Below are 72,089 nucleotides of genomic sequence, written 5' to 3' on the forward strand. Positions count from 1 at the left end.
CCTTCTGAAGATTTCTTACATATTGTGCCCATTCCTTTATAAAATTAATTTCCTTTTCCATGTAAACATTCAAAGTAGACCCTGGAAGTTCAGGCACATCAACTATATAAAATTTATTTTTTATTGCAGGTTTTAAAAACTCAAATATTATTTAAAAATGCAATTAGAAGAATGCATACTGCTCTCTACCCTGCCCTAAATCTGGGGGTTTTAAAGTGACAGAAAGAAAAGAGTTTGGCTTCATTGCCATGATGGGATGAGTGCCCTTGAAAGAGGAGGAGACACCACACTCTGTCATGTGACAATAGAGCAACAAGGGAGCCATCTGCAAGCCAGAAATAGGTTTTTACCAAGAACCCGCTATGCTGATGCCTGATCTCAGACTTCTAGCCTCTGGAACTGTGAGGATAAATGCTTGCTGTTTAAGTCATCCAGTATTTTGTTATTATATCTTTCTTTCTTTCAAGATTTTATTTATTTGAGAGAGAGAGAGAGAGAGCACGAGTGGGGGGGGCGTGGAGGGGCAGAGGGAGAGAAGCAGGCTCCCCACCGAGCTGGGAGCCCCATGAGGGGCTCACTCCCAGGACCCCAAGATCATGACCTGAGCCGAAGTCATATGCCTAACTGACTGAGCCACCCAGGCGCCCTGTAGTTGTGTCTCTTTCAAGAAACACAGACAATAACTCCAATTCAACACAGCAGACTGATCATACGTTGAAGTCTCCTCCTTCTGCACCAAATCTATACAAATAACCCAAAACAGAGGAAGATAAATACAGGCCCACTCTTAAAAAGCAATTAAGAACTTGAAAGAGATCAAAATCTAAGAGAACCCCTTGAACAAGAGAAAACAGAATTCAGAGCCCAAAAGACATTCAACAGACTATTCCTACAAACAGTCGATGCAGCATAAATTATGCTCATCATCGATAATGCAGGAAACGGGAAGATACTTGGGGCAAGTTACAGGATGACTAGATAAAGCAGCAGCAATTAGTGTCTAAGCAGTGAACGACCAATTTGGGACCTTAGATCAAAGAGGCAAGTATCTCCCCCTTGTGGCTGCCATAAAGACAGGCTAACTGGGTTGTTACATAGCAAGAAATGAACAGGTACCTGATGTGAGAAGAAGCAATTTAAAAGGCCATAATAGAGGGCTACTTTCTTTCTTCCTCAGTTTGTGAAGGTTTCTCAAACCCATTCAAAACTAAAAAGTTAATTTTAAGAGTGTCATACTATAGTTATTCTATATAAAGGTTTTCTCTCATGTACAATTTATCAAAAGCAATTTCAGTTTTTTTTTGAGATTATTATGAGGTTTTTATTTTTATTTTTTAAAGATTTATTTATTTATTTGAGAGAGAGAGCGAGAGAGAGTGAGAGCATGAGTGGGGAGAGGGGCAGAGGGAGAGGGAGAGAGAATCCCAAGCAAATACCCTGCTGAGCACAAAGCCTGACGCAGGACTCGATCTCACGACGCTGAGATCATGACCCAAACCAAAACCAAGAGTCAGACCTTAACTGACTGAGCCACCCAGGCACCCCATCATTCAATAATTATTTATTGAATATGAACTCCAGTACATATCGAGCACAATGTTAAACCCCAGTTAAATAGCAAATGAGTAAGGCAGACATAGTCCCTGACTTGCTGGGTCTTATCTTTATAATGCAGTAGATTTCTAATTGTAAAATAATGAACGCCTCTCCTTTTATTTACATGCTATTTTATAACTTTGTAAAGTTTGCATTTCTATTTGAAGAGGCTCTATGCATTCTTCTTCTTCTTCTTTTGGCTTTATCTAACATATTATTTTAAAATTTGAATGTAAGGTTTTGTTTTGCTTCGATATAGTATCTTCTGTTTTCTGCTGCATTATAGGAAAGATATTGAGTAAAACACAGGCATTCACACATTGGTGTGTTTGTGGTGTGTATTGTGTGTTTGTGTATATCTTCTATTTAAATTCTTTAGGCTTTAATATTTTCTTGGGATTTTTAGATAATCATACAATAAGTTAAACATTTTTTCTCCCATTTTCCAATTGTTATAACTTATTAAGTACTTCACAGCTTATGGAATCAGCCAGAATTTTTAGAAAAATATTAAACTTAAAATAACTTAGCAATAAAATCATCTGAGCTTACAGGCCAGTTATTTGTCCATTTAGGTGTTTAATTCTTTCTGAACCCTTTTGATTGATTTATCTGTTCCAGATATTCATCCATTCAATTTATCTAAATATTTTATTATGAGCTTTATATTTACTTATAGTTTATAAAATTTCTTTTTTATTATAAATTCTTTCTCATTTCTGATATTACTTGATTTCTCTCTTTTGCTTAGAAAAATTGTTAATCTATTTTAAAGTTCTCAGCAACATTTGGTAGTTCTGGATATTGTTCTGAATATGCCAGAAATATGTTCTGGATAACATGAAGTGCAAAGGAATTCCTTGGAAAAATATGGAGTAGCTCAAATGAAAAGTTAGACAAGACTTCCAGAAGGACATGGATCAGGGCCGTAGTGTGGATAACAGAAATCGAAGGGCATTTCGAATTTCAGGTTCCTTCCCTGACCGTGGATGAGCTCCAACTTTTTTTCATCCTGTGTTACTCAATATTCAAATTATTGAAAAAGAGAGTCTTATCAGTATCGTTTTATATTAATTATTATTGCTCTATAACAAATGACCTCCAAACTTAGTGGCTTAAAACCAATGTTTAGGCGTGCCTGGGTGGTTCAGTAGGTTAAGCGTCTGCCTTTGTTTTCTTTTCTTTTTTTTTTTAAAGATTTATTTATTTATTTGACAGAGACAGACACAGCGAGAGAGGGAACACAAACAGGGGGAGTGGGAGAGGGAGAAGCAGGCTTCCCGCAGAGCGGGGAGCCCTATGCGGGGCTCGATCCCAGGACCCTGGGATCATGACCTGAGCCAAAGGCAGACGCTTAACCAACTGAGCCACCCAGGTCCCCCAAGTGTCTGCCTTTGGCTCAGGTCATGATTCTAGGGTCCTGGGATTGAGCCTCACATCTGGCTCCCTGCTGGGTGAGGAGGCTGCTTCTCCCCCCACCCCCTCCTCTGTGCTCTCACTATCTTTCTCAAATAAATAAAATCTTTTTTTTAAAGATTTTATTTATTTATTTGACAGAGACAGACACAACGAGAGAGGGAACACAAGCAGGGGGAGTGGGAGAGGGAGAAGCAGGCCTCCTGCTGAGCAGGGAGCCCGATGCGGGGCTCGATCCCAGGATATTGGGATCATGACCTGAGCCGAAGGCAGACGCTTAATGACTGAGCCACCCAGGCGCCCCTCAAATAAATAAAATCTTAAAAACCAAACCAAACCAATGTTTATTATCTCACAGTTTCTATGGGTCAGAAAACTGGGTTGCAGTCAAGATGTTGCCTGTTGCAGTCAAGATGTTGCCTGTGTCTGCAGTCTCCTGCAGGCCAAGCTGGGCTGGATGATCTGCCTCCAAGCTCGCCCACATGGCTTGGTGTTTGGTTTTGCCAATTTTAAATACAGTTTTATTTAAGACACTGCATTTTCCACTTATGATACAGTACATGTAAGTTGCAATATTTCCTTTCCCTGTGTACATATTCCATATTCAAGTATCAAGAATGCCCAATTATTTACTATAGCACCTCAACTTTGAAATTACCATGGCATTTGCTACACATATGGGTCCTTCAATATTTTGTGTGGAACAGTGGTAAACCTATGCTTAGGTTGGCTGAATCAATCTCTCCCATGAAAGGCCCAAGGGAGATACCATCATTTGGAGGAGCTCCACCACCAGGGAAGCCCCAGACATTCCTCCTGATATGCCTCCTGCACTCTGGGATAGGTTGGTAGTGATAGGGTTGCAGTCTTTCTGTTGATGTTCATATTCTTTCTCCTCTGCAGTCTGATTTTTATCAAGCCATTTGATGATTTGATTACTCTTGTCAAGAATTTTTGGTTTGTCCTCAAAGTAGATCTTGCCTTGAAGTTTTTCATCTTTAATAGCTGCTTGAATGTTGAATGCACAGGATGCAAGCCAGTTCTTGGAAGGCAGAGACAATGGGAATGTCGCTGTCATCAATATCAAAAGTGACTTCCATTTGAGGAACCCTACAGGGTTGCAGGAGGTGTTGTCTGTGTGTTCAAACTCGCCAAACAGGTTATTGTCCTTGGTCCTGGCACACTCACTTCCATAAACCTGAGTAAACACACCAGGCTGGTTGTCAGCATAGGTAGTGAAGGTCTGGGTCCGCTTGGTTGGAAAGGTGGTATTGAGTTTGATGAGGATAGCCATGACTGCCAGTGGTTATAATGCCAAGGGGAAGAGTGACATCCATGCACAGCAAATATTGAAAATTTTTAGATTTGTCTCCATGGAGGATGGTTGCCTGGACCTCCCAGTTCCACAAATGGGTGTCTTCATGATATGACCACTGACTTCCCCTAGATCTAGTGTTGCAAGAAGAGTGAGCATAAAGTCACAGCACATTTTATGACCTGGTACCCCAATCGACACTATCACTTTTGCTCTATTCTAGAAACTGAAAATGAGTCTCTAGGTGCAATCCACACTCAAAGAGAGAAGATTTAGGCTTGACTTCTTGAAAGGAAAATCAGTAGAGAACTTATTTTAAGCCATCAGAAACAGATCAGAAGTACTGGGTAGCTGGTTAGAAAATGGTATGGCAATTTGGTAAATAAGTGGCAACAACATTTTGTGGAATGAGAGAAAACACAAACTAAAATGTTGTCACCAAGAAAGGGAAGAGAAGCTTTTGGATGGCAAAATGCACCATGCCCACTTTTCAAAGACAAAACCCTTCCTTATTTTGATATCTTGAGACATGCTTTTAACTTTATTATTTTCTCTCACCTTTGTGGTTTCCTTTTATATTCTCTTCTCTAAACTGTTAAATTTAATAAATATTTCACTTAATTTGTATGATAAACATGGTTAGATTGTAACATTGCCTGCAAGAATAGCACGGGTCTTATCTCAGTTATTATTATCCTTTAAACATAATATACTTAAAATGCAATAACCTTAAGCATATAACTCAGTGAATTGTTGCATATGTACACTTCCTAACATATCACTTAGACTGGGATAAGGAAGATTTTTGGCTGCCTCTTCCCTATTTCCAGTCTGTATACCCCTCCCCCACTGAAGTTTCTGACATTGGCAAGCATATATTAATTTTACAATATCTTGAACTTCACATAAATGAAGCATCTTTTATATTGTTTATTTCTAGCATTTGCATTCTTACAATTTTCTAGAAAGAAATAATAGATTGCTTCTTTCGTTTTCAAGGTTTGGGGGGCAGGATGCTCAAGCTTGTTTTTAATATTTTTTTATTACCTTTTTAGTTGAAGAATGTGATTTTTAAATATAATGATACAGGGGCATCTGGGTGGCTCAGTCATCTAAGCATCTGCCTTTGACTCAGGTCATGATCTCAGAGTCCTGGGATGGAGCCCCACGTCGGGCTCCCTGCTTAGCGTGGAGTCTATTCTTCCTGTCCCTCTCTTTCTGCCCCTTCCCTCTGCTCGTGCTCTCTCTTTCAAATAAATAAATAAAATCTTTAAAAAAATAAATATAATGATACAATATTAAAACTCTTGAAATATATTGTACATCTTCAGAGAAAGGATATTCTAACCTTCGTTTTATCCTCAAAGTCGTATCTTTATTAGCTTTGCTGAATTAAAGGCAGTGCATCACATTTCTTATAATGAGCTAATATCTCTAGCACGTGTCCATTTTTACAAATAAGTGTATACCATTCAGCATCATTGATCCATCAGAAAGCAAACAATCATTTCCTAGGATAACATTCAATTTAAGTAAGAATGTGATTTCAATTTTAGCTTTATATAGTTCTAATGAACTTTTACTTCTTAGCCATATTAATTTTCAATGAATTTTTGTTACAATCCTAACAGATTTGCTGTATGGTAGCTATTCTTTCCATACTTTACTCAATCATAGACATTGCCCTAAAAGTTTTTATCATTCCTTCAATCCAATTCTCTAGTTCACTGTACATTCCTTATATCTCTATTAAAATTTGAAAATGCAATTTGATAGACTAAATCTTAGGCTTTTAAAATTATATCTGGCTTAATTTCTGTTTTGATATTTATTATAATTTCTAAACATTTGTATGGGCATTATGTTGTCTAAATTTAAAGTAAAACTGAGATGTGTGTCACCATCTGACTTATTCAGGATTTATTCTCATTCTAATTCCCAGTTGGGACACTCTAATTGGTCTAGAAAATTATTCTCAAAAATAGCAAGGCATAATTTTGGAAAACTATGAGGCGGAAATAGGGTTCATTTCTCTTCCATTGTTTCCTCCACCCTAATGAGCACAAAAATAATATTAAGTTCAAACAATATTCTACTACGCTTCTCTGAACTAGAGATGTGTATTATTGAAAGTAATACTTCATTGTACAATAATTGAAACTTCCACTAGATACATGAAAAATAATATAAAGTTCAAACAATATTCTATTACGCTTCTCTGAACTAGAGATGTGTAATATTGAAAGTAATACTTCATTGTACAGTAATTGAAACTTCCACTAGATACGTCTTGTGCACCATTGTAGTCTGGGCCCTGACTTTTGCTCTGGCTGCTACTGGAGCATCTAACTCATGGCAGGCTTCACCCAGAATCTGGGCAACACCCCATTTGTCCAAAGCCCTCCTGTATCTCTTGCTTCCTTCTCTAGGGTTTTGTTGATGCTGTCACTTTTTTTTTTTAAAGATTTATTTACTTATTTGAGACAGAGACAGCAGGGGGAGGGGCAGAAGGAGAGGGAGAGAGAGTCTTAAGCAGATTCTGTGCTCAGAGCAGAGCCTGAAGCAGGGCTCCAATGCACAACCCAGAGATCACAACCCCAGCCCAAACGAGAGTCTGATACTTAACCAACTGCACCACCCTGGTGCTCCTGACGGTGTCACTCTTAAAAGGGTGACCTGGAACTTTGGAGGGTCACTCTTTAAAAAAGTAGAGTTATCCCTGACCAATGGGGGACAGAAACGGTGGATAAATGCTTTTATTCCTTTCTCCAAAAAGACCACTCTGAGACACATTTAATTAAGTTTCTTTACATCTGGCCTTGAGCACAAGTCACCTATAACATTGGCCAACTTAATAAAATTTCCTTGTACTGTTTTTTTTTTTTTTTCCCTCTTTCCTTTTTCCCTTTTCTGGGTCTCAACCTTGGATTAGTTAAAAACAAAACAATAATAAAAACCAAATGACCGACACATGAGCCTTTGTATGAGGTTTTTTCTTGGAGGCAGGAAGGGAAGACGACTAAAATAGAGTAAATGTGCACATTTCAGTCCTCTCCTCCTCTCCCGCTGTTTCCAGCCCTCCATGCACTTTTATCTGGCCTGGGTCAACTGGCTCTTCGCTTGCTGAGCTAGGGAGGCATTTTCTCTGGGACACGACAGACTGTCAGCTACACCTCCCAGATCTTTGATCCTTCCCCTTTGCTCATGCACAATCCAGAGAGAATGGTAATGACAGGCTGTACTATGTTCTGTGTCTCAAAACAGAACTAGCAGCAGGCAATTTGCTCAAGAAATCAGAGTGCTTGGAGTACCCAACTTGTCATTTGCATCTAGATCTTCTCCAGAAAAGTGGGGATATCAGTGGTGTCTGGTCCCTCTCTTGTTCACTCCGTGTTTGCATTTGATCTGAGTGTAGGCTATAATCCGTATTCCATGCCAGAAAATGCACAACCACTTTTGCCTTTTTGCTTTCTCATCCCTTCTTTGCAAACCACTAAATATTTCATTTTGGGGAAACCTAGAATATAAGTTTAAAAAGATTTGTTTCCTATGCATTTCTATTTACCACATCTGTGGTATTTTAAAAAATATTATATATTTCTCTTAAAATATTTTGTTTCAAGCTTACAAAGTAATAGAACTCATTTTTTGACTTCAGCTCAGATGCCTCTGCTTGATGCTGACCTTTTCTTGATTGTATCCATGAAGCACCTCTAACTTTTCACCTATGGAAAGATTCCCTTTGTTATTTTATTTTTTATTATTTTTTAAGATTTTATTTATTTATTTGTCAGAGAGAGGGAGCACAAGCAGGGTGAGAGGGAGGCAGAGGGAAAAGCAGACTCCCCGCTGAGCAAGGAGCCTGATGCATGACTCGATCCCAGAGCCCTGGGATGATGACATGCACCGAAGGCAGATGCTTAACTGACTGAGCCACCCAGGCATCCCCCCTTTGTTATTTTAAATGCCAGTTCAATAACATCATAGCCTTCAATTTCCAATCTATGCTTTCCTTCCTAAGAACACAGGCATGCCCATTATACAGACTGGCATAATTGAATACACTAAAAAAAATGGAGCCTCAGTAAGTGCTTGAAACGCTATCTTTATGCATATTATTTCCCTAACTTCATAGAAAATAGAACAGAAGTCCATATATACTTGAAGTCTCTAAATAGCTGATGTAAATATGCACTCTATGTATATTCTATGTGTGCATAGGTTCATCCTGAGGCCTTTAGAATTTACATTGACTTTGATTTGGGTTTTTCACTGTCTTATCTAGAAAGATCCAATAAGTTGGATAAGAGACAAGTCTCTATGTACTTTTTAAAAAAATATTTTATTTATTTGAGAGAGAGAGAGCATGAGCAAGAGGGGGGGGAGAGGCAGAGGGAGAAGCAGATTCCCTGCTGAACAGGAAGTCCCACACTAGGCTCCATCCCAGGACCCTGAGTTCATGACCCGAGCTGAAGGCAGATGTTTAACCAACTGAGCCACCCAGAGACTCCTCTACTTTATGTACTTTTGAAAGCTAAGTTGTCTACAGTTCCTGTTTTGTTTATCATTAGAGGTATTTTAAAAAGTCCTCAAATCTTGGCTTGAAGAGAACAAGGAAATATAAAATGGATCAAATGCTTTCAAAAGAATGAATAGAATCCAAAGTTAAGAATTTGATTTTATGTATTTTTACTGTAGATGTATTTATTGGCCCTCTTACTGAGGCTTACAGATTATATATTCATGACATAATTAAAATTATCCTTAAACTTCTGTCAAATAAGGTCTTTATGAATAATTTGAATCTTTAATTAAAACCCAGCTGTAGCATTTAGTGATAAGATCATTTGGATCTGTTTATAAATTGTGTATCAAAGGTACATGTATTTTTTTTGTATAATGAATTTAGCAAATATTGGGGGAAAGTAAATTTCCATAATCCTGACTTCTAACACCATATATTAGTTTTGCTTGTTTTTGAATATTTTATAAATGTAATCATGCATTTTTCTTTATGTTTAGATTTTTTCATACACTATTATGTTTGTGAATTATTGAGGCATAATACTGTGGTTCATTTGTTCTAATTGGTATATAGTATTCTATTGTATGAGTAAAAATTTATTTGTCCACTTTACTGTAAATTGACTTTTAGGTTGTTTTTCATACTGAGTTAATATAAATAATATTGCTATGAACATTATTGTATATGTGTTTTGGTTTGTTCCCACTAAATAAAAGTATATATTAATGTTAATATTTTTTAGGTGAATATGAAAGAATGGAATTTATAGATAATAGAGAATGCAAATATTCAGGACTAGTAAATAATGATAAGCAATCTTTAAAAGTATTTTTACCGATTTACACTATCAGGAAATTAGTTTTCAGGTGCTCCTCGTTCTTATTAATTTGGTATTTTCTGCCTTTACCATTTTAGCCATTCTGTTATATGCATGACTTTAATTTGCCTTTCTCTAATGATTAATGAATTTGAGTGAATTTTATGTGTATTGGCTTTTGGGTATCCTCATCTGTAAAATGCCATTTGAGTTTTTTTGTCTATTTTTTTATGGGTTGGAATTTTGTCTTGTTGATTTACAGATTTTTCTATAATTTTATGAGTCCTTTGCCAAATATGTATAGCAAATATCTTCCTTAAGGATAGTAGTTGATTTTTCTTTTTCTCAGCTCTCTTCAGCTTTATCCCTTTTGAAGAAATCTTTGCTTATGAGGTCTTAAGGGTATTCTCTTATGTTTTCCTCTAAAGCTTTATTATTTCACTTAAACATTAGATCTACAAGACAGCTTGAACTGATTTTTCTGTTTTGTGTAATAGAGATTTGGTTTGGTCTTTTCTATGTAGATATTTAATTAACCTAACACCACTTATTAAAAAGACATTCCCTTCCCAATAGCACTTCAAAGTAACCTATGTTACAAATCAAATGACCTTCTATGTATGAGTCTGCTTCTGCACTTTTGTTCTGTTTTATTAGTCTTCTTGTTGTATTCTAATTGTCTTGCTAACCATACAATTTTCACTGTATTATTAGCTAATATCTCAAACATACAATCCATTCACAATGCAATTTATTTATTTTTCACAATAATAAATAGAATTTTCTATTTCAGAATGCTCAATTTAAATTTTTTATAACTTCTCATATTCAATTAGGTCTTCAAAGTTTTTGCCTCATAACGTAGTTGATGAAGACTCTATTCTTAGAGTAGACATGACAACTAAACAATTTTCTTCTGAGTCTCTGGTTTTTAATTATCTTCAAAATACGTTTGTCTTGGTGAATTTTTTAGAACACTTGATTTTTCACTTAGTTAAAATTACATAATAGAACTCCAGATATGCTTAATTAGAAATGTTATATTAATTTCAATACGCTGAAAAGGAAATGATTCCACTACCAACCTCCCAGCATTAAGAAACTTAAACTTTTATCTCAAGATAACTCCTGATACAGCATTTAACACAAGAGCCAAATGAAACTGCTGGCTTCAATAAGACCATAAAATACAAATGTGAATTTTAATTTTCTCTTGTTTTGGTTTCTTTTTTTAAGATGAAAAGTAAATAGAACTTCTACTTCCAGTCACAAAGAAGTAGCAGTGACTAGATTTTTCTTTTTGCCCCAAACAACCATAAAACTAGATAAAATATATGAAAACAATTTTCGGGAATGCCTGGATGGCTCAGTTGGTTAAGCATCCAGCATTTGATTTCGGCTCAGGTCATGATCTCTGGGTCATGGGATCAAGTCTGGTGTCAGGATCCACACTGCGTTTGGGGCCTGCTTAAGATTCTCTCTTTTCCTTTCTTCCCCTCCTTATCCCTACTTGTGCACGTTCTCTCTCTTTAAAATAAATAAATAAGAGAAAAAAAGAAGAAAGAAAATAATTTTCAGACATTAGACACAAAGAAGCACAAGACAATGATTCCTGAGAGAAGGGAATCTATAAGACGAACCCCACAACTGCCCCTGGCGGAAGGTCTGGGGGAAGCATGGATGGCTGAACCCAAAGCAGAGCCTACTGTGGAACCCATAAATAATTCAGCAGACAATGAAGGAAACTGAGGTTGGGGAGGGAGGATAGGCAGTTGTTAATACTTTTTATTCTTTTCTTTGTATTTAAATATAGTTGAAACCTGTTCTTTAGTGCCAAGTCCTTAACCCATTAATAATTCCCTGTTGAAAATTTCCTTATTGCACAATCCTGCCTTCACTTTTGTTGAATGGCTCCCTTCCCATTTTGTTGTCTGCTTTTAACATTTTTGTGAAAGTTTCTGTAAAGAAAAATCTAGAAAAGTCTTTCAAAACTTTCATAAAATCTGTTATTTAGACCAAAGTCTGTCTTCACATAGTTATTAGAGTGCCTATTTGCTGTTTGATTGATTCTGCATGCAAACTGTTAATGTGATGATCTAAGTATAAAGAATCAAAGTGAATCATAATGTAATTTTATTTCATGTTCACAGGAAATGACAATCTTTTATGGGATTGTATACTTTATACATTCCCTTTCCATTATCATCAAGAATAAGCAATTAGTAATTGAGAGAAATTGATTTGAAAAATGAATTGATCCAAAACAGTAGAAGAATCTGGATTTCCTCCTTCATAGTTTTATTAAAATGGAAATTTGCAGCATAATTCTACTTTCTGTTATTTCATCAATTGATTCAAAATTTAATATTCATTTACATTCATTTACATTTTACAAAATTTAATATTCATTTACATTACTTTAATAAAATATAGATTATGTTAAGAATAAATTAGTAGCAGTGTCATAGGAATGAGGTTCAAGATGGTGGCATTGGAAGATCCTAAATTCACCTCTTCCCATGAACACAACAAATTTACAACTACATATAGAATAATTTTCTCTGTTAAAAGACCTGAAAACCAGATAAACAGAGCCTCCACAACAAAGGATAAAAGGGCAGTATCAAAATGGGTAGGAGAGGCAGAGACATAATCTTGCAAAATAAAACAAATACCACCCCAGGCATAGCAATTCACAATCAGGAGAGATCTCAAAAATATAGAACTTTTCCTTGAGATGCAGGAGTCTTTGCTCTACATCAGGCACCGCAACCCCTAGATCCTACATAGGAGAGATGAGCCCCCAAAACGCTTGGCTTTGAAAACCATGGAGGTTATGTCCAGTAAAACCATGGAACTGTAGGGAATGGAGAACCTGCTCTTTTTAAAATTTTATTTTATTTTTCATTTTTTAGTTGGGGGGAGAGAGAGAAAGAGAGAAAGAGGAGGGGCAGAGGAAGAGAGAGAGAATCTTAAGGAGGCTCCATGCCCAGCACAGAGTCCAACATGGGGCTCTATCTCATAACCCTAAGATCATGAACTGAGCCAAAATCAAGAGTCAGATGCTTAACTGACTGAGCCACACAGGCACCTCAGAGAACCTGTTCTTAAAGGGCTTGCACAAAGATTCACTTGCCCTAGCACCTAGTGCCAAAACACCATTTTGAAAAGTGCCTAGACCATATGTGAAAGAGATCCACTTAATAGTTTTAAAGGATCTTCTAGAGAGGCAGAAATTTGTTGTGATGCTCTCCAGGGACAGAGACAGTGGTAGGAGCCATTTTTGCTATCTCATTCTAATGTGCTCATGTTGGTGCTGGCAGGTGCCATTTTGGAACTCTTAACTTGTGAGTGCCAGAAGGCATACCCCACTGAAGGCTCTTCCCACCTCTGAGCCACAGCCACGCATCAGCCAGGCTAGGCAAGAGCCCTGCCCTCCTGTGTGCTGCCATCATGCACCACAGCAGACCCAGGTGAGAGCCTATCCTGAACCCACACTGCAGCTACAGTCTCATCAAAGAAGACAGGCATGTGCAGATCACAAAGGGAACACTGTTGAGTGTCTAAGATATAGCACTGAGAGCCCCATGAGACATGTCCTACACAGGGTACTCCTTTAAGACTGGTAGAGGTAGCTGATTTGCCTAATACATAGAAATCAACACAGAGAGACAGGCAAAATGAGGAGACAGAGCAATATATTCCAAATGAAAGAATAAAACAGAACCTCAGATAAAGACCTTAATAAGACAGAGATGAGCAATCTACCTGATAAGGAGTTCAAGGTAATTGTTATCAAGATGCTCACTGAAGTTTGGAGAACTGCGAACTTCAATAGATAGAAAATATAAGAAAGTACCAAACAGAAGTTACAGACTTCAAGAATACAATAACTGAACTAGAAGGTACACTAATGGGGCTCAACAGCAAACTGGATGAAGCAGAAGAAAGGATCAGTGAGTTGGAAAACAAAACAATGAAACTCACCCAGACAAAACAGCAAAAAGAAAAAAATAATTTTAAAAAGTGAAGATATCTTAAGGGACCTTTGGAACAACATCAACAGAGAACATTCACATTATAGGGATAACAGAAGAAGATTAAAGGGCCAGGAAACATAATTGAAAAAAAAATGGCAGAAAATTTTTCTGATCTGGGGAGGAAACAGATCCAGGAAGCCCATAGAGTTCCAAGATGAACTACAGAGATCCGTACCAATATACATTATAATTAAAATGGTAAAAGTCAAAGATAGAGAATCTTAAAAGCAGTAAGAGAAAAAATAATTTGTTACATATAAGGGAAACCTCATGAGGCTCTCAGCAGAATTTTCACAGAAACTTTGCAGGCCAGAAGAGAGTGGCCCTGAAAACTATGACACTGATGAAACATTTTTAAGAATACACAAACAGGGCGCCTGGGTGGCTCAGTTGGTTAAGTGACTGCCTTCGGCTCAGGTCATGATCCTGGAGTCCCTGGATCGAGTCCCGCATCGGGCTCCCCGCTCAGCAGGGAGTCTGCTTCTCCCTCTGACCCTCTTCCTTCTCGTGCTTTCTATCTCTCATTCTCTCTCTCAAATAAATAAATAAAATCTTTAAAAAAAAAAAAAAAAAAAAAAAAAAAAAAAGAATACACAAACAAACTGAAAGATATTCCATGCTTACGGATTGGAAAATTTAATATTGTTAAAATGTCCATACTACCCATCAACAGGTTTGATGCAATACCTACACAAATCCCAATGGCATTTTCCACAGAACTAGAACAAACAATTCTAAAGTTGGTATGGAATCAGATAAGATCCCAAATAGCCAAAGCAATCCTGAGAAAGAACAAAGGTGGAGATCTCACACTCCTTGATTTCAAACTATACTACACTATTGTAATAATACCACTATGGCATTGGCATAAAAACACACACAGAGATCAACTGAACGGAACTGAGAGCCCAATAATAAATCCACACATATGTGGGCAACTAATTTATAACAAAGGAACCAAGAACATATAATGTAGAAAGGACAGGCTCTTCAATAAATGGTGCTGGGAAAACTGGACAGCCACATGTAAAAGAATAAAACTAGACAATCTTACACCATATATAAAAATTAACTCAAAATGAATTAAAGACTTATATGTAAGACCTAAAATCTAATATTCCTACAAGAAAACAAGGGGATAAGCAACCTGATTTCAGTTTTAGTGTTGTGTTTGTGAATCTGGTTCTAAAGTCAAGGAAAACAAAATTAAAAAATAAATAAATGTGACTATATCAGACTTACACTAAAAAGCTTCTGCACAGTGAAGGAAACCATTAACAAGATGAAAAGGCAACCTACTGAATGGGAGAACATATTTGCAAATCATATATTGGGTAAGGGGTTAATATCCAAAATATATAAAGAACTCATGCAACTCAACAATAAAGAAAGCAAACAACCAGTTTAAAAAATGGGCAGCGAATTTTAAAATACATTTTTCCAAAGAAGACATACTGATAGCCAACAGACAAATGAAAATATGTTTAACAGCACTATTATGGAAATGCAAACCAAAAGCACAATGAGATACCACGTTACACCTGTTAGAATGGCTACTATGAAAGGGCAAGTAATAACACATGTTGGAAAGGATGAAGAAGAAAAGGAACATTCATGTACTGCTGGTGGAAAGGTGAATTGGTGTAACCATTATGGAAAACTGTATTAAAAAATTAAAAATAGATCTACCATATGATCTAGTGATTCCACTTGTGGATATTTATTCAAAGAATACAAGAACACTAATCTGAAAATATATATGCACCCCTATGTTCATTGCAGCATTATTTACAACAGCTAAGAAATTGAAACAACCTTAGTGTCCAAGTGTCCATCAATGGATGAATGAAGACGAGGTATATTTATATATACAATGGCATACTACTCAGCCATAAAGAAGAATGAAATCTTACCACTTGTGACAACATGGATAGATCTTGAGGGTAGTATGCTAAGTGAAATAAGTCAGATGAAGAAGACAAATACCATATGATTTCACTCGTATATGGAATCTAAAGAACAAACAAAGCAATATAAAAGCAAACTCATAGATACATAAAACGAATTTATATTTACAACAAGGAAGGGAATTTAGGGGTGGGCATAATGGTCAAGAGGGTCAACTGTATGGTGTTGGATGGTGACTAGACTTCTTTGGTACCACTCTGTAGCATATACAGATGTTGATTTATAATGTACACCTGAAACTTATATAATGTCATATACTAATTTTACTTTAATAATAATAATAAAAGAATGAATAAACCTAAGCAAATGGATATATTTTTTCACACTCAATGATGCCAGTTAATTGGTCCATGTTTTCTTTCTACAGAATGCTGACCTCCAACTGACATTACATCAAAATGAAGAAATATTTTAGATTATATGAATGAATAAGAAAATGAAAAATAAGTGTTATTGAATTCAACAGGAGATATGGCAGCACTTGAAATAAATAAATAAATAAATAAATGACAACAACTAATTATCTTAGTAATTCTGAATGAAAACTTTGGCCTCAGTGGCCCTTCACAGTAGGAAGAAAGCCCAGGTCTCTCCCAGTATATGGTAGTCCATGTTATGGCACATGCCAGCCTATGAAATGGGCATATAGACTTGAACAAAGGAGCAAGTCTGAGTTTCCCAATCACTAGATTTGTCATTATGGTACATTTCAGTAAGTAGAGTAGAATCATAATTTTTTCACCTCACTGAAAGGCGTTTTCTGCTGAGCACCATGCAACTGTATCTAAAAGAGATGATGATACTCATGGGCTGAATCTCCCTAAGTTTTGGCAAATGGTTCTCCTAATGGATGGTCATGGACTGGGAGCAGGAAATAAGATTATTTTTAGAATTAATACTGATTAAATTTCAGAGTTATGAGTAGGCAACAAATCTGGACCTCTTACCTCCTTCCTGCTAAAATTTTTATCATTATTGAAGCAAAAAAATTGCTCTCATCTCTTCTCTGGGAAGTTTACTGATGAAGCAAATTTTATAAATCCAAAATGTTCACTGGATATATTTGCTAGGACAAGAGTTAAGAAAAGGAAAACACAAAGTGAAATTTTTCTCATTATCCTGAATCCTTTTATAATAACAATGATATATGTATATTTAAAACTGTTCACATCCAGTGTAGTATTTTGAAGTGACCTAATGGGGAAAAAAAAAAAAAACTATTGTACAGTCTACTTCTAAACTCTTGATGATGATAATTTTAAACTCTGAACAAAATATGGGGCGCCTGGGTGGCTCAGTCAGTTGAGCGTCTGCCTTCAGTTCAGGTCATGATCTCAGGGTCCTGGGATCGGGTCCTGCATTGGGCTACCTGTCCAGTGAAGAGCCTCCTTCTTCCCCCCTTCTCCCATCACCCACTTGTGTGCTCACTCTCTCTCTTTCTCTATCTCAAATAAATAAATAAAATCTTAAATAAGAATATGAAAAAACAGACACTATCTCTATAAGCATCAGTTTCCTCATCTTTAAAACAGAGGTGTTAAACAATATCATCACAGGGTTTTAGGAGGAGGTTCTTTAGAACCTTGCCTTTAGAGAGCTTACAGCATGTAGTTCCTGGATTTGGTAAGTCTTTTCAAATGTCTGCTGTTAGGGAAAAGAAAAAGAAAAAGATCAGAAGACAAAGCGAGCATTAATAAACTCATATACATTCCTATCACATGGAAAAGTCTCTAGACTGGGGAGCAAGTTTTCTAGAACTCTCTCCTTGGAAGTGTGACAAGGACTTTGGGAAACAAGATTTCATCAGAGCGAATCTTCCTGGATCCTACAGTCACCCCCTGAGGTCCTAGATTTACTTCATAAAGAACCCCATAGATAACAGCATGGTTTGGGGAACACTGGTGACTCCAGAACCTACTTCCAAATCATTAACTTCCAAATTGCTGTGAGGATTTTAGTGAAGCTTCCTTCCTATCGCATCCTTCATCAGAATGCAATGAAAGATTAAAGCTCTCTTCCTGTATGTTAGGCCAGAGGCTGGCAAAGTCACAGAGAAATGCATTTGAGCAATTAAATTCAAGTCTCAGATGGTCTGAAACTCTACCCTTTCCTAGGTCATGGCGGTTGTCCTAGACCCCCATTTTTATATATCCTTTGAGGGGCATTTAAAAATGCTGGCCAGACCAGAGAACAAGCCTTCTTTCCCTGGTGTATGTAGAAGTAAATGAGTCTAAGGAGTAACCCAAACTGCCCCAGAAAAAAATGTATTACTACTCTGTGAGGTCAGAGGAGCACAGAAAGAGGAGGAATAATGGGAACCAGCTTACAAGAAGAATTTTGTTACACTGCCCCTGAGGACCCAGATGTGTGACCACACTGTTTTGGTAAGGTGGCAGGGAACAGAACAACTTGGGCGGATGAGTTGCAGAGAGAGAATGAGTCAAAGACCTGGGCCTCTGGCAAGGAGAGAAAGTGCTCTCAAAGAGATGCACACAGACAGAGGGGTAGAAGTGAGCTTAGAGGTGAAGCCGGCGGAGTCTCAAACTTTAGAACTGTTTCAGGAGAAGGGATTAAGAACAAAAGCACTTGGGATCATAGCAGACAAGAAGCCCATCTCTAAAACGGAATTTCTACAAGTGAAAGTTAAGCTGGGTCATGGAATCCTCTATTTACTGAGGACAGCAGCTTCAGTGTTGCTGGATCTCCTAAGCAGGGATATTTACTGGTGTGACTATCAGCACCTCATGAGAGGGCAGGCATCCTGACACAGCTTAGAAAAATCCAGATGTATATGTTTGGAGAAACCTCACCACTTTAGGAATGAACACTGAGTCTTAGGAAAAGAGAGTACAAAGGATTTTTAAAAAGCAAGAAATATTAAAAATGGTAAAAAAAATAAAGTTACAAAATTGCTAAGGATGGCCCCTATAATAGTTATACTTAATAGTGAAGAATCAAAATTAAAACATAAAGAAAGAAAAGAGAAAAAGGGTCTACTGACCATAAGCACAAAGAAGAAGAGGTGGCACTATTCTCCCATCTGGAATAGGGCAGGAAACTCTTATCATCTAAGTATTTTTTTTTTCCTGTTGGCCCAAATGAGAAAGATGGTAAGTGCAATGCTAATGGTTCATCTTGGACATGAATTGGCTGTGCTCTCAGCTAGTTTGTGGCTTCTATTACAGTCAAAGTCAGCAGAGTAGGATTGAGTTCTATCCAAAGAGAATGCATGCAGTAAGCTAAGAACTGCATCCTACCCCAAAATGGGACCACTCCATGTTATGTACATCTACCACAAGGATGTTACATAAGATAGCAAGGTCTAAAATCTCACTGGTTTACCTGGTTTAGCTTCCTGACTGATTAAACCTAGTCCAAAGTTATCTTTAACTTATTAATCTAAGACCTAGCATTCTAAATCAAGCATACTTAATAAATGAGCCTAATCATATTCACTAAGATTCTCATTTTACCTTTCTTAAAGAATAGGGAATTGATAATATTCTTCAAGAAATTCAAAGAGCCTATTCTGGGAATGAGCTAAAAGAAATGTATCTGAGAGTTCACAACAGAATATAAAACAGCATTCCCTCCAAAGCAGGACCTGTGGAATCCTACTCTTAAAAATTCAAATTTTAACATATACTAATCAATTTATGTCCTGCTATATTTTGCTTAAAATGTTAAAAAAATTATTTTTTCTAACGTGCATACCACATTTGTTACAATAAAAAAACTAAAGTGAATGTCGATGGTTCAGTGGTTGGCATCTTCCTAAAGAAAAACCAAAGTAAACCAGTGGTTTTATTTGGTTGAGTAGAAGCTGGAGAAAGTAAATGACCAAATAATAAAAGTAAACAGCAAAAACTTATCAAAAAGTCAGAATGTTGTAACAAAAATAGAAACCTTGGCATATGTATTTAGTTAACACATACTTATTGTACGACTAATATAACTCAAATTTTGTTGGGCCCTGCCCAAAAAGTAACATTTTGGGGTTAAAATGCATATTAGGGAAAATATATGAACATTAGCAAAAAAAAAGAAAATTAAAATCTAGCAGTAAGAGTCCTTTAGCACAGGGGTACAGAGTTTGTCACTAGAACATTTAATAGGGACACTGAGCTCAGACTGCTTTGTGGAGAAAAGAGTACTAATTAATAAGCAGAATTAAATAAAAGGACATTACAGAATAAAAAACTTTTTTCTGTGTGTAGGGAAAGACAAAAACAAAATAAGATGGCAATAGAAAATTTAAAAAATGTTTAAGAAAAGGCAAATAATTGAATACGAGATGAGAACAGGAGAAAAATATATACAAATATTTTTTAATGATTTTGCATTGAGGAAGAAAAAAACTAATTCTGATACCATGATACTGTATTAGACATCAAAGAATGGGGAGGAAGCACATAGACCTTAGGGCCCAGTGGCTTCGGTTCATGTCTTAACTCATAAGAGGGACAGGAGAAGTAGTGTTCCAGGACTTCAGCACTTCAGTTGCCTTATGTGAAAATGAAGAATAATAGTCCCAGAATTCTGGGCATCTCCAAGGGTGAGCATAGAGCTGTCCAAGGCCACTTCCCACTCATGTTCAAACTTTTTAAATTATAAACTGTTCATTATCATATTTCTGTATCTTTTGTACCATTTATAAAACAGAAAAATCCAAGAACAACCAAAATACTAAGTATTTGCATCATGCCATGAAATGAATATTGCTTCAAAGGACCACTTCTATTTCCAAACATTCCAACCCAACCCAAACTTGTCTGTAATCCTGTAAAACTTGACAACTTTTTAACATGATTTCATCACCAAAATTTGAACTTTGGAAGTGATATCAATAGATTGACTAACAATTATTTAATTATTAACTATATAGAGTTGTTACTCTATCCAACCAGCTTTCAACAGACGAACATTTTGTGGAGGTTTTAATTCAATCTTTCATTATATTTGATCATTAATATCATTATTATCAATTCAATTTAGTAGTACCAATTATACCAATATTATGATAAAAGTTGCCTTATGAGTTAGAAGATTATTAGAAAATTGGTTTTAAATATAATAGCCTTTGCTCAGCCTTTCCAGCAAAAGCAGCCCTTGCCCTCATGAGAAATGTCATTGCTTAGGGTACAAATCAAAAGTGAAATTTCAGCTAATTTTGGATTCTAAATCTCTCATGGGAATATTATCTCATGCCATCAGGTTGTACTGATAACGGTTCTCAATGGGCCTTATCTTTAAGTAGTGCCCATTTTTCCTCACTGGTAAAATTCTTATCAATTTCCAATTCCAAATAACTGAAGAATTGAGTACATATGAATTTTGTTTATGAGTGGAACTTGGTAGTTTGAGAGCACCCATGCAAATTACACTGTCCAACTATGAATTTTTATAGGCTAGAAGGACCATAAGTCTCTCATAAAATCATTCCTTGTGCTTCTGCTGCCATGATCCCAGGCCATTACCCTTAGGCAGATGAAGCAACATTAGAATTATTCCAAGTGTTTATTCACAAGGTGCTGTCAGGGTCATTGACACATAACATACAGATGACTCCAGATTAAATGCTTCTTAGATCAGCTGAGGCCCATGCTAGATCTTTAGCTCGAAACAAATGAAGTGATTTCTGTAAGCAGTTACCTAGACCCTTAAGGGCATCAGTAAATAAAGCTAAGAGATAACATCTTTTTTTTTAAATACAACTTTGGCTTTTATTCTCATTGTTTAATCACAAAAATAATATTAATATATTGTTTCTAATATTATATATGTTTCGTTACTGATTCTATCAACTGTTTACAAGACTAATAAGAGATAACATAATTTTCTTGTTCTCAGCCTCTCACAAGGCACTAAGTTAACATAGGCTCCTCTTTTTTGTTTTGTTTTGTTTTGTTTTGTTTTAAGAGAGAGAGGGAGAGAGTGTGGGGCAGATGGAGAGGGAGAGAGAGAATCTTAAGCAGGCTCCCCCTCCAGCGTGGAGCCCCAATGCGGGGCTCAGTCTCACAATCCAGAGATCGTGACCTGAGTCGAAATCAAGAGACAGATGTTTAATGGACTGAGCCACCCAGTCACCCCTAGGCTTTTCCTTTTCTGAATGATCATTTACTGGTTTCTTTTCCAATATCAGTCATTTCCCCTTCTTTCCATTTATCATTATTTTCACCCGGAGCCTCTGGGGAATGCCATCAGATCCCATCAAAGGATGACCCACAGAGCTGGTGGCAATGTGACTCTGGCTAACCCAGCTCAAGTACAAATTTATCAGACTACTTCATCTCTTGACTAGGAGAGGGGCAGGAACCATTGATCCTAGCTTAACCAGGTGAGGGAAACACACAACCTAACCCATCACCCCCTTAAGAATTGGGATAGTAAAATTTTGAGGAAGTGCCAAGAGTAATATTTAGCAACCAATCCTTCGTCTGGAACCCATAAACACAATGCAGATCTTAGTACTCTAGGATCAGGGAGATAGAAAAATAAAATAAAATAAAAGTAGGAAAGAAGCTTATGTAAGTTCCTGTGCCATCTGCTATCCCTTCTACCTTATCCTCCCCACAATATTTCAACTCCAATATTCTAATAATCCAATCCAATATTTCAACAATCCAATAATGATCCGTCTTTATTTCCAGGCATATGGAGTTCTAACACACATTCATCCAACTGTACAAGCCATTTCTTCAGTCTTTCCTTGTTGGGGTTACTGTAGAGGAAGAAATCATCTGTAATACCTGGCTTGCTAAAATGTAACATGGAGGCTGCTGAGGGCAGGGAAGGTTTGGAGAAGGCCGTGAGCTTTGGAATGCCGAGAACTGCGTGACCACTCTGCCCTAGGAATGCCGTGGGGAGTTGCCTTCCTGAAGCTTTCTTAGCCCAAACAGCGGCCCCGGGATCTAAAAGATGTCTGCATTGTCCCCTAGGCTATGTTTAGCAGAACGTGTAGAACATGCAGATTAGCATATCATATCTTTCCCGAAAATAGATCCTCCCAGTTCCAGTAAGACCACTTGTCACACTTCAAGTGCTTAAGAAACAGAGTGAAAAAGATTCATGATTTGTGATTACCCTGAAGGACCAATAAAAGCTGGAGCAAAGAAGAGCAAAGGGTCTGTGTTTCTGAGTGTTGACTCCCTTGCCTTCTCCTCTCTTTCACAGCAAAGTCTGGAGTCATCTTTCATCCATTGGTACAGGGATTGCTGGCCATTACCGGCATTTCCTTACCCTGATGTTTTTGTAAGTAGGTGCTTTAACTACTTCTTTATGGATGGAGAGATATATGATAAGCCCATTGTATATGATGCTCCTTGGACCATTGTAATATTGCACCTAAGGTAAAGTTGTTTCTACCATCAGATAATATATAAGCAGAGGATCGAAACTGAACATTTTCTGTGATAATTCTTTTCCTTTAAGATTTTATTTATTTATTTTAGAGAGACCATGCAGAGGGAGGAGCAGAGGGAGAGGGACAAGCAGACTCCATGCAGAGCCTGATTCAGGGCTTGAACCCATGACCCTGAGATCATGACCTGAGCTGAAATCAAGAGTCAGACGCTTAACCGACTGAGCCATCTAGGCGCCCTTCTGTGATAATTCTTTTAGAAAGTTAGAACTTAATTACCAGGTATGCAAACCCAAAATAAGAATGAGAATTGGTTCCAGTCAAGACCCACTGATACAGACACCAAGCTAGAGGCAACAGTAAATGCATTGCACCTGCTAGCTATGGTCCACTTCCAGTTAGGCCCCACTAAGTAGGTAGATCTCTTTAGTTGCTTTTAGTTTATGATGGTCTTGTTGACAAGCAGAAATGCTATTAGTCACTTTTCAAATTTCTGAGGATGACAGTAGGCTGCATCTTTATTGTGCCTTTTTTTAAATTTTGCATTACTTGTATCCTTCCACAACCACTCATCTTGTGCAGCAAAAGATCAAAGACAACACAAGAAAAAAATTATAAAAAATTATGATTAGGGCAAGATGGCAGAGGAGTAGGAGACCTGGATTTCGTCTGGTCTCAGGAATTCAGCTGGATAGGGATCAAACCATTCTGAACACCTACGAACTCAACAGGAAATTGAAGAAAAGAATAGCAACAACTCTCTGAACAGAAAAGCGACCACTTACTGGAAGGTAGGACGTGCGGAGAAGTGAACCTGAGGCGATATTCGGGAGGATAGACGACGGGGGAGGGGGCCTCCATCGGCCGCTTCTGGCAAGTGATAGAGCCCCGGAGCACAAAATCAGAACTTTTAGAAGTCAGCTCCGCTGAGGACATTGCTCCAGTGGCTAAGCGGGGGGTGGAACCCTTGCTGGACAGTGTGCTCTCAGGACCCTCGGGGTCACAGAAAGACCGGGGGTGCCTGAGTGTGGCAGAGCTCCAGGTATCGGAGCGGAGAAGCTGGCTGCAGAGAGGGAGCCGAGGTGTGGGCTCTCAGCTCGGGGTTGCCATAAACCGTGATCAGTGCCACAGTCGGGCCACTGCTCCTCCAGCAGGGACCCCAAAAGCGGCAGATCTGGGGAGACTCCCCTTCCTCCCCCGGAGCGGTGTGGGAGCGCACCGCAGGGATCTGATGGGTTTGGAGACTCCACACCAAGTCAGTGCCAGAGATAGAAACGTTCGGTCACAGGCTGGGAAAGCACAGAGTGTGGCCGGAGACCAGGGAGACAGGAGTGATTGACTGCTTTTCTCTGGGGCCGCACTGAGAGGCGGGGCCCAGAGTTCTCATCTCCTCTGGGTGGAGATTGGGAGGCCGCCATTTTCACTCTTGTCCTCCAAGCTGTACCGAAAGCCTACAGGGAACAAAAGCTCCTGAGAGCAAACCCGAGCAGATTACTTAGCCCGACTGGGCAAGGGCGGGGCAATTCCGCCTCCAGCAAAGACATTTGGGAACCACGGCAACAGGCCCCTCCCCTAGAAGATCAACAAGAACAACCAGCCAAGACCAAGTTTACCGATCAATGAGAACGGCAGAACTCCAGCGCTAGGGCGATACTGCACATAGAATTGATGGCTTTTTTACCATGATTCTTTAGTCTTTCAAAGTTAATTTTTTTAACTTTTTTTTGAAATTTTCTTTTTCCCTTTTCCAATCAACATTTTATCAATCCCTTTTAAAAAAAAAAACATTTTTATTTTTCATTTTTAGAGTCATAGTCTATCCCTTCATAATAGTTACCTTTATTTTTGGCATATATATATAAGTTATTCTCTCTTTAAAATTTTGAGATACAGTTTCTTCTAACAGATCAAAACATACCTTAAATTTCTAGTGTATGGCTTTGTTCTAGTCTCCTGCCTGATCACATTCTCTCCCCCTTTTTTTTTTTCTTCGTTCCTTCTTTTTTTAATCCTCTTCTTCTTTTTTTCAAACTTCATATCTAATCAATTCCTTTTACAAAATTTTTTATAATTTTCATCTATACAGTCATATTCCATCCCTTCATCATATCAACCCTTATTTTGTACATATATAAGTCTTTCATTCTTTAAAATTTTGGGAGGCACTTTCTTCTAACAGACCAAAATACACCCAAAATGTAGTGTGTGGCACTGATCTATGCACTAGCCTGATCATATGTGATCATATTCTGTTTATTTGTTTTGTTCTGTTTTTGTTTGTTTTTATCTTTTTCTTTTTCTTTTCCTTTCTTTTTCCCTGGTTTCAGGTCTTTTCTGATTTGTTTAGAGTATATTTTCTGCGGACATTTTACCCTGTTAGCATTTTGTTCTCTCATTCGTCTATTCTCCTCTGGGCAAAATGACAAGATGGAAAAAATCACCTTAACAAAAAGAACAAGAGGTACTACCATCTGCCAGGGACCTACTCAATACAGACATTAGTAAAATGTTGGACCTAGAGTTCAGAATCATGATTTTAAAGATACTAGCTGGGCTTGAAAAAAGCATGGAAGTTATTAGAGAAACGCTTTCTGGAGAAATAAAAGAACTAAAATCTAACCAAGTCGAAATCAAAAAGGCTACTAAAGAGGTGCAATAGAAAATGGGGGCACTAACTGCTAGGATAAATGAGGCAGAAGAGAGAATCAGTGATATAGAGGACCACCTGATGGAAAATAAAGAAGCTGAGAAAAAGAGAGAAACAACTACTGGATCATGAGGGCAGAATTCGAGAGATAAGCAATACCATAAGATGAAACAACATTTGAATAATTGGGATCCCAGAAGAAGAAGAAAGAGAGAGAGGGGCAGAAGGTATATTGGAGCAAATTATAGCAGAGAACTTCCCTAATGTGGGGAAGGAAACAGGCATCAAAATCCAGGAGGCACAGAGAACACCTCTCAAAATCAATAAAAATAGGTCAACACCCCAACATCTAATAGTAAAACTTACGAGTCTCAGAGACAAAGAGAAAATCTTGAAAGGAGCTCGGGAGAAGAGATATGTAACCTATAATGGTAGAAACAATAGATTGGCAACAGATCTATCCACAGAGACCTGGCAGGCCAGAAAGGAGTGGCATGATATATTCAGAGCACTAAAAGAGAAAAATATGCAGCAAAGAATACTATATCCAGCTAGGCTGTCATTGAAAATAGAAGGAGAGATCAAAAGCTTCCAGGACAAACAAAAACTAAAGGAATTTGCAAACACCAAACCAACCCTACAAGAAATATTGAAAGGGGTCCTCTAAGCAAAGAGAGAGCCTAAAAGCAGCATGGACCAGAAAGGAACACAGACAATATACAGTAACAGTCACCTTAGAGGCAATATAATGTAACTAAATTCATATCTTTCAATAGTTACCCTGAATGTAAATGGGCTACATGCCCCAATCAAAAGACACAGGCTATCAGATTGGATTAAAAAATGAGACCCATCGATGTGCTGTCTGCTAGAGACTCATTCTAGATCCAAAGACACCCCCACATTGAAAGTGAGGGGGTGGAAAACCATTTACCATGCTAATGGACACCAAAAGAAAGCTGGGATGGCAATCCTTCTATCAGACAAATTAGATTTGAAAAAAAGACTGTAATAAGAGATGAGGAAGGACACTATATCCTACTGAAAGGGTCTATCCAACAAGAAGATCTAACAACTGTAAATATCTATGCCCCTAACATGGGAGCACCCAATTATATAAGGCAATTAATAACAAAAGCAAAAAAACACATTGACAACAATACAATAATAGTGGGGGACATTAACACCCCCTTCACTGAAATGGACAGATCATCTAAGCAAAAGATCAACAAGGAAATAAAGACTTTAAATGACACACTGGACCAAATGGACTTCACAGACATATTCAGAACATTCCATCCCAAAGCAATGGAATACACATTCTTCTCTAGTGCCCATGGAACATTCTCCAGAATAGATCACATCCTAGGTCACAAATCAGGTCTCAACCAGTACCAAAAGATTGGGATTATTCCCTGCATATTTTCAGACCCCAATGCTTTGAAACTAGAACTCAACCACAAGAGGAAAGTCGGAAAGAACTCAATTACATGGAGGCTAAAGAGCATCCTACTAAAGAATGAATGGGTCAATCAGGAAATTAAAGAAGAATTAAAAAAATTCATGGAAACAAATGAAAATGAAAACACAACTATTCCAAATCTTTGGGATGCAGCAAAGGCAGTGCTGAGAGGAAAGTATATAGCCATACAAGCCTTTCTCAAGAAACAAGAAAGGTCTCAAATACACAACCTAACCCTACACCTGAAAGAGCTAGAGAAAAAAGAGCAAATAAAGCCTAAACCCAGCAGGAGAAGAGAAATAATAAAGATCAGAGCAGAAATCAATGAAATAGAAACTAAAAGAACAGTAGAACAGATCAACAAAACTAGGAGCTGGTTCTTTGAAAGAAATAACAAGATAGATAAACCGCTAGCCAGACTTATCAAAAAGAAAAGAGAAATGACCCAAATCAACAAAATCATGAATGAAAGAGGAGAGATCACAACCAACACCAAAGACATACAAACAATTATAAGAACATATTATGAGCAACTCTATGCCAGCAAATTAGATCACCTGGAAGAAATGGATGCATTCCTAGAGATGTATCAACTATCAAAACTGAACCAGGAAGAAAGAGAAAACCTGAACAGACCTATAACCACTAAGGAAATTGAAGAAGTCATCAAAAATCTCCCAACAAACGAAAGCCCAGGGCCAAATGGCTTCCCAGGGGAATTCTAGCAAACATTTCAAGAAGAATTAATACCTATTCTTCTGAAACTGTTCCAAAAAATAGAAATGGAAGGAAAACTTCCAAACTCGTTTTATGAGGCCACCATTACCTTGATCCCCAAACCAGACAAAGACCCCATCAAAAAGGAGAATTACAGACCAATATCCTTGATGAACATGGATGCAAAAAGTCTCACCAAAATACTAGCCAATAGGATACAACAGTACATTAAAAGGATTATTCACCATGACCAAGTGGGATTTATCCCTTGGCTGCAAAGTTGGCTCAACATCCGCAAAACTATCAACATGATACAATACATTAACAAAAGAAAGAACAAGAATCATATCCTCTCAATAGATGCAGAAAAAGCATTTGACAAAGTACAGTATCCTTTCTTGATCAAAACTCTTCAGAGTATAGGGATAGAGGGTACATACCACAATATCATAAAAGCCATCTATGAAAAACCCACAGTGAATATCATTCTTAATGGGGAAAACCTGAGAGCTTTCCTCCTAAGGTCAGGAACATGGCAGGGATGTCCACTATCACCACTGCTATTCAACATAGTATTAGGGGCGCCAGGGTGGTTCAGTTGGTTAAGCAACTGCCTTCACCCAGGTCATGATCCTGGAGTTCTGGGATCGAGTCCCACGTCGGGCTCCCTGCTCATCAGTGAGTCTGCTTCTCCCTCTGACCCTCTTCCCTCTCGTGCTCTCTATCTCTCATTCTCTTTTTCTCAAATAAATAAATAAAATCTTAAAAAAAACAAAAAACAACAAAAAAAAACCCATAGTATTAGAAGTCCTAGCCACAGCAATCACAACAAAAAGAAATCAAAGGCATCCAAATCGGCAAAGAAGAAGTCAAACTCTCACTCTTTGCAGATGATATGATACTTTATGTGGAAAACCCAAAAGACTCCACTCCAAAACTGCTAGAACTCATACAGGAATTCAGCAAAGTGGCAGGATATAAAATCCGTGCACAGAAATCAGTGGCATTCCTATACACCAACTACAAGACAGAAGAGAGAGAAATGAAGGAGTTGATCCCATTTACAATTGCACCCAAAACCATAAGATACCTAGGAATAAATCTAACCAAAGAGGCAAAGGATCTGTACTCAGAAAACTATAAAATACTCATGAAGGAAACTGAGGAAGACACAAAGAAATGGAAAAACGTTCCATGCTCATGGATTGGAAGAAGAAATATTGTGAAGATGTCAATGCTACCTAGAACATTCAATGCAATCCCCATCAAAATACCATCCACATTTTTCAAAGAAATGGAACAAATAATCCTAAAATTTGTATGGAACCAGAAAAGACCCCGAATAGCCAGAGGAATGTTGAAAAAGCAAAGCAAAGCTGGCGGCATCACAATTCCGGACTCCCAGCTCTATTACAAAGCTGTCATCATCAAGACAGTATGGGACTGGCACAAACACAGACACATAGATCAATGGAACAGAAGAGAGAGCCCAGAAATGGACCCTCAACTCTATGGTCAACTAATCTTCGACAAAGCAGGAAAGAATGTCCAATGGAAAAAAGACAGTCTCTTCAACAAATGGTGTTGGGAAAATTGGACAGCCACATGCAGAAGAATGAAACTGGACCATTTCCTTACACCACACACCAAAATAGACTCAAAATGGTTGAATGACCTAAGTGTGAGACAGGAGTCCATCAAAATCCTAAAGGAGAACACAGGCAGCACCTCTTTGACCTCAGCCGCAGCAACTTCTCCCTAGAAACATCACCAAAGGCAAGGGAAGCAGGGGCAAAAATGAACTATTGGGATTTCAACAAGATAAAAAGCTTTTGCACAGCAAAAGAAGCAGTCAACAAAACCAAAAGACAACCGACAGAATGGGAGAAGATATTTGCAAATGACATATCAGATAAAGGGCTAGTATCCAAAATCTATAGAGAACTTTTCAAACTCAACACCCAAAGAAAAAATAATGCAATCAAAAAATGGGCAGAAGACATGAATAGACATTTTTCCAAAGAAGACATCCAAATGGCCAACAGACACATGAAAAAGTGCTCCACATCGCTCGGCATCAGGGAAATCAAAATCAAAACCTCAATGAGATACCACCTCAGACCCGTCAGAATGGCTAAAATTAACAAGGCAGAAAACGACAGATGTTGGCAGGGATGCGGAGAAAGGGGAATCCTCCTACACTGTTGGTGGGAATGCAAGCTGGTGCAGCCACTCTGGAAAACAGTATGGAGGTTCCTTAAAAAGTTGAAAATAGAGCTACCATATGATCCAGCAATTGCACGACTGGGTATTTACCACAAAGATACAAATGTAGGGATCCGAAGGGGTACGTGCAGCCCAAAGTTTATAGCAGCAATGTCCACAATAGCCAAATTGTGGAAAGAGCCAAGATGTCCGTCGACAGATGAATGGATAAAGAAGAAGTGGTATATATACACAATGGAATATTATGCAGCCATCAAAAGGAATGAGATCTTGCCATTTGCAATGATGTGGATGGAACTGGAGGGTGTTATGCTGAGTGAAATAAGTCAATCCGAGAAAGACATGTATCACATGACCTCACTGATATGAGGAATTCTTAATCTCAGTAAACAAACTGAGGGTTGCTGGAGTGGTGGGGGTGGGAGGAATGGGGTGGCTGGGTGACAGACATTGGTGAGCGCTGTGAATTGTGCAAGACTGTTGAATCACAGATCTGTACATCTGAAACAAATGCAATATATGTTAAGAAAAAAAAAGAAGAAGAAGATAGCAGGAGGGGAAGAAGGAAGGGGGAAATCAGAGGGGGAGACAAACCATGAGAGACGATGGACTCTGAAAAACAAACTGAGGGTTCTAGAGGGGAGGGGGATGGGGGTTGGGTTAGCCTGGTGATGGGTATTAGAGAGGGCACGTTTGCGTGGAGCACTGGGTATTATATACAATCAATGAATCATGGAACACTACATCAAAAACTAATGATGTAATATATGGTGATTAACATAACAATAAAAAAATTAAAAAAACTAATGATGTAATGTATGGTGATTAACATAACAATAAAAAATTTAAAGGAAAAAATTATGATTAGTTATTCTAACAATGTTAATGAGACATCATTGACATATAATGAATTAGAAATATATATACTGTAAAATGTTATGTTTGACCTGTCCAGAGCCATGAAACAATCACCACAATGAGGATAAAGAACATATCCATCATCTTTCTGAATGTCCTCATGCCCCTTCGCAATCTCTCCCTTCTGCCCTTTTCCATACTCCCTCTGTGGTTACTAGGCAACAGTGATCTGCTTTGTGTCACTAAGTTTGACTAACAATTTCTCGAATTTTATATAAATGGAATTATATACTATATGCTCTTTTTTTAAAGGCTTCTTTTACTCTGCATAATTATTTTGAGTTTCATTCATGTTTAAGAATATTGTAGCTTTTCTTGGCTCTTGACTCACTGATATATTTTAGAAATACATGCTCCCAAAAATGTCTATTAGTACTTTAATTAGAATCTTATTAAATCTATGGATCTACTCGTGAGTTGAAGATACTATGCCTTTCTACCCATAAGTATTGTATGTTTGTCCATTCATTTATTTAGAACTTATTTAGTGCCTTTAACTCAAGGTTTCATTTTCTCCATAGCTGATTATATACATCTTATTAGATTCATTCCTAAGTAGCATGTCAGAGTTTTTGCTACCATAAATAAAATCTTTAGTACAGCATTTATCATTATGTTCTCTGTGTATAAAAATGAAATTAATTTTTATATACTGAATTTATATTCAACAATTTACTAAATTCTCTCGTTGACTCTATCTCTTTGGGTTTTCTTTTTTTTTAAAGATTTATTTATTTATTTTAGAGAGAGAGAGAGAGAGCACAAGCAGGAGGGGCAGATGGGGAGAATCCTAAGCAGACTCTGCACTGAGTGGAAAGCCCAGCGGTGGACTTGATCTCACAACCCCAAGACCAGGACCTGAGCCGACCAACACCAAGACTCGGATGCTCAACAGACTGTGCCACCCAGGTGCTCTTCTCTTTGGATTTTCTATGCAAAAAACTTACTATTTGTGGACAATGATAATTTTGTTATTTTAAAATAATTTAGAATATATACATTTATCCTGTTTTGGAGGCCATCAATGTCTACAAGTACAATAATGAATATAAGTGTTTGTAGGGGGCATCCTTATTTGTTCTTTTTTTTTTTTTTTTTTTTTGCCCTGAGCTGGTTGATGTTTCTTTTTTTTTTTAAATTTTTTATTGTTATGTTAATCACCATATATTACATCATTAGTTTTTGGTGCAGTGTTCCATGATTCATTGTTTGTTCATAACACCCAGTGCTCCATGCAGAACGTGCCCTCCTCAATACCCAACACCAGGCTAACCCATCCCCCTACCCTCCTCCCCTCTAGAACCCTCAGTTTGTTTTTCAGAGTCCATCATCTCTCATGGTTCGTCTCCCCCTCTGACATACTCCCCTTTTCTTCCTCTCCTGTTATCTTCTTCTTTTTCTTTTTTCTTAAAATATGTTGCGCTATGTGTTTCAAAGTACAGAACTGTGATTCCACAGTCTTGCACAATTCACAGTGCTCACCGTAGCACATACCCTCCCCAATGTCTATCACCCAGCCACCCCATCCCTCCCACCCCCAACCACTCCAGTAACACTCAGTTTTTTTCCTGAGATTAAGAATTCCTCATATCAGTGAGGTCATGTGATACATGTCTTTCTCTGATTGACTTATTTCACTCAGCATAACACCCTCCAGTTCCATCCACGTCGTTGCAAATGGCAAGATCTCATTCCTTTTGATGGCTGCATAATATTCCATTGTGTATATATACCACTTCTTCTTTATCCATTCATCTGTCGACGGACATCTTGGCTCTTTCCACAATTTGGCTATTGTGGACATTCCTGCTATAAACATTGGGGTGCACGTACCCCCTCGGATCCCTACATTTGTATCTTTGTGGTAAATACCCAGTCGTGCAATTGCTGGATCGTATGGTAGCTCTATTTTCAACTTTTTAAGGAACCTCCATACTGTTTTCCAGAGTGGCTGCACCAGCTTGCATTCCCACCAACAGTGTAGGAGGATTCCCCTTTCTCCGCATCCCCGCCAACATCTGTCGTTTTCTGACTTGTTAATTTTAGCCATTCTGACGGGTGTGAGGTGGTATCTCATTGAGGTTTTGATTTTGATTTCCCTGATGCCGAGCGATGTGGAGCACTTTTTCATGTGTCTGTTGGCCATTTGGATGTCTTCTTTGGAAAAATGTCTATTCATGTCTTCTGCCCATTTTTTGATTGCATTATTTTTTCTTTGGGTGTTGAGTTTGAAAAGTTCTCTATAGATTTTGGATACTAGCCCTTTATCTGATATGTCATTTGCAAATATCTTCTCCCATTCTGTCGGTTGTCTTTTGGTTTTGTGGACTGTTTCTTTTGCTGTGCAAAAGCTTTTTATCTTGATGAAATCCCAATAGTTCATTTTTGCCCTGGCTTCCCGTGCCTTTGGCGATGTTTCTAGGAAGAAGTTGCTGCGGCTAAGGTCGAAAAGGTTGCTGCCTGTGTTCTCCTTTAGGATTTTGATGGACTCCTGTCTCACGTTTAGGTCTTTCAACCATTTTGAGTCTATTTTGGTGTGTGGTGTAAGGAAATGGTCCAGTTTCATTCTTCTGCATGTGGCTGTCCAATTTTCCCAACACCATTTGTTGAAGAGACTGTCTTTTTGCCATTGGACATTCTTTCCTGCTTTGTCAAAGATAAGTTGACCATAGAGTTGCGGGTCCATTTCTGGGCTCTCGATTCTGTTCCATTGATCTATGGGTCTGTTTTTGTGCCAGTACCATACTGTCTTGATGATGACAGCTTTGTAATAGAGCTGGGAGTCCGGAATTGTGATGCCGCCAGCTTTGCTTTTCTTTTTCAGTATTCCTCTGGCTATTCTGGGTCTCTTCTGGTTCCATACAAATTTTAGGATTATTTGTTCCATTTCTTTGAAAAAAGTGGATGGTATTTTGATGGGGATTGCATTGAATGTGTAGATTGCTCTAGGTAGCATTGACATCTTCACAATGTTGATTCTCCCAATCCATGAGCATGGAACGTTTTTCCATTTCTTTGTGTCTTCTTCAATTTCTTTCATGAGTATTTTATAGTTTTCTGAGTACAGATCCTTTGCCTCTTTGGTTAGATTGATTCCTAGGTATCTAATGGTTTTGGGTGCAATTGTAAATGGGATCGACTCCTTGATTTGTCTCTCTTCTGTCTTGTTGTTGGTGTATAGGAATGCCACTGATTTCTGTGCATTGATTTTATATCCTGCCACTTTACTGAATTCCTATATGAGTTCTAGGAGTTTTGGGGTGGAGTCTTTTGGGTTTTCCACATAAAGTATCATATCATCTGCAAAGAGTGAGAGTTTGACTTCCTCTTTGCCAATTTGGATGCCTTTGATTTCTTTTTGTTGTCTGATTGCTGTGGCTAGGACTTCTAATACTATGTTGAATAGCAGTGGTGAGAGTGGACATCCCTGTCGCATTCCTGACCTTAGGGGAAAAGCTCTCAGCCTTTCCCCATTGAGAATGATATTCGCTGTAGGTTTTTCATAGATGGCTTTTATGATATTGAGGTATGTACCCTCTATACCTATACTCTGAAGAGTTTTGATCAAGAAAGGATGTTGTACTTTGTCAAATGCTTTTTCTGCATCTATTGAGAGGATCATATGATTCTTGCTCTTTCTTTTGTTAATGTATTGTATCACGTTGATTGATTTGCGGATGTTGAACCAGCCTTGCAGCCCAGGAATAAATCCCACTTGGTCCTGGTGAATAATCCTTTTAATGTACTGTTGGATCCTATTGGCTAGTATTTTGGTGAGAATTTTTGCATCCATGTTCATCAAGGATATTGGTCTGTAATTCTCTTTTTTGACGGCGTCTTTGTCTGGTTTTGGGATCAAGGTAATGCTGGCCTCATAAAATGAGTTTGGAAGTTTCCCTTCCATTTCTATTTTTTGGAACAGTTTCAGGAGAATAGGTATTAATTCTTCTTGAAATGTCTGATAGAATTCCCCTGGGAAGCCATCTGGCCCTGGGCTTTTGTTTCTTGGGAGATTTTTGATGACTGTTTCAATTTCTTTAGTGGTTATAGGTCTGTTCAGATTTTCTATTTCTTCCTGGTTCAATTTTGGTAGTTGATACATCTCTAGGAATGCACCCATTTCTTCCAGGTTATCTAATTTGCTGGCATAGAGTTGCTCATAATATGTTCTTATAATTGTTTGTATTTCTTTGGTGTTGGTTGTGATCTCTCCTCTTTCATTCATGATTTTGTTGATTTGGGTCATTTCTCTTTTCTTTTTGATCAGTCTGGCCAGGGGTTTATCAATCTTGTTAATTCTTTCAAAGAACCAGCTCCTAGTTTCGTTGATCTGTTCTACTGTTCTTTTGGTTTCTAGTTCATTGATTTCTGCTCTGATCTTTATGATTTCTCTTCTCCTGCTGGGTTTAGGCTTTCTTTGCTGTTCTCTCTCCAGCTCCTTTAGGTGTAGGGTTAGGTTGTGTATTTGAGACCTTTCTTGTTTCTTGAGAAAGGCTTGTAGTGCTATATACTTTCCTCTCAGGACTGCCTTTGCTGTATCCCAAAGATTTTGAACAGTTGTGTTTTCATTTTCATTGGTTTACATGAATTTTTTTAATTCTTCTTTAATTTCTTGGTTGACCCATTCATTCTTTAGTAGGATGCTCTTTAGCCTCCATGTATTTGAGTTCTTTCCGACTTTCCTCTTGTGGTTGAGTTCTAGTTTTAAAGCATTGTGGTCTGAAAATATGCAGGGAATGATCCCAATCTTTTGGTACCGATTGAGACCTGATTTGTGACCTAGGATGTGATCAATTCTGGAGAATGTTCCATGGGCACTAGAGAAGAATGTGTACTCCGTTGCTTTGGGATGGAATGTTCTGAATATGTCTGTGAAGTCCATTTGGTCCAGTGTGTCATTTAAAGTCTTTATTTCCTTGTTGATCTTTTGCTTAGATGATCTGTCCATTTCAGTCAGGGGGGTGTTAAAGTCCCCCAGTATTATTGTATTGTTGTCAATGTGTTTTTTTGCTTTTGTTATTAATTGCCTTATATAATTGGCTGCTCCCATGTTCGGGGCATAGATATTTACAATTGTTAGATCTGCTTGTTGGATAGACCCTTTAAGTAGGATATAGTGTCCTTCCTCATCTCTTATTACAGTCTTTGTTTTAAAATCTAGTTTTTCTGATATAAGGATTGCCATCCCAGCTTTCTTTTGGTGTCCATTAGCATGGTAAATTGTTTTCCATCCCCTCACTTTCAATCTGGGGGTGTCTTTGCGTCTAAAATGAGTCTCTTGCAGACAGCATATTGATGGGTCTTGTTTTTTAATCCAATCTGATAGCCTGCATCTTTTGATTGGGGCATTTAGCCCATTTACATTCAGGGTAACTATTGAAAGGTATGAATTTAGTGCCATTGTATTACCTGTAAGGTGACTGTTAACTGTCTGTTGTCTGTGTTCGTTTCTGCTCTTTGCTGCTTTTAGGTTCTCTCTTTGCTTAGAGGACCCTTCTCAATATTTCTTGGAGGGCTGGTTTCGTGTTTGCAAATTCCTTTAGTTTTTGTTTGTTCTGGAAGCTTTTTATCTCTCCTTCTATTTTCAATGATAGCCTAGCTGGATATAGTATTCTTGGCTGCATATTTTTCTCGTTTAGTGCTCTGAAGATATCTTGCCAGTCCTTTCTGGCCTGCCAGGTCTCTGTGGATAGGTCTGTTGCCAATCTAATATTTCTACAATTGTAGGTTACATATCTCTTATCCCGAGCTGCTTTCAGGATTTTCTCTTTGTCTCTGAGACTCGTAAGTTTTACTATTAGATGTCGGGGTGTTGACCTATTATTATTGATTTTGAGAGGGGTTCTCTGTGCCTCCTGGATTTTAATGCCTGTTTCCTTCCTCACATTAGGGAAGTTCTCTGCTATAATTTGCTCCAATATACCTTCTGCCCCCCTCTCTCTCTCTTCTTCTTCTGGGATCCCAATTATTCTAATGTTGTTTCGTCTTATCATATCACTTATCTCTCGAATTCTGCCCTCGTGATCCTGTAGTTGTTTCTCTCTCTTTTTCTCAGCCTCTTTATTTTCCATCATTTGGTCTTCTATATCGCTGATTCTCTCTTCTGCCTCATTTATCCTAGCATTTAGTGCCCCCATTTTTGATTGCACCTCATCAATAGCCTTTTTGATTTCGATTTGGTTAGATTTTAGTTCTTTTATTTCTCCAGAAAGGGTTTCTCTAATAACTTCCACGCTTTTTTCAAGCCCAGCTAGTATCTTTAAAGTCATGATTCTGAACTCTAGGTCCGACATCGTACTAATGTCCGTATTGAGTAGGTCCCTGGCTGACGGTACTACCTCTTGTTCTTTTTGCTGAGGTGATTTCTTTCGTCTTGTCATTTTGTCCAGAGGAGAATAGATGAATGAGAGAACAAAATGCTAACAGGTTTACAACGTCCCCAGCAAATATACTGTATACAAATCAGAAAAGACCTGAAATCAGGGGAAAAGAAAGGGAAAGAAAGAAAAAAGAAAGAGAAAAAGAAAAAAAAAGGAAAAAAAAAGATAAAAACAAAAACAAAACAATACAAAAAAGGCAGAATATGATCAAATATGATCAGGCTAGTGCATAGATCAGTGCCACACACTAGATTTTGGGCGTATTTTGGTCTGTTAGAAAAAAGTGCCTCCTAAAATTTTAAAGGAAGAAAGACATATATGTACAAAATAAGGGTTGATACAATGAAGGGATGGAAGATGACTGTAAAGATGAAAATTATAAAAGATTTTATAAAAGGACTTGGTAAGATAAGTTGTTTGAAAAAAGAAAGAAGATTTAAGAAAAAAAAAAAAGGAAAAAGGGAAAGAATGTGATCAGGCAGGAGACTAGAACAAAGCCATACACTAGTGATTTAGGGTATATTTTGATCTGTTAGAAGAAACTGTACCTCAAAATTTTAAAGAGAGAACAACTTATATATATATGCCAAAAATAAGGGTAACTACTATGAAGGGATAAAATATGACTCTAAAAATGAAAAATAAAAAATGTTTTTTTTTTTTAAAAGGGATTTATAAGATGTTGGTTGAAAAAGGGAAAAATAAAAAAAAAAACAGTCAACAAAAATTAACTTTGATGAAATAATGAATCATGGTAAAAAAAAAAAAAAAAAAAGCCATGAATCTATGTGCAGTATTCCCCTAGCGCTGGAGTTCTCCTATTCTCCTTGATCAATCAACTTGGTCTTGGCTTGCTGGCTGTTTGTGCTGATCTTCTGGGGGAGGGGTCTGTTGCTGTGGTTTCCAAATGTCTTTGCCGGAGGCGGAATTGCCCCGCCCTTGTCGGTCCGGGCTAAGGAAGCTGCTCCGGTTTGCTCTCAGGAGCTTTTGTTCCCTGCAAGCTCTCCGTACAGCTTTGGAGGACCAGGACAGAAATGGTGGCCTCCCAATCTCCGCCCGGAGGAGCTGAGAACTCGGGGCCCCGCTCCTCAGTGTGCCCCCAGAGAAAAGCAGTCACTTCCGTGTCCCCGGTCTCCGGCTGCACTCCGTGCTCACCCGGCCTGTGATCGAGCGTTGCTATCTCTGGCACCCGACCCCGCGCGGAGTCTCCAAACCCAGCAGATCCCTGCAGTGTGTTCCCGCACCGCTCCTCCCCGGAAGGAGGGGGAGTCTCCCCAGATCTGCTGCTTGTTGGGTCCCCGCTGGGGGAGCCGTGCCCCGACTGGGCTGCAGATCACAGTTTATGGCAACCCCGAGCTGAGAGCCCGCGCCTCTGCTCCGTATCTGCAGCCGGCTTCCCTGCTCTGATACCTGGGAGCTCTGGCGCACTCAGGCACCCCCGGTCTCTCTGTGACCCCAAGGGTCCTGAGACCACACTGTCCCGGGAGGATTCCACCCCCCGCTTAGCCACTGCAGCGACGTCCCTCCGCCGAGCCAACTTCTAAAAGGTCGGATTTTGTGCTCCGCGGCTCTATCACTTGCCAGAAGCGGCCGACGGAGGCCCCCTCCCCCGCCGTCTATCCTCCCGAATATCGCCTCGGATTCACTTCTCCGCACACCCTACCTTCCAGTAAGTGGTCGCTTCTCTGTTCAGAGAGTTGTTGCTACTCTCCTGTTCGATCTCCTGTTGAGTTCGTAGGTGTTCAGAATGGTTTGATCCCTATTCAGATGAATTCCTGAGACCAGACGAAATCTAGGTCTCCTACTCCTCCGCCATCTTGCTCCGCCTCTCCTTATTTGTTCTTGATATTAAGGAGAATGTTTTTAACATTTCACAATTATATTTTCTCTAAGTCTTTGGTAGATATTTTTGATAAAATGAAGGAGATTCAACTCTGCATCTAATTTGCCAACAGTCTTTATCATAAACACTTTGAATGGTATCAGATGCTCTTATTCTGGGTCTACTGAGAAAATAATATGATTTATCAGTTTAATTTTTAATTTGATTAACTCGTTTAATAAATTTTTTCTTCATAAACAACCCTGCAATCCTAGAGTAAGCCAAACTTTTTTCCCTAATAATTTATTTTATTTGTCATTAGGTTGATGAATTAGTTTGCTAATATTTGGGGAGTGGTAAAGTTTTTTTAGATGTGACAACAAAAGTATGATTCATAAAGTAACAAATTGTTAAAGTGGACTTCATCAAAATTAGACATGTTTGCTCTTCGAAAGACACTGTTAGGAAAATATAAAGACAAGTTACCGACTAAGAAAAGCATGCATAAGATGACTAATAGTAGCGTTGTTCATTATGGCAAAAACAAACAACAATAACAAAAATCCAAATGTCTAGCTACAGTAGAATGAATAACTAAATTGGATCTATTGATTTAATGGCTTACTATAGGAAGAGAAGACGAATACAGAAGAGCTTATCAGCATAAATGAATTTCAGGAATATGTTGAACAATAAAATGCTAATTATAGATGAATACAATTAGATGGATTTAATTAGATTCAATTTATGAAAATTCGAAGAACTGGAAAAACTATTAATTTTATTTTGGAGGATACTAGGAAAAGCTTGAAGTAAAACAGGATTTATTTTAAAATTTAGGATCATGAATGGGTAAATTTCAGCCTATGATCTGGGGTAATACAAAATAACTTATTTTTTTAATTGAAGTATAATTGATATGCAATATTGTATTAGTTTCAGGTGTACATTATAGTGATTCAGTATTTTTACACATTATGAAATGATCTCCATGATAATGGTAGTTACCATCTGTCACCATACAAAGTTATTACAGTAGTATTGACTATATTCCCTATGCTGTACATTACATTCTCATGACTTCCTTATTTTATAACTGGAAGTTTGTACCTCTTCATCCCTTCACCTAGTTCACCTGCTCCCTAACCCCTCCCTTCTCTGGTAACCAACAGCTTTTTTCCTATATCTCTGATTCTGTTTTAGTTTTATTTTGTTTGTTCTTGTTTTGTTTCAGATTCTACATATAAGATTCTACATATTTGTTTTTCTCTGTTTGGCTTATATCACTTAGCAGAATATCCTCTAGGTCTATCCATGTTGTCGCAAATCGCAAAATCTCATTCTTATTTATGACTGAATAACATTCCATTCCACACATCCACACGTGCAAAATATATAATCACATCTTTACCCACGCACCTATTGACGGGCACTTAGGTGCTTCCATATAAATAATGCTGCAATAAATATAGGGGCACATATATTTCTTCAAACTGGTGTTTTGTTTTCTTCAGATAAGTATCCAGAATAGCTAGATCATATGGTATTACTATTTTTAATTTTTGGAGAACCTTCATATTGTTTTCCACAGTGGCTGCACCAATTTACATTCCCACCAACAGTGCATGAGGGTTCTCTTTGCTCCGTATTTCCACCAGCATTTGCTATTTTTCATCTTCTTGATACTAGCCACTCTGACAGGTGTGAGGAGGTATCTCATTTTAGTTTTGATTTGCATTTCCCTGTTGATGAGTGATGTTGAGCATCTTTTTGTGTATCTGTTGGCCAACTGTATGTCTTCTTTGGAAAAATGTTTATTCATAAAGTCCTCTTTTCATTTTTCAATCACACAATTTATTTTTTAGAGAGAGAGAGAGAACAAGCAGGGAGGAGGTACAGAGGAAGAGAGAGAGAAAAGCAAACTCCCCACTGAGCAGGGAGCCCAACACGGGCCTCAATCCCAGGACCCTGAGATCATGACCTGAGCCAAAGGCAGACACTTAACTGGCTGAGCCACCTTGGTGCTCCAATCTATTTTTTTAAGTGTGAGTAGGACATATAAATAATTTATTATTATAAACCTCTATTCATTATACAAATTACTATATGTTTATTAATAATTTCATAGTTAACATAACAAAAATAAGTATTCAGTTACTAACATTACAATATATGCCTCTATGTGTGTATACATGCCTATGTATGTGTGTATATATATTAGGCAATTGTTAAAACAAAATATATATCTATATGTATCCCTATATATGTCTGTATGTATGTGTACCCTTATTGACATATAACATTTTTCATGGCATATTTTTACTGGAAAAAATGTTCTTCAACAAATATTCTTGCCATATAGGACCATTTAGAAAGTCAGTGTGTTAGCAGGAATTTTGTTTCTATTCTCATATTGAAGCTATGGAGGGAATAAAATATGAATTAATTTGAAATATATTTAAAATAGCATAATCCTATTAATCATCTAAGAAAATTCAGTTGATGTTAAAAACAAGGACTTTGCAATATGCTACTGCAATAAGCTAATATGACTTAACTTGTGCATGCTCAGAGTTCACATATGAAATCCCAATCCCCAGTAACTAAAAATGTGACCTCATTTGGAGATAAGGTCTTCACAGAAGTAATCAAGTTAAAGCGTCACTAGAGTGGGCTGGTGTCCTTAGTAAAAGGGGAATCTGGACACAGAAGCCTGGGGCAGATCTTCCCTTGCAGAAGGACTCAATCCCACTGATCCCTGGATTTGGGATTTTTAGCCTCCAGGGCTGTGAGACCATAAATCTCAGTTATCGAAGCGCCCAGTTTGTAGTCCATTGTTGCTGCAGCCCTAGCCCCTGAACAGAGCCAATACAGAAACTTACCTGGAGGTTTTAAATGATACACTGTTTTTTTTTTTTTTTAAAAAAAAACAAACCTTCCATCAGCTCTCATACATAAATGGTTTCCAAAAATGAAGCTGCTAACTATTTTGGTAGTTTTGAGATACAATATTTTACTTTTTTATGTATTTTTCTAAGATGTGTAGGCCAGTATACGCTTCAAAAAGAAACCCAGAAACATGATTAGATAGGAAGATATGGATCATCCATGACTAATTACTTACAAGTACTTATGGAAAGTATTTTGAGAAAAAGCAACATAACATTCCATAAGTTAAAGATTACAAACATAAAGAAAAAAAGTACATAACCAAGGGCAACTAAATTCAAAACATAACATCCTCCTGAGCAAAGCAGGTAAAACTATTTTCACTTTTACAATCTTAGTACATTATGTGCCTTTGAGTATTTCTACCACCTTCCCTCAGGATATGTCTTCTTAATAAACCATAACAGATAACATTAAATGTATACTAGATATCTCCAGCAGCCTGCTTTACATTTGAAAGTTAGGTAATGATATTTCAAATGTACATTCAGTTACAGCCTATATAATTAAAAAATATATATATGTATATACACCCATTCTCAAGTAATAACTAAACAAGCATTTAATACCTCAAACAAAGATATCAAAACAAAGAAACTACAAGAAAAAAAAAAGAACCCCATATTCAAGGTAACTTAAATTAGAAAAGTGGATCTGAAATCAATTAACTATATAACATACCATTTTCTGAAGTTTTGGTGGTAGAATCATAGCCTATTTTTGTAAAATGCATCCTTAGTCTCATCTCAATGTGAAGAATTCAATTCAGCTTTTATTTATTAAGCAAGTGCAATGGCAGATTTCATTTCCCCCATGGCCACACATTCCCTTGTCTGGAATTAGAAATAAGGCAGGTGTAGAAGAAACTACAAGGCATTCACATAAAATTATTTGTAAATAACTGAGATACTGTCGTACACGCGTGATTGCTATGCAGAATGCAGGATTTGTTACCGAGTGACCGAGATGCCATGGAGAGCGACTTTCAATGTGTGGATGGGGTAAATCTCTGAGGAGGTGACGTTATGGTGAGGAACTGGGGTTTTGTGACGGTTTGGGAGAAGAGCCTGCAGGCTGAGGAACCTCACATACAAAGGCCCTGAGGTAGGAACAGGGTGAAAAGACTTAGAGTGTCCTAGAGAGTGGTGAATAAATTGTAACAAACCAAGGACTGACCAAAAAGGACAAGGGATCGGAAAGATCCAGTAAGTGCTAGCCAAAAGCCTGGGTTAGCATATTAGGAAGCCGTTAGAGGGCTTAAATACAGTAATGGCATTTTCTGATTTATGTTTTTAAAATTCCATATTGGCTGCTCTGAGAAGAATGGACTGTAAGGGGGGGGGAATGTAATGATAGAAATCAGTTGGAAAGTTAAATATTCACTGCTGAACTCTCAGTGGCTAAGACATAATAGGTGCTCAGCCTTTGTTAAATGAAGAAAGGAATGAATTCCTGGGTTGCAATGGATAAGTGTAAGAAGTTCGTGACACGGTATGTTTAAAAGTGGACAGTTTTTAAAGGTACATCAGTCTTCTCTATCTCTTTGGGGTGCTGAGTAACGAACATATCTGGAGATGTGGAATTGTGATTTGAGCACTGTCAGTTATCACTCATACTGGTAAAATTTATGAAAGAAAATAGAAGAAAGAGGAAGAAAATGACCCCAAAACACCATTAATTTACAAGGCCTATGAGTCAGAGATAGCAGCATGTGAATTTTTAATTGACTGTGACACTTCTCCGAAATTATACATCTGCTATGTACGTGTCCCTGAGGATAATACAACTTTTCTGTTAATGATGATTAAAATAGAAAACATATTTTACCTCATTAAAATTCATTTAACAAATAATTATTTAGTCCCTAATTTTTCCAGGGACTGTAAAAAGATGAATAAAGCCCAGTCTTTGCAATCAGGGTCTAGCTGAGGGCAGTGCCACTGTCAGGCCCAGGCACGAGGGGCTCCCACCTTTGGTTTGTAGGGCCACGTCTTTTTTTTTTAAAAAGATTTTATTCATTTATTTGTCAGAGAGAGAGAAAGAGAGTGAGCGCGCACTAGCAGGGGGAGTGGCAGGCAGAGGGAGAGGCAGACTCCCCAGTGAGCAAGAAGACCAATGCGGAACTCGATCCCAAGACCCTGGGATCATGACCTGAGCCGAAGGCAGCCGCTTAATTGACTGAGCCACCCAGATGTCCCTCGAGGGCCACATTTTTCAGAAACATTGAAACAAAAAGACTTTTTATTTCTTCCCCTCACCTGTATGGTCTTATGTGAAAGCTCAGCAACTTAGTGAGCCAAGAGAAAGTGCAGAGAGCAGATGTGCGCCCCCCAAGGCAAGAAGATGGGGCACACAGTGCAGGCCAATGAGGATGCTCCTGGGTGGGTGTGGGCCTTAGCTCGAGAAAGAGAGACTGCTATTTTTACAGTGGGCCACCCCCAATCACCCAACACCAGTTGGGTTCCACAAATTATCATGCTCCTTCCCTCCTCTCTGCCCAGGTGGAGGGTGTAGAATTGCCTGGAAAACTTTCTTAAAAGGGAAGGTTTGGGGAGGGATAACTAGCCAACAAGAGGGTTCCTGTTCCAGTCTAGGCAGATCTGGGGCAGGCCCGCCTCTGACCAGCTCTGCCCCAGCAGATCCTGGGGAATCTGAGGCTCACAGGCTGCCAGGCTGGAGGGAGACAAGGGTCTGGTGGAACTCGGCCCTTTTAGCTTTAGCCTGGGAGTGCCAAATCTGATGCTTGCTGAGCTGGCTGCAGGGTCCTGGGCTAAAACCTATGCTGGACTTTGGAGATTAATTTAGAACTTTGAATATTTCAGATATAGCTACGTGGGCCTTTCTTTGCAGCCACAAACGTTAAGTGAGCCTACTGAGGTGATGATTAAAAGAACCGTAATAAAGTATGATAGATAGAACCGCACAATGGAAATGGCAGCATGGAATTAGTGGGAACTGATAAGGGTGAATCGCAGCTCCCTCTCCTGATAGTTCTGTTTAACTTTTGGAACACTCATTGTCTGAGTCTCAAGGGCTCTAACAGTAGGGAGGCAGAAACAGTGTCTCCTCCACACAGTGTGGTCCTGGGGATTCGTCACAAAGCTGAGGCCACCAATGCAGGAAGAGTGCGCAAGGAAGGCTAGTGCCACCTCCGCAAATTTTGGTGCTATGGAAAATGGCAGGGAGAGATAGTCATTCTTCCCTGGTGTTCACAGTCATACAGGGCTTCAAAGAAAGAAGGGCATTTACTTTGGCCTTAAAATTAAAGCTTCAGAAAAGAAATAAAAGAGCAAAAGTATGGTGTATGCAAGGTGCATGTGACCGAACTTGGCGTTGATTGGGGGTAGTAGTAGGAATTAAAGGTAGAATGACTGGTCTGTGATGATATTTTATTATATACAACAAAGTAAGAGGTTTTACCTTGTGGGTAACTGGATATTATTGATGTTTAATTTTCTTTTAGATGAGAGCAATGACCTGATCAGAAAAAATGTTTTAGCAAGATAATGCCCACTGTAGATTGACTTCTCCAGAAATAATCATTGACAGTCAGTTAATTTCCAAATGGCAAAGCTATCTAATAACCTAAATGAGAGTTCTGAAGAGGTGCCTTCTCAGGAGGAAAATGGTGGTGCCAATGGATTGAAATGGGAATAGAACAATTATTTCCATGCAAAATCCAAGGGTTATTTGTAGGATGTGCAAGCTAAGTGTGATATTTATAATATCCTCTTGTGCTTACAACTATGTTCACAGTTTATTTCCATATAACTTGTGTTTTAGACCCTACATCTATAAGTTTTATATTTTAGACTATAACAATAAAAATACAATATTAAAAACTCAGAAGAAAAGTTATGTTACTCTGATTGCAGTGGATATGTAAATAGCAAAACATCTAAAATTGCCAAGAGCAAGTGTGTGGCTTGGTTCCTAGAAAATTTCAGTTGGATTGGATTTCTGAGATTTTTAAATACTCTAGATTTTAATGCTTACAGTTTTGTTGCCTTTCATTGCTGTGGTGGAAGTAGGCTACTTCATGCTGTATTTGCTTTTCCTTTTCAGATTCCATTTTAAATAGTTAAAGCCCTAGCTCCACAGTAGTGAAGGAAAGTAAGGAAGAGAAGAAACAGAAAAGAAAAAATACTTAGTACTTCAAGGTTTAACTTTTACAATCCAATGGTTTTGAATAATTTATCATCTGTAAAATAAGACCCCCTTGTCTGTTTCTAAGCACCGGATGCCAAACAGCAAATATCAATAACAAAATCCTAGTCATTTTTATCACAACTTTATTGCTCCTCTGTGGTTCTTTTCTGGGCATTTTATTGCTTTTCCACTTTTGTCCAAGCTAATAAAAGAGTCTGATACTTCTTTCCTATCCAAACAATTCAGCAGCAACTGTGAGGATAATAAAGATGATATATAGCCCATTTGGATAATTTCTTGAAGCAGGTTATGAACTGTCTCATAAGTCTCAACCTAATGTGAAATAATATAATTCAGAAAATCCTAACACTGCAGCAGCATTGAGAAAGAGGTCGAGTACAAAGTATCATTTTTATATCCAGGTGGACTGATGCCTAAGTTGTTCTAATCAAAATTATTCTCCAGATTTTGCAAAAAAAAAAAAAGAGAGAGAGAGAATGAAAGGAAAATGCTTTGTGTTGTTTTAACAAATATTTTAGAGTTTTGACAAGTATTTTAAGAAAGTTTGGCAAATATATGAATTGATAACAGGAAAAAAAAGTGGAAAATGTATGGGAAATATCAATAATTTTTCTGGGGAAACATAGATAAACCAGGACAATCTCCAGCAAACCAACATTTATTGTCACTCTGATACTCTTTTCCCAAAACTGTAACTCTAGTACTTTTTCTCTCTTGTGCCCTTAGAGTTCCTTCTGTACATGTCATTTTCCTACTTAATTGCTTCAGTGGCATCTCACTGCAATTGGGACATCTTCCCAATTTTGAATCAGGAGTGTAAAACCTACACAGTCCATTCTGTTTGTACGACCCTTGCCTTGACTGTTGTCACTAAGACTGCTCTAGCCATATGGCCTTTTACCGTTCCTTGAATTCACCACACTAATTCTTGCCACACTTTTTGTAGCTCTTCTATCTGAGCTGTATTTCTCCATGTTTGCATGGCTGCTTCCATTTCCTCACTCAGGTTTGACCTCAAATATAGGCATTTCCAAAAACCCAGCCGGAAGAGGCCCTCCCACCCTGGACTTCTCAGCCTCTTTTTGTCTTATTGCCTAGTTGATTTTTTTCTACCACATTGAACACTTATTGAACTTTCCCCATCAATTTACTTATTTATGTTTTATCTCTTCTCCTTTAAAATGAGCTTCATGAAGGCAGGACCATTGTCTGCATGATGCACTGCTGTGTCACAGGCGAGCCCAACCTGGACCTCCACAACATGGTAACTTGGCAAAGAATTGCTGATTAAATGAGTAGGTGGATGGATAGTGCATTGCTTCACTCAGCAGGATCTATAAAAACTTCTACATGTACTTGAACTACATTGTGTTATGGAGAGATGAAGGTCATATTGATTAAAGCAAACAATTTAATTTTTAAGCCCTAAAATACTGCATAGAGTCATCAATCAGGAGGAATTTTAAGATAAGTGTGTTGCACAAGTTAGTATTTTCATTCATCCCTTCATTTACATGTAATCTATATAAAGTAAGATATATATGCAAAATATATGTGCAGCAATATTTATTTAAAGTCTACTAAATGCTATACATATGATAAAAAGAGGGTTAAAAAGCACAGCTTTGGATTTGTGGAGTTTATTAGCTAATGGGGGAATAGTAACAAAAGATTTATGTAGATTAATGTAAAATTATAACTATTATAATGTAATAAAGAAGAATTACCTGAAACTATGAGATTATATAAAATAGGGAATTGTATATGTAAATTATATCTATTTTATGAATAATGGTAATTATTACATTATTACTTATTCTTATTTAAAAAATATTGAGTAGGGGCGCCTGGGTGGCTCAGTTGGTTAAGCGTCTTCCTTCGGCTCAGGTCATGATCCCAGGGTCCTGGGATCCAGCCCCACATCGGGCTCCCTGCTCAGTGGGAAGCCTGCTTCTCCCTCTCCCACTCCCCCTGCTTGTGTTTCCTCTCTTGCTGTGTCTCTCTCTGTCAAATAAATAAATAAAATCTTTAAGAAAAATAAAAAATATTGAGTAGATACAAATTTATGTTTGTAACGTGTGGAGGATGTGAGGTATAATCGTCATAAGTCTATGTACTCATTATGCAGGTTCAGAAATAGAACATTACCATTATCTTTCAAATTTCTCTGTGTGCTTTTCCAGTTCCAATAACTTCTCTTTTACCTTGGTGAAAACCCTATCATGAATTTTGTGTTTATAATTTCATTGCTTTATTTGTAATTTTACAACCTTAAAGTTTATACATTTTACCTTACTAAATTTGTTCAATATATCTCAGTATGAACTATTCCATGAGACTGGCCTTTTTCCCTTAATATTATCATTCTGAGGATCATCTATGTTGTTTCTTATAAATAATCCATTCATTCTCTGATGATCATTGTTTCTTTGTGTAAATTTACCCTCAATTTCTTTAACCCTTCTCCTTTCAGTGAACATTTGCATTGTTTCTGGTTTGGGACTATTAAGAAGAGGCAGTTACAAAGGCTCTTGTATTTGTCTCCTGGGAACGTTTGCAAGCATTTCCCTGGAGTATATAACGAGAGAGGGAGGGCAGGGGGCTCATGTACGCTCATCTCCACATTTACAAAATAATGAGAAATTGTCTTCCTGAAAGTTTATCATGGTTTATTCCTATTAGCAATGTTCAATTTTATCCACTGTTGCAAGAGTTTGTGAATGATGATGACAGATTTTTTTTTAAAGCCCATCTCTTCTGTTTACAACATTATAGGGTTTTAATTTGCATTTTTCTGACCTCTGCCCTTCTCAAGGTTGAAGGTAACATCCGAGTCACTAAAGCCACTGTGATTTTTTCGTCTCTATCTGATTCAATGCAGCAGCAATTGATATAATTAATCCTTTCTACCCTTTAAAAATTGCTTTTAAATTTTTTTTTAAGTAATCCTACACCCAGTGTGGGGCTCAAACTCACAAACCCGAGATCCAGAGTTGCATGCTCCACCGACTGAGCCAACCAGGTGCCCCCTTTCTGCCACTTTTGACACACTTCTTCATCTGACTCCCCTCCTGCCTTTTTGGTTATCCCTATTCACGTTTATTTGCTGCTTCCTTCTCATGTGTTAACCCCTCAGTTCTGTACAATCCTGGCCAGTTACTGACCTTTTCTGTCTGTGCTTACTCCCTAGGTGATTCCATCTAATTTCATTGCTTCCAATGCAATACACAACCTGAGAATTCTTACACTTATACCCCAGCCCTCATCCCCCCTGAACTTCCCATCCAATAATGGTCAAATCGATGTCTTCCAATGGATGTCTAACGGTCATCTTTGACTGAAAGAACCCTGAGCTCCAGATATCGCCTATTCCCTTCCCAAACCTGCTTCCCCCTCAACCGTCCACATCTTATTTAATGATGACTCAATTCTTTCCACTTCTGATGCTAACCACCTCATGCCCACCTTTGACTCCTTTTCCCTCAAAAGCCTCATCCATTCTATCAGCAAATCCTGTTAGCACCATCTTAAAAATAGATCCAGAATTCTATCACTCCTCACCAACCCAGCAAGCACTGTTTGGTCTCAGCACCATGCTCTCTCCCTTCAGTTGCTGAGACACGTTCCTACCTGATCTTCTGACGTCTGTCCCTGCCTCAGGAGAGCATTCAGGACACCACAGTCCCAGGGATTCTCTTTAAATGTATGTCTTGTGGTGTCACTTCTCTAGTGTCTCCCTGTCTCAGAGTAAAAGATAAACCCTCCACGGTGACTCAGGGGTCTGCTGGCATTGTGCCTCATCATCTGTCTGAGTTCGCTTTTTACTCTGCCCTCCATTCAGGCACATGAGCTGCTTTTCTGTTGGTGGAACATGGCAGATACACTCGCTCTTCAGGGACTGTGCATGTGAACTTCCTTCTGCCTGCAATGCTCTTCTCCAACATCTGCAAGGTAGCTCTCTCATTTCCTTCAGGTCTTTATTCGAAAGCCTCTTTCTCAGTGAGACATTTCCCCAGTCTCAACTGTCATTTCCTATCACTCTTCTCTGATTCTCTGCTTTGTTTTTCTCATTAACACTTATCACCAAATAAAATACTGCGTGTTTTATTCACTCACCTAATTATTGTCTGTCTCCAGTCACTAGAATGCAAGCTCCATGTGAAGAAAGGCTTTCTCCATTTTGTTCAGTGGTATATTCCCATTACCTGCACGACAGCCTGGAACACAAGACACCTAATTGATATTTGTTGACTGTATCACTGAAATTAGCTCTTATTAACTCTGCATTCTTATTGTCATGCTGTTTCTCTGCTTTAAATGAGATTCAAATTTCTCAAGAGTTGCATACACGGGCACACATTCTACCTTCTCACCTCCCTTTCCCTCTGCAGCTTGCTCCTACCTGGCTTCCACCCTCACCATTTGCCCACATGCTTCTTGTTAATGTCTCCTATGCCTACAAACAGCCAGTCCCTCATCAAACATTACAGTCATCATTATTTGTAACTTTACAATATTTCACACAGATTAACACTTCTGCCACTTTCATGGACTTCTGCGAAACTACATTCTTCAGGGGTTCATGAACAATTCTTGTCTCCGTTGAAAGTTCATCCTTTATCTGATGTCTCAATTTCAAGTTTCTCAAGCCCCTGTCTTTCATGATTTTGTATTCCCCCTGCATGTGATTTACCATCCATTTCAATAGCACTAAAGTCCATTCATATGACTAAATACACTTACCTCTGCAGGTCATAAACTCTTTGGAAATGAAAGAATGAAATGTATTTTGGCTTCTCTGGCTTTAACAGCACCATACTAGTTTCTGTATCCCCATGGTAGTTCCCATTATTCTGTAAGACCACCAGTCATGGGAGGAAACACGACCTCGGTAGAAGGTACCAAACATTCTAGGGAAAGAAATGGAGCTGCATTATTTCCTCACTTGTACCTTTTGGTCCTATAGAGAGTAATATAAAATGCTATATATTGACTTACACTATGAAAAATGTCCAATGGAAATATGAATATGTCTGAAAAGATGTCTCTTAGGTACTGGAATGCTATTTGAGACAAGAAGTTGGATGGACTCTCTGTATCAGGGATGTTGTTTTAAAAGAGCATGCATTTATTCAAAGATGGTTCTCTACTTTCTTACTTAGTCAATGTTATGTTATAAATTGCTACAAAAATACTTATTTTTCATTTCCTTTGTATTCTCAGAGTCATTTCATTATTTATTTTTTCCTCAGGTAGATTTAACTTATATCCCATTTGTTACCATTCCTTAGAGAAATGTATCATGTCTCTTTTTATTAAACTCTATTTTACCAAGATGTGATGCGGTTTACAAAACTAATGTCTTTAGAATATTAGAAAATTAAGAAGAGGAAGGAGGATTCTGAAAATCTCTACAGAAACAATGAATCATGGAACACTATATCAAAAACTAATGATGTAATGTATGGTGATTAACATAACAATAAAAATTAAAAAATAAAATAATTTTGAAATACAAAAAAAAATTAAATTAAATTAAATTAAAAAAAGACTCAAAAATAATTGCTTTTCTCTTAGGTAATTTCAACAGGGCTGTCTTTGCACTTTATTGGTCACTTTTTTTTTTTTCCTGTCAGGAGGCCACAAAAAAAGAAAAAAAAAAAGAAAAAACTCTGTATGTATATGATTAAACATGAAATCAATATGACATCCTTACTAAGTTTAAATTCAATTTTCCTAAATAGGTACATGAGAATTCTAGAAATTTCCTTCATCCTTGCTGTATATATGCTGTTCTTTCTATCCTGTTGGAAGCAGAATATAACCTAAGCAAAAGTTCAAGCACTTCTCTACTCCAAAAATAAATAGATGGCTTGTACTTTTTTTGGTAGGTAATATGTTTTGTGTGAAGTACAAAGTGATATTGTGATATGCTAATGTCAGCACATCTAGCTTAGACCACAACACCAATGGAAACTTAATTCCAAGGAAATGTGGGCCAGTGGAATGGGTTGAAACAGAAATATCACTTTATGATGATTATTGAAGAACTAGTCTCCTCTAGTCCATAGTGTGTTGCCATGACTCACACAGTCTCAACCACAAGGGATATGGGTGAATGGGGCAAAGTGAAAGAGAGATCCAGGCAAGAAAAGGCATGAAAAAATTGGTCCTGCAGAAGGACTTGCCTTTTTGGTACAGTCATTCAGTAGGGTATAGTGTCTAATGGCTCGCAGGGGATTAATGGATCTAAACCAATAGATGTGATTTTATGGAAGGATTCTGCTGTCTAACAAATGGAGACCAGGAAATCCTTCATTTGCCCTCATTCTTAGAAACATAGAACTAGTAGGAAAATCTCCAGGGATGTCCCCCAAAGACAAATAAAATAAGAAACCAACTATGAGCCCAAACTGGATTTGGTAGTGGTCAACAATAAGGAAACTAGGGAGCTAAGACTGACTGATCACAAATGCTGCTGATAGTGTTCCAGAACAAACACTGAGCCTTGGCCAGGAGCCATGTGAGAACTAACCTGAGAGTCCACGTTATGGGAAGGCACTTGAAGAAGAATGAAGTGCTGCCATTATTCTCCTTCAAATAATTTGACTTGAAGTACCCTGACTTCTAGCACAAGTGGACATAAAACTTTTCTTGAAGAGGACATTTCCAATATAGCTATTCACTACTCACACAGATTGAGAACAAGAAACATGAGTTCACAAGTATCACCAAGAATACAGGGAGGCAAGCCACCAAGAGTGTCAGCACAGACTTTAGCAACAGACCAGGCCCACAAAGGAATTTTAAGGATGAAAGTGTCAAAGAATAAACAACTGCTATATAGGTTAGTTATGTATAAGAATGTGAGGTAGCATATGAGGTAACAGATCATTAAGAAAGAAAAGACATATATGAAGAGAATCAAAAATTCCAGAAATGAAAACTGCAATTGTCGAAATTAAAACAGAAGCTTCCACAGATAGATTAAACAGAAAATGAGACACAGCTGAACAGAGAATTATTAAACAGAAAGATTTATCTGAAGAAATTAAGCAGAATTCAGTAGGAGTGGGAGTGGAAAGGAAGTGGAAATTGCCAATAGACATTGGAAATAAAATGTTTAAAATCCACCTTATTGGAGTTTCAAAAGAAAGAGGCAATACTGAAAGGAAAATGGTTGAGAATTTTCCAAAACCACTCAAATTTCTCTTAAGCATATTTTTTGAACTAATTTTATTTTAAGTCTGAAACATAAATATATTGGGTGAAACACACAAAAAAGGAAATTTAAAGGATTATTCATCAATCTAAGCATGGCAATATTCTTTTTATCTCAAATAATTACTTATTCAAAGTATGAAGGTTAATACATAAGTAGTTTAATAAAAAATAAGTAAGGAAGATTAGGGTAAATATTTTATCTTTTTTTTATTTCTTATTTATTTATTTGAGAGAGAGAGTGCACGTGAGTGGAGGGAAGGGCAGTGGCAGAGGGAGAGCAGAGGATCTCAAGCAGAGGGCTCGACCCCATGACCCAGAGACCATGACTGGAGCTGAAACCAAGAGTTGGATGCTCAACAAATTGAGCCACCCAGGCACCCCTATGGTGAATGTTTTAAATAACATTTTCATATTAATCTTAATAGAAATGGTTCTGTATGAATTAGTATTTAACACTCCACTTTTATTACTATAAAGAAAAGGTATATGTCAGAGTAAAATTGTTGGAATGGATTGTTTTGTCCACAAGAGAGCATCATCTTACTCATTAAAAATGTTCCCTATATTTCATAATCTCTCTGTGTTATTGTACCTTTTTCTTCCACATAAACATCCACATTAGATTCAACGTGAGTTACCAGAATGTTTGATGCTGTCAGCAACACTGGGATTTGTAAGCAAAATTGGAAGCTCTGCTACATTCTGATATATCTTAAAGCTACTCTCCATTCAAATTCATTCACATCTGGTTCATTCTTTGTTTTCAACAAAATAAATCAGAATAATGTAAGCTCAGAATATTTTAGCTATGTGCTTTCTCAAAACAAAGATACTTTAGATGCTAAGTAATTTGATTTAAATCCTGCTGAAGACTTTGATGATCACACAAAGTTTTTATTAATACTTTAACCTCTATAAGATGACAATTATTGCTGATGTGGCCAGTGTAACATTCATTTAAGGAGGCGTTATCAAAATTATGCACCGTTCTGTAGGTATAGTTGAGCTAATGATGGTGAAAATAAGCCTGACCATAAAGATATGTAGAGAGCAAATTCACTCATAAGAAAAATCTGTGCCCAGGGCACCTGGGTGGCTCAGCCATTAAGCGGCTGCCCTCAGCTCAGGTCATGATCCCAGGACCCTGGGATCAAGCCCCCCATCGGGCTCCCTGCTCAATGGGAAGCCTGCTTCTTCCTCTCACACTCCCCTTGTCTGTGTTCCCTCTCTCACTGTCTCTCTCTCTCTCTGTCAAATAAATAAAATTTAAAAAAAAAAGAAAAATCTGTGCGCAAACTTGAATTCATCAAAGACACTCAAAAATGCGTACTAAATGAATAAAAGAATGAAAAGTAATTAATAACACTTAAAATATGTTACTTAGAGAAGATTCTGGTGACTAGTGTTCTATTTTAGATATCTGAAATATAAGTACCTCATTATAGCCATATGTTCCAAACTAAACCAGCAAAATAGCTAAGTTTACTATGTGCCAGGAAATATTGTAAGCATATTAAATGCATTAACTCATTTGAATATTAAACAAGGTTATGGATAAAGTATTACTATTATATGCATTTTCAAGGGAGAAAACCTAGGTACATAAAAAAAGAGAACAGTTGCTTCCGTTAGTAATTTCATTTTTATTTCTAACAACTCAAAAAATGACTTAGTGCTCAGCACATAGCTTTGTCTTCCACGCTTACCATTTTTTTTACGACTCCAGGAAAGATACTTATGTGCACGAATTACAAGTTTTCTCATTATTCCTCCTCTCACCTGTTATGTTTTTTTTATGAGGAAGAAAAGTGCATGAGATAATTCTGGTAACGTCCTTAGCTCAGTGTCTTCAAAAAAAAAAAAAGTCAATGCTCCATTATATGTCTGTGATGATGATGATGATGGTGAGAATGATGATTTTCACAAAAATAAGGCTAACATGGAAGTGTCTTGTAAGCTCTGAGCCATTTTCTACAAATTTTTAAGTTCCAGGTAGATTCTCTACAAATGAATTCCTGGAATACAGCCTTTCTATTAGCAGTAAAGTCACTTTTTTATTCCTTTGAAATATAGAACTTGTGCTAATGTGTGGCAGATAGATGACAAAAGGATGCATAACCAGCTGCTGTACTGCAGGTAAAATGAAATTACTTTAGACAAGGTGGGCAAAAGGAGCTCCAGAAGGCTCTAAGGCAAGACACAATGTCAGCTTCCATAAGAGCCCATGTTTAATGGATGCAGAGAAGCTGGGGCAGAGGGGTAGCAGACAGAACAACACAGCCCATAGTCATCAGAGAGCTTGTGGTTCACGGTGGGTAAATCTGGGAAGGGAAGAAAAAGAAAGGAGACTCTAAGTGTTAGCTTTATAAGAGAGCAAAATCAGTCTTCATTTGTATGCAACTGGAAGCAACTGCCTGTCATCCTTTGCTGGCCTTTTAAGCAGACCTGCATGGACTGATAGCCATATTATCTCTAGTATGCTATCTGAAAACAAAGGACATTGGTACATATATTAAACTTTCTACCTTTATCCCATCGCTTTGGACTTTTTCCAAAAAATTCTTAAGTTTGACAATATACTTCAAGTGCCCAAGAGACAAGTGAAGCCCCTACAGCTGGTATGACAATGGAAAGATACACTTCTTTGATTCTATGAGAACAGAGTTTAATGGCAGACAAGACACGGGATGCTTTAGGCAGAATATGAATCATATTTGGAATTATAATAAGACTGTGCCCACCTTCATCCCCTAGTGGAAGATGACATCTCACTTTACCCAAAGTTTTTGTTGTGCTCATGAACTATTGTTAAAATCACCTTATTTCTAGGCAAATGCAAAATCACATTCTGACAGAGACTGTTTCTCCTTGACTTGGAAATAAGATCTCTGCTAAATTTAAGCCCATTAAGTAAGGAGACTAAAATGCAATGACTATGATTGAGGAGATGTGATAGAATCTGCTTGAATTTTCAAAGCATCAGAGGAAAAGATATACCCTGCTATAGAAGAATCCCTAAATCATGGTGATAGTTAAGTCCCCAGCAGCAGCACCACACACATACATCCAATGTCATCTACTTGTTCTTTGACAAATTTTGTAAGACAGGAGAAAACAAAATTAAATGATCTGAGTAATGTGACAATAATGCCTCTTCATTTTCTGACTTCTTTTCTTCAATGGGAAATGTCTTCATTTATATGATAAAGAAGGGTGCCCCCTTTTCTCTGACTGGAGGGTTTGGCCAATTCTCCGCTCAAGTGCTTTTAACTCCTGATTAATTGGCAATTGGACAAAATTATATCTTCAGTTGCACTCTGGGCTCTCTATATTCAATTTAGGATGAATTGCCTTCAAAACAAATAAACCATTAGTTGAAAGTAACAAAAAAAGTGCTTTATGTTACATAAAAGGTCTTTTTCTTTGTTAATGAACTGCATTAACAATCAAAAGGAAACACAAAGGTTCGAACAATTTGTCTTGCCATGGTCTATTCAAAATTCCATAGGAGGGCGCCTGGGTGGCTCAGTTGGTTAAGCGACTGCCTTCGGCTCAGGTTATGGTCCCGGGGTCCTGGGATCGAGTCCCGCATCGGGTTCCCCCTGCTTTGCGGGAAGCCTGCTACTCCCTCGGCCTCTGCCTGCCATTCCCCCTGCTTGTTCTCTCTCTCTCTCTGTCAAATAGGTAGATAAAATCTTAAAAAAAAAAAAAAGTCCACATTCTTTAAAAAAAAAAGAAAAAAAAAATCCATGGGAAGCCAGATGAAAAAGATGTCTGCAGCTTAAGGCTCTGGGAAGCACGGGCATGTTTCATTATGACACTTGCTGGCAGCTCATGGGCTGTGCTGAGCAACTGATGGTCTCCCAGCAAGCCAAATGAATTTCTTGCCTTTTCGGGCCTTTTGGTTCTCCACCCTCTGGCCACATATATCTCTTTTCCTAAAATTGATATAGTAATAATTCTCCACATTTTTATAACAGCTGCAGACTAACAAAACTGAAAATAAGTCACCTTAAGATGTTCTTGATTACCAAGGATGGCTTAAAAAATTATTGAATACGCTTGATTGCAAATATATATAATTACAGCATGGTTTGTTTTATCTTTTTCAATTAGGAATTATAGATTAATGGTTATATTTATTTTTTGAAAAGTTGTGAGGGCACATGTTGGTGATCTACTATCATTAGGCAGTAAGCTGTACATAATTGTGGGCAAATAACTTTCTCAGATTTAATTCTTCATTTTTAAAATGAGTATATTTACTTAAATTATCACATCTCCCTCCAGTTATGTAAAAAAGAGCCCTTCACTATTGTTTGCTTCATATTTTTTCAAGATAAAACCAAATGTACCACCCATTAGGATAAGTTAGGAATGTTAAGGTAAATGATTGCATTCACAATACCAATATGAATTAACATTTTTAAAAAAAATGGATGACAAGATTATAAGAAATATTCTAGAAAAAATATGAAAGTCACAAAACTTTTCAAAGAGGAACTGAATTAGAGGAGCAGTCCATGTACTTAGATGAAGAGAGGAAATACTGCAAAGATACCAGTATTTATAATGCTTTTCTAATGAGATTAGAAATGAAATGCTTTGTTCGTATATTTTGTACTCCTTAAACTTTTGTGAAGAAACCATAAAGTTATCTGGAAGAGTAAGAACCAGAAAGCAAACAGAAATATTCTAAAAATAAAAAATAATGAAGGAAGACTTTCTTTACCTGATATTATTTGCTCAGAAATAGACAAGAAATATGAGGAATTAGAATAGAAACTCTAAAAACTACCTATGGATAAGAATTTGGTATATGTTAGAACATGTAAAATCAATGAGGAAAAGAATGAATGATTTATATTTTAGAAAAACCCAAATCAAATACAGCTACATAAAAAGAAGAAAACAATAATTATGATACTAGCACCAAGAAATAATCACTCTGACATGTAGAGAATACTATGCAGATTAGCATAAAATAAAATCATTATTTATTCTTTTTAAAACTACATTGTAATCATGTACTTGTATAGCAAAATAAATTTCTACAATATCATTTGTAATACCTGCATAGTATTTCATGGCAAGGAAATAGCTTATTTAACCGATCAATTTTTTGTACTTTCAAGTAATTGAAAATTGTATAATTTAAAAAAAACACCTTTGGGGAGTACTTTTTAAAAAATATTTTATTTATTTATTTGAGAAAGAGAGAGAGAGCTAGGAAGAGAGAGCACAAGGAGGGGGGTGGGGGTGGAAGGGAGAAGCAGACTCCCCACTGAGCTGGGAGACTGATGCAGGGCTAGATACTAGGACCCTGGGATCATGACCTGAGCCCAAGGCAGACACTTAACTGACTGAACCACTTTTATATTTAAATATTTTAATAATACTTTAACCATTTCTTTAGTATACATTTCTAGATATACAATTGCTTCATAAAATATTAAGACTTTTGATAATCATTTCCAAATTGCCAAATGGAAAGGTAGTGCTAAGAATTTTCCAGAAGCCTAATCCTTAAAACGGGTATTGCCATTTTTCCTTGCATTTGCCAATTTGATACTCATAATGGTACTTTACTTCTGTTCTATCTTACAACAATTCAGTTGAAAAATTTAAAGATATTCTTAGTCATGGTATGAAATAGACTTTCCAAGACTTTTGTTTATATTTTTAGATTGGTATTTTCCTTTTTCATTATGGACATGAAAATGTTTGATAAGTAGTAAATCTCTGTTGTGAATGTTACAAAAATTTCCCCAAATTGTTTTTTGTGTTTAGGACTAATACATCTGATCATGAAGAGTATTTTCTCTTCAAAATATACTAGCCACATAGAGGCCCCATATATCCTAAATGTGTTTATTTAATGCTATGTTTTGCTTTCTTATGTAAAATTTTAATATTCTATAGGTCTCGTTTAGAATATGTTTTAAAAAATATCATGGAATTAATTCTTCAATATTTTAATGTTTTCAGAGAAGAGCTGATAGGGGACCTTCGGAATTGAGTAAGAGGGCCCAATAGAAGGAACATGTACGTCCATGGCCAACACACACTTGCTCACAGAGAGCTAGAGGGGCAATTACACTTGCTTTCAGCTGGAGCTGCTAACTGACCTATAAAACAGGCATGAGATTTATCTTTTTGGGCAGGGCACATATGGAACCACATTCATTGTACCCAACATGTGGCTGATTGAGACCCAGAGGTCACATATTTGTGACTTGGTCTTTTTACCTAGAATAAACAGTCAATTTTGTTCTATTATATACTGTATTTCCTCTACCTTCAGCATATCTGACTAGCTACGAAGTTACTCCCTATATATAGTATCTGCCATGAATCTTGTGGATGTTCACATGCTAGTTACATCCTTACCTACTTAGTATTTATTTACTATATTTAGCATTTTGTATCAATCCTGGTTTGTTTTCACATTTTCTCTAATAAAATTACATTTTCTCGACTAGTGTAAAAAACTCACATTAGTCACATGAGGCAAAAAGGCAGAGAGCTGACACTAATTACAATTCAATATTTGTCATGTCCAAAGTACTGCATTAGGCATATTGCATCTGCTAGCTCAGTTCTTTCCTACCAGGAACATGGGAGGAAGATAGGATATTCCCAATGTATAGAAGACGCATAATGCTCAGAGAATGTAGGTAATTTGTTCATTGTCATGTAGCTGTCATAGTCTGGAGCCTGGATATGATCCAAATCTCTCTGGCATCAAAGTATATACAAGCCGCTGCCTGAAACAGTCATTGGATAGGAAATTGTTCTCTTATTCACCTAGACCACCTAGAATAAAACACAATGTTGTTCCAGGTTCTGCTGGATGGGTAAAATAACTCCCTCTTTTTCTCTCCCTCTCTCTCTCTTTCTTAATAAAGATGTTACCTAACTGCATATATCTGGTTAAATCTTTTCCTAGGCATTTAGGTTTTTTGTGATTACACTTACAAGTGATACTCTTTTAAAAAGGTATTTATATTTTCAGTTCTTGGTTTCTGGTCAATCCATAAGAATGATTAATCAGAAATTAGAAATGTAGGTCTGTAAAACTCCTTGCCAAATTCTGAGAAGTCCTCATGTGAAATATATTTTGAATTTAAACTCTCCTTAATTAATTTCAAACTGTGTTCATTCAAGGCATAAAGACTATTTACTCCTAAGTATTATATTCTATTAAATATTATAAGCTAATTACATTTAAATTAGGGGAGAATTTAACTTAAATCTTTAAAGTTAAAGCAATATTTGGTAAAATGTTTCTATCATCATAACCGCCACCATCAAAATGTGATGGAAATTGACAGCAGTATCCTTACAACTCTAGTTGTAATTTACACTGGTGCTCCTTTACAATGAAATATACAACCAGTATGGAAACCTTTTACACACTTTTTGCTATTGTATCAGGCATCATGTAAATTTTCAGCAAAATAGGTATTCATATACACTTCACTTACAAAGATAAGTAAAATATAAGAATAATGAAATTTGATTTTATTACATTGGAAATGGAAAATGGGTCAATAAACACTTTTATTTCTTTATAAAAAAGCAATTTCTGATTTATTGGTAGTTTTCCTCATAGTTTCCTTTTAATATACCCTAGCTGGGAAAAGACAGGGAACTTAACTATCCATCATTGGCTCTGGCAGTACATAACTTAGTCATTGGGATACATGATAATCCAGATTTCTCCCAAGGCATAAGCTATAATGTGGTAGTAATTTAGTTAGTTTTGGAAGCTGTTTTAACTCTTTCAGAAGGCCAGAGCACCAAGAGTGTGCTGCTGCAGAGTTATTAAGTGACAATTACATGCTTGAAAAAACTCAATTATTAATTTGGAAAAACATTTTGAAGCAAGTCGAGCCTAATTTTCTAAGCATGTACCTATCACTTAGCAAAAAGTATTGTGACATTGTTCAAATATTTCATATATTTTCTATGAGGTAGATGCTAACCTATTTATAGCTAAACCCTATTATGAAATCCTATATTACATAAAAATGGATTCTAACACTTCATTTTCATGAAGCTATTTCTGAGATAGTACAGATTAGAACCTCCTAACTGTACTGTATAAGTGTGATTTTTCCTACATGTTCAAAAAAATGTTGGTAAAGTTAAATGTATTTTCTAGCATAATGGTTCTAAGGAAAATGAGAACACTTGATTAATTGAATGTTCAACCTAATGGTGAAGGGCATTTATAATTGCATAACATTGAGAACACTTAAAATAGCTCACAGAGACAAGAGATCTTGTCATGTGAACAAACTTAACTGTCTTGTCAACAGTAGGTTGCCTCCTCTTTATAATTGTTCAGAAAGAAAGAAGGAATCTGATGGGATATGTGACCTCTAATATTTGGGGGTCCTAATTTCACCCAAAATTTCTAGCTCCTTGGGAGTCACAAAGCAGAAATGACTGAAAAGTGTTTTGTACAATTTCATATATTCAGTTGTTCTCCTAATTCTTATTTATAATACATTTAAAGAATTTTATAGTTAAATCATTTTCAAATAGTTCCCATAAAAATAATAATAGGGAAGTAAATTCCCCCACACAAAATTAAAAATACCCTACTGTTTAAAATTTTTAAGCACTATAAAAATACTTAATATATTATACACACAATTCTAGCAGAAAAGTATCCAGAAATGTATGAACCAAAATATTAAAATGGATTATTTAGGGTGAGGGCATTATAAATGAGTTTTCTCTAGTAATTCTGCAACAAAAATATGTTGGTACAAATCTATCATTTTTTTAATATGTATTTAATTAAACACATACTAGTATCCATAAGCCTGGATACAAAAATGAACACAAAAGCAATTTGTTACAAAGTCTTTGCCTTTAAGAACTTGATGGAAAGAAGAACAAACAGAGTTGATCTTTGGGCATTTCCCTAAGTGGGTAGGTCTAGAAAACAATCTGAAAATCCTTTTGGATAAGGTTTTATTCATAATGATGAAACATGACTAAAATAAAAATTAAGAAGATTGCAGTTTCTCTTTCTCAGGTTTTAAGCCCAAATGTAGACTTGAGATTATTAATATGCACAGAAATATTCATCCATGACATTGCTTATGTCCTTTGCAAGAAAAGAGATGAAAATCATCAAGAGTTCTTTATGTAGTAGTAAGCCTTAGTTAAAAATAAAAGCTCTTGTCATAAAGAGAAAAAAGAAACTAGGTGAGAATACATGTATTTTTAAATAACTTTTTTTCATACAAATATATTTATTGTTAATAATTTAGGAAATTTAGAAAACAAAAAAATTATCATTTTATCCCATTAAACAAAAATGATACAGCATGATAAAATATTTTGTAGTTTTCTCTGTGAACACATGTTTTTTAAAACTTAAAATTTTTAAAAAAATAGAATAATGCTGAACAGATTTTCATTGAGTTTGATTCATTTAATACACACTTTCAACTCAGGTATTTTAAAATTATTTTCATAACTTCATTTTATAAATTAATGAATCAGCCCACCATAATTTATTTAGCTCATTCCTATTTGTTGAACATTTGATTTCTGATGATTCCTATTTAATAACACCATGTTATAGACCTCATTTTAACAAAATCTTTGCACACATTTTCATAGAGGAAAGTCCAAAAAGTGGAATTACTGGCTCAAGGAGAACATGAATATTGAGGCTTTTCATATTAGCATTTTTTTCAAGGGAAAGTGAAAGACTGTGGACTGAAATAGACTACTTAAATTTAGATAAGAAACAAGATCATGTTACCTTGTCTCTACTCAGAAAATTACAAGATTGAGAGGCTGAATAATGACCTGTGTTTTAAAGGACAGGAAGATTGTCATTTGATGAATGCAGACAAAGAAGCAATTCTGATCATGGAAATAAATCACAGAGCTAGATAAAAAAAGAAAAAAATTAATAGAAAAACACAGAAAAGTCTCTAATATATGATGAAAAAGGAATAGTTGTGGTCAGATATTTGTATCTGATGTGAATGGTAGAAAATGTCCAGAGGGATTAAAAATGATCAAGGTGGATGGAGTTCAACTGAAAGGAAAATAATCCGAATGTAAAAATATAATTTTTAAAATTCTAGATCTATAATTACTGTTATTATATCAAATCTTTAATTTTTATTATTATTATATTTTTTGCCTTGCAGAGCTGTTTTAGAAATGGATCACATATCCACAATTATACTCCATTCATGAGAATATGAGTAGGACAAAAAAAGAGATCTTTGATAATCACAAAATTTTTCATTTATAAAATATCATACTTTTCTTGAAAACTGTGAAGCCATTGTAAGCCTTGACTATTAAAGAAAACTTTTTCCTTGAGAACTTTTAATTAGTTTTGAGAGCAAAATGTTTGTTCCTTGGTTAAGAAAAAAAAAAGGCTTGCATTATCTTTTTTTTTTTTAGTCACAAATCCTTTATGTAATATGTTGCTGTTGTCCAGGACTCATTAATTCTATTTTTCTCCTTGTTGTTAGTGCTCATTACTTTGCTCCTTTGAAATCAGGTTAGAAAGGTTGGAAACTTTTTCTTTTTAATGTGTGTCCTGAAAATAAACAGCCTATGAGATAAAGCTGAACACCTGAGCATTTGATGTATTACATCTCAGTAGTATCTGACAATCCTCATTCCCTGGCGATGCAATTTTTTTCTAATAATTTAGTCTCAGTCTATTAAAAGACAATTACAGATAATGCACACAGGCAAGTGGTGAAGGATGCCCACAGCAGCTTTTGTAGAGAGGTTACCAAAACACAACACGCCAAAAAGATTGTTGCATTGATTTTTTAGAAATTATTTCAAAAACAGTTACATAGATTTTTTAAAGGACTAAATAAAACAAAGATAGGAAGGATTTCCTCTTTGCCACTTCCTACAACACATTTTTAAAACCGTAAGGTAAATGGCTATTTGTTGCTTTATTATAATTACCTGCTTGCTTTTTATTGCGGTGTTCAGTGTTGAAAAATTAACATGTTTGGGGACACTGATGTGATTTTATAGCTTCTTGACTGACTGCTGTAGTGAGGGGCAGGGTTACAGTAGCAGCCACTGCCCAATGTTGAGATCCTCATGTCACCGTCTACAGCAAAGCAAAGAAGCCTCTTGGGACATTCTGAGTATATTCAGTTGAAACTATCACTGTGTTGGGGCGCCTGGGTGGCTCAGTCGTTAAAGCGTCTGCCTTCGGCTCAGGTCCTGATCTGGGATCCAGCCCTGCATCGAGCCCCACATCCAGCCCCGCATCCAGCCCCGCATCCGGCTCCCTGCTCCGCGTGAAGCCTGCATCTCCCTCTCCCACTCCCCCGCTTGTGTTCCCTCGCTCGCTGTGTCTCTGTCAACTAAATAAATAAAATCTTAAAAAAAAAAAAAGAAACTATCACTGTGTTTACTCAGTAACCTCAACTTAGCCCTCTAGAGGTTTCAAACACACTAACAATCACCTCGAATGGCAGTGATTGTTGATTGTGTGTAGCAAATGAGAAATGCATTCACTCAAGTTCCTTTTTTTGTTTTGTTTTTAAAGATTGATTCATTCATTCATTCATTCATTTGAGAGAGAGAGAGAGAGAGGCGCCAGTGCGTGCAAGTCAGGGGAGGGGCAGAGAGAGAGGGAGAGAAGCAGACTCCCCACTGAGCAAGGAGCCCAACACGGGGGCTGATCCCAAGACCCTGAGATCACAACCTGATCCGAAATCAAGAGCCGGCTGCTTAACCGACTGAGCCACACAGGTTCCCCTGGAAGTCCTTTTTGATATCTTATTTCATATATGAGTTATAGGTGCTCTGCTTGCTGTGTTGACAAGAAAGCTACAGTGTGGAATCACTACATGTAACATGCCCTGATTTATGTGAAAATAAAATATACCCCTTGTTACCTCATTCCCTGTACCCCCAGAAAGGGGCTGCCTGAGCTGGTATGTTTTTCTGAATTTAACGGTTTCTGGAATGAGTTCAGAAAAATAACATGCCTCTCTTCTGGACTTACTGTAGATTGGATTTGGAAGCAGATTAGAAGGAAACTTCTTGGAATAGTTGGTGTACATGATTTTTTAAGAACATTCTCTATGTGATAAATAGAGCATGCGATACCAATGCAGGAGAACTGGATGGACATCAGATGACCTGGCCTCCTGCCTCCTCTGCTAGTCACACAATCTCTCTAAACACCCATTTCTTGTTCTCTTAAAATGAAGAGGGTGGAGATAGGGTCTCTAAGGAATGACTTCTGCACCTGTAACCAGAGAGACCTCAAACAACCCTTTTGCTTGTAAGGGCAACAATAGGAAGAATACAAGCAGAAAGGCAACTGTGTAGTGGAAATACATTTGACTATAACATCAACTAGCTCTGTGGCCCGTGGTTGGTTGCATAAGTTTTCTGCATCTCAGTCTGCTTCTCTGAAATAAAGGGATGGAAGTAGAACAGTGATTTTCAAGCATTTTTCAGCATAACCTGTTTTTGCCTACAGGAAAATCACATGTAGAAACCTGATATATAAAAAAGGGAAACTGCTTCAGAGGAAGATGGATTGGGATTGATAGGTTTGGAGCTGTGTCCATGTAGCTTCCATTTTGTTCCCTACTCAAATCCATGAATGGATGCAGAACAGCGTTACATTAGATGCTCTTCATAAGAACGATGTTGAGGTAGATCTGCTACTCCATGGTTCTTTCCTCTTCTCTGCCCCCCCTCCTCCCAACAAAAGTAATTTTCTACCAAGATCTTTGAAATCAGATTGCTCCCAGGGTTTTGACTAGTAATGTCCACACATAGGGATGTAACTATCCAACTGGAGCAGCAAGCACCAAGACTATCTCATGGCAAGAACTAAAGAGATTTGAAAATATCCAAACTTCATGTAACCTCAGGGAGGGAGAGTTAAATACTGGAGATGTGCAGTGGTCTGGCCTCTACCCTGTCTGAAGGGAGACTATTATGAGGAGAGGATGGGACAAAGCCAGTATGGTATCTCCCAGAGAACACATTTCTGGGAGATATTAGTAGCTGCATTTTAGGAAAGAATATATGCCTCCTCTATTAGTGTCAGAAATGTAGGATTAGATAAAATTGTTTCCTTACTCTTTTTACATATTTTTTAAAGATTTTATTTATTTATTTGACAAACAGAGACACAGCGAGAGAGGGAACATAAGCAGGGGGAATGGGAGAGGGAGAAGCAGGCTTTCCGCTCAGCAGAGAGCCCGATGCAGGGCTTGATCCCAGGACCCTAGGATCATGACCTGAGCCGAAGGGAGATGCCCAATGACTGAGCCACCGAGGTGCCCCTACATATGTCTTAATACACTAAAATTCCAAATAAAATTTCAAGAGAGGTCATATAGTTTGCAGCATTTTCAAACATACATTGGGGAATGGAAAGATTTAAAGGAGAGCTTACTTTGCATTAGATGAAGACAGTATTGGAATCATAGGTTCCATAGGTCCAATCAGAGGTTGATGGTTCTAGAAGAACTCTCTTAGGCTTCTTACACATAAATATGTAAACCTAGAATAACATAAAAATGCCCTCCACTCCCCTTTCCATGCTTCTATGGCAATCTGGCCTGGTCCTGTCTTGCAAAATTCTTTCCTGGTATCACAAATAACAGAGTTCACAAACTAAGAGTCTGGTCATCCTTTCAAATGAAAGAAAACTGCACTGGGGACTGTGTAATAAAAAAGGGATTTGTAGTTTCGCAAAACAAATTTTTTTTTGCTCATAACACAGGTTATAATTAGATGGCCACTTGAATATAGCAGTGTCAACAATAATTTTAAAATGGTATTACAGAAATTTAGAATAATGTGGTTGGGGGTATGAGAAGGTTTTTGAAGAACTCATCTGGATGTTTGTTTATTCTAGCATTACCTAAATAAGATGGCCATAATATAACATTACCACCAAGCTAAGGGTAGCTCCGTTGAGCAACTTAAGAGAATTGAGAAATTATTCTTTTAACTCCCCTTAGGCTGAAGTGTCCCAAAATGTTCCTTTATCTTTTATTCCAATAAAATGTTATTGGTATTGGATTTATGTGTCATAGTGCTTATTATGACAAGCCTCAAATTCAATAATCTAGGGATTTACTTTAGCAACCCATTTCATCTGGAAAGGGAACCCAGCTATCATTAGCAATCGGAGGGCATGTGTCACGCTCTTCTTTTTACATTTACATACATATTTGTATTTTATATACACAGTTCACTTCCTTTGTCTTTTTCTTTTGCAGAAATGACAGCATACCATGAATACTCTTAAGTAACCTTAAAAAGCCTTAAGTTTGATAGATCTTCCCACATCTGAACTTATATATCTACAAAATGGTTTTTATGGCTGTGTTGTATGAGAGTGATTCTTTTATACAGAATGCTAACATGAGCTCAGCGGCTTCTATCATAGGTTTGTGGGTCAGCTGTAACTTGGCACAGCTCAGATTTGGGCCCCAGAATGCTGCCTATCAGGTTTAGATCTACTTCAAGTATCCCATGTCCCAGGACCCAGGCTAAAAGAGCAAGAGGTGCCTGGGGTGTGTTCTTTGCAAGGTAGAGGGTGAAAGTCTCAAGAAGGGTCATCAGTCCTAAAACTTTGTCTCAGCCCAGACAATGCTGCTTCCACTAGCATTCCTCTAGATAAAGCAATTCACATGGTCAAACCCAGAGTCAATAAGATTGGAGATAAAATCTCCACAAGGACATGCCGGAGGCAAAAAGAGAGGTAGAATAGTGGACAAACAATAATCTGTCACCATAGATGGGGGTCAGTCCTGTGATAACTTTGTGTTTCCTATGATATCTTTCAAATCTTTAAAAGATAAGGAAACTAGAAACTTAACATTGAACTAATCAACTTTTGCATCCACTCTATTGAGTGGATGTCCAACTAAGCTATGGCAACAACACAACACATAAATACAACTCAAAACCTGAACTAATCTATCCAGGCATTAGGAACACCTCTACCTTAGAATAAGCCAAATCAAAAATTGGGGAGATTAAAATTTTAAACATTAGTGTCTTGGAAGTTTAACTCAAAAGGGCTAATATGAGAATCAAATTTGAGGGTATTTTATTTGAACTTTGATTCCTTTGGATTTTAAGTTGTGGAAGAGCAAAAGTCTTTGTAATTATTTTGCTAGAAATTACTGATGCATAGGTTGTTTTTATCTCATGTGGTTTCTATCAAATATATCATAAACCTCGATGTTTTAAACCAAATCTGAGAGTTTATAATGAAATAATTTTATTTTAGGATATGATTTTGGGATATTATATGAGATTTGATGTAATAGTAAATTAGACTGCAGATATGATTGCAGTTCACTTTCCAACCCTAAAAACCTTGAATTTTTGAACTCTTTCCATTGCTTGCTTTTAAAGCATCCAGTTTTCGCCCAGCTCATCTCTATTTTTATAGTACCTTGCTATAATCCTCAAGGAACCGCTATTACATATTGACATCTGGCTCTTTACAAATGCTTCCTGCAGAACAGCAAAGTTAGTGCGTATATAGTCTGCATTCCAGGTTGTCCAAGGTGACAATTTCAGAAAATGTTTTCTCTGACACAAGAGAGGAATACAGCTATCTAACCTGCAATATTTGTATATTTGGTACAACCTGCCTGTCTAGTAAGACATTGCAACATATTTTGAGTTATATAGTACCTTGTTTTCTATAACAACTTTATGTCAGTTAGAATAAACATCTATAATAAATAACCTTCACATTGACTTAAGTTGGAATAACAGAAACTGGATTTACACTCTCATGTGAAACAAGAAATTAAAGAAGAAAACATACATGTAACATTGGCATTGGGAATATTGGTCATTGCACAAGAAAAAAATAAAGGATTCATGAGGAACAGAAATTAAATGAGGTGACACACAAATGTGACTTATGAATGCCCATCTTGTTTGCTAGAGAGAGTATCTAGCACCAGAAGTAGAGCCAGAAATCTGAAGAAGCCAAGCCACTGTTGTTCACAGGCTAGCATACAGGAGATGAGGGAGTTACAAGCAGGAGGACTCCTAAGATGTGCAGAGTCTCTTCCAAGTATTCAGTTGAGTACTGATAGATCGACATGTATGTGAGGGGGCTATTTGAGGCTGAGGGGTAAACTATGCAAAAGATTATTGGAAATAGTATTCATGGATCACACAAGGTCAGGGATCATGCCCATTCCCAAGGCAGAGTGGAAAACTTTATAATTCAGTATTTAATATTAATATTAGAGTATTAAGAAGGGGTGCCTGGGTGGATCAGTTGGTTAAGCATCTGCCTTCGGCTCGGGTCATGATCCCAGGGTCCTCGGATTGAGCCCCCCATTGGGCTCCTTGCCCAGAGGAGAGCCTGCTTCTCCCTCTCTCCATCCCCTGCTCATGCTCTCTCTCTCTCACTATCTCTCTCTCTCAGATAAATGAATAAAACCTTAAAAAAAAAAAAAGAAGGACCTTGCCTTAACAGGAGATAAAATTTAGTTCTAGAGTAAGTACTCTTCTGATATGACCTAACAAAGCTTAAAAGTAGGACTTGAAAGAATCAAATTGAATTTAAGTAACTTAATTGCATCCCATAGCAAAGCTGCAAAATATGTTTAAGAAAACAAAACTATCCAGCACCTGTATATCTGGCATCTAATAAAAAATTATCAGGTAAAAAAGCAGAAAATACAATCCATAATGAAGAGAAAAATAAATCATTAGAAGCTTACTCAGAAATGACAGATGTGATAGAATTAATAGTTAATAGCCTTAAAACAGTTATTAGTACAACCTGTCATCAGATCAAGAAGCTAGAGGAATGTTACATACAGATATGGAAAATATAAAAAATATCCTTTTAGAGATGAAAACTACAATGTCTGAGATTTTTTAAAAGACACTAAACGTGTTTAATAGCAGACTGGACAATGTAGAAGAAACAATTAATGGACTTGAACACATAAGAACAGAAACTATCCAAAAGAAAAGATGGTGGAGAAAGTGTATCAAAACACAAATAAACAAACAACAACAAAAACAAATCATCAGCGGGCTGTGAGACAATATAAGGTGGTTAATTATATGTGTAATTTGAATTCTCAAAGAGACTAGGGGGATATTTGAAAACTGGTGGCTAAAAATTTCCAATTTGATAAAAAGTATAAATCCTCTCTTCTAAGAGCCTCAATGAACCCCAAACAAAAGAAATATAGAGAAAAATACACCAAAGCACAGCATAATCAAAGCTTAAAGCCAATGCTAAAGAGAAAATCTTAGAAGCAATGAAAGAAAGTCAATTTTTGTACAGAGGAAAATGTATAAGAATGTTTGACGTTTTTTCACTAGAAATGATGAACGCGAGGAGATAATGGAACAACATCTTTATAGAGTACTGAAAAGGAAAAAAAAAACCCTGTCAATTTACAATTTTTTATCCTGCAAAAATATCCTTCAAAATGACAATACTTTCCCAGATACACAAAAATGGGTATGCAAAAATTCAACTGTTATGAGATAATGCTCAATAGTTTAACAGAATTATTCTTCCAAAACCTTGCTATTATTAGGTTTTTTAATTTTAACTGATTTAGTGGGCCAAATTATGATCCTAATATACATTTAAGACTGTACAAACATCTTTATATTGATTTATTTATCTATTGCCCATTCATATTATTTGCACATTTTTATTGGTTTGACTTTTGCTTAATGATTTGTATTGTATAAAAATAGTTTTTTGTCCTGTAATACATATGGCTATTATTATCTATGTGTAATGATGTCCACTGAGTAATAATATTTTTAATTTTAATGTAGACATATTTGTTGATATTTTATTTTATGGTATGTTGGAGTCTTGATAAAATAATTTTCTATCACAACAGCATAAAAATAGACTTTATAATTTCTTCCTAAACATTTTAAAATATAAACATCCCTTTCTTTGCACAGTTCTGATATGCACAAATTTCAGTTATCAGAGTTCAACTAAATAACACTCATTCCACAACAATATGGTATAAATTTTAGTTACCAGGGTATATTAACTGTGAATAATTGCAAAGTACAAACTTCACTGTAGCTCTCCAAGCCACAAATTGCTACATAAATAAAAGATGCATACCATGATCAGTGACAAATCATGTCTTCTTTTTCAAAGTCTTCTGATGATTGGTCACTGCACATTTCTTATTCAGTTCTGGTGTAGACAGCAAAGCATGCAGGTGTGTTGAATTGTCTCCCGGTGATAAACCTAGATGGCATTTTAAAAGAATGAATAAACAAAAGAGGAAATTGACCAAAAATGATACAAATGCAATAAAGGAAAAAAAGGTGATGACACTAGAAGTGAAATTCAAATTGAACAAAAATGGAGTATAACATGGGAACACTGACATGCTGCCATTTGAGAGACTCTAGATAGGCAGCCAGAGGAAGTTCGGGACAACAAATTTATCAACATAAATGTGGAAAGTGGTGGGGGATGACAAAGCTGATGCTACAGAGGAA

The 72,089-nt window shown here is 37.2% G+C and overlaps 1 pseudogene; it reads right to left on the reverse strand.

Annotated features, from left to right (window-relative positions):
- Positions 1-3,698: 3,698 nt before the first annotated feature.
- On the reverse strand, positions 3,699-47,302 carry LOC113925383 (annotated as a pseudogene).
- Between the last annotated feature and the right edge of the window lie 24,787 nt (positions 47,303-72,089).

This window comes from Zalophus californianus, chromosome 2, assembly GCF_009762305.2.
Source record: "Zalophus californianus isolate mZalCal1 chromosome 2, mZalCal1.pri.v2, whole genome shotgun sequence".
Lineage (NCBI taxonomy): Eukaryota > Metazoa > Chordata > Mammalia > Carnivora > Otariidae > Zalophus > Zalophus californianus.